The sequence below is a fragment of the Bufo gargarizans genome, chromosome 10 (assembly GCF_014858855.1).
Source record: "Bufo gargarizans isolate SCDJY-AF-19 chromosome 10, ASM1485885v1, whole genome shotgun sequence".
Taxonomy (NCBI): domain Eukaryota; kingdom Metazoa; phylum Chordata; class Amphibia; order Anura; family Bufonidae; genus Bufo; species Bufo gargarizans.
The window spans coordinates 44,430,273-44,502,361 of NC_058089.1; the positions used below are offsets into that span (position 1 = coordinate 44,430,273).

General features: G+C 44.5%; 2 protein-coding genes across 3 annotated transcripts; one reads left to right on the forward strand and one right to left on the reverse strand.

The window, feature by feature from the left end:
• Positions 1–938: 938 nt before the first annotated feature.
• Positions 939–8,119, reverse strand: TRMT112 (tRNA methyltransferase activator subunit 11-2). Of its 2 annotated transcripts, none has more exons than XM_044269431.1 (4): positions 7,905–8,119; positions 4,112–4,213; positions 1,213–1,305; positions 939–1,122 (listed from the first exon to the last, which is right to left on the reverse strand). In XM_044269431.1, the coding sequence occupies exons 1-4, from the start codon at positions 7,977–7,979 to the stop codon at positions 1,021–1,023; spliced, it is 372 nt and encodes a 123-aa protein (XP_044125366.1). In that variant the 5' UTR covers positions 7,980–8,119; the 3' UTR covers positions 939–1,020. The 2 variants fall into 2 exon arrangements, with proteins under 2 accessions (XP_044125366.1, XP_044125365.1); XM_044269430.1 differs by lacking the exon at positions 7,905–8,119 and adding an exon at positions 7,708–7,872.
• A 71-nt stretch (positions 8,120–8,190) lies between these two features.
• PRDX5 (peroxiredoxin 5) lies at positions 8,191–23,444 on the forward strand. The gene is made up of 6 exons (XM_044269429.1): positions 8,191–8,346; positions 11,630–11,764; positions 14,922–15,053; positions 19,696–19,734; positions 20,977–21,041; positions 23,203–23,444. The coding sequence occupies exons 1-6, from the start codon at positions 8,254–8,256 to the stop codon at positions 23,306–23,308; spliced, it is 570 nt and encodes a 189-aa protein (XP_044125364.1). The 5' UTR covers positions 8,191–8,253; the 3' UTR covers positions 23,309–23,444.
• Positions 23,445–72,089: the final 48,645 nt, after the last annotated feature.

Here is a 72,089-nt window from a genome sequence, read left to right on the forward strand (position 1 = left end):
TCTTGTGTGGCCTAAGGGGTATCTTTGGGCAAATAATCACCTCTCCACCCACTGAACATACATCTTGGGTTTGGCTACGTGTAATTATTACTTTCTGCTCTACACTACACCAGTATTAGTGAATCCCCCTAAATGAGGGCAAAGTGCCATGACTATATAAGATGCGTCCGTCATATGTCAGCTACAAGGCTATGTACAAGGAATTTAGATGACTACTGAGGAATTGGGCTGCTCGGCCTTTTACTTTATTTGTGATTATTTTTTTCCCCCTAGAAGACAGAACATAGACCAGCAACCTATCCATACGGTGGGAATGGACCTGGTCTTCATCTTGTGATGCAGTCTTCCATGGTAGCTACACTACATTCTGCTGCTCTGCGCTCCTAGTATTCAGGGTTGGTCTCTGTATTACTAGTACTTTTGTCTGTATTTGGCACATTTGGTTCTCTATGGTCCATACTGTTATACCTCTATATTTGCTTTGCAGTTTGGTTCTTGTTACCCAATAATTGTGAGTGCTCTCTACTTCTGTATATAGCCTATAGAATAATGTGCATATGTAATATACCTCATTGCTTATAAACATTAATACAAACCAGTGTATATAATTAAGGCTCTTATGGGCCTGAACTGCAATAAACATCAGGGAGATTTCATGTTCTGCTAATCATTTGTCTATATCCATCTCTACAAATGTGGGAGTGCCGTTTATCATATGGAAATTTTTTTTCAGGCAATGCTGTATGAAAAAAAAAAGGGTACCGAACTGTTTTAGGGTTCTTGTCCCTTATAAACAGTTGCGTTGAAGACCTCTCAACCAGCTATTACCGTACTCTGTAATAATGAGGGGCAGGGACCCCAGATCAGTGCTGTCTACAAATAAGGTGTCTCTGATTTAGCTTTTACCCCCCCAAAAAAAAACAAAAAAAAACATGTCCTACAACAACAAACAGCATTTAATAAGAACAGAACGAGGGCAGAGGGATCAAATATTTACAGGTCGGGGAACAGAATAGCTCATTAGGACTCCTCCTCATTAATGAGCATGTTGGGAATCCCTCTGTTAATGGGAAATTCTGTTCCAGACTCGGGACATTTCAAGGCACCTTCAATGACTTCGACCTGGCAGAGATAAAAAAAAAGGGAAGGTAAGTGCACTGACATAATATGGCATTGTCCATCCCCTGCCCTTCTCTTATATTGGTGATTTACCTCCAGCAATACATGGTGAACTTTCTTCAAGAAGTCCTCATCATTTTCATATCCAGATACGAGCTCTCGTGGAAGGTCTGAGCCATGCCCCAGCTGGAAAAGATAGCAAACCACTGCCATTCAGACGGATGTGACACAAACTGATGCTCAAAAAAAGATCAGTCATTTTTAGTAACATAGTACATAAGGCCGAAAAAAGACATTTCTCCATCCAGTTCGGCCTGTCATCCTGCAAGTTGAACCAGCGGAAGGCAAAAAAAAAACGTGCGGTAGAAGCGAATTCTCCTCACTTTAGGGGAATATAAACTTCCTTCCCGACTCCAATCAGGCAATCAGAATAACTCCCTGGATCAACGACCCCTCTCTAGTAGCTATAGCCTGTAATATTATTACGCTCCAGAAATACATCCAGGCCCCTCTGGAGTTCCTTTATTGTACTCCCCATCACCACCTCCTCAGGCAGAGAGTTCCATAGTGTCACTGCTCTTACCGTAAAGAATCCTCTTCTATGTTTGTGTACAAACCTTCTTTCCTCCAGACGCAGAGGATGTCCCCTCGTCACAGTCACAGTCCTGGGAATGAATAGGTGATGGGATAGATCTCTGTACTGACCCCTGATATATTTATACATATTAATTAGATCTCCCCTCAGTCGTCTTTTTTCTAAAGTGAATAACCCTTATGTTGATAATCTTTCAGGGTACTGTAGTTGCCCCATTCCAGTTATTACTCTGGACCCTCTCCAGCTCTGCTATGTCTGGCTTGTTCACAGGAGCCCAGAACTGTACACAGTACTCCATGTGTGGTCTGACTAGTGATGTGTAAAGTGGTAGGACTATGTTCTCATCACGGGCATCTATGCCCTTTTTGATGCAACCCATTATCTTATTGGCCTTGGTAGCAGCTGCCTGACACTGTTTTTTGCAGCTTAGTTTGCTGTTTAAAATTCCTAGATCCTTTTCCATGTCAGTGTTACCGAGTGTTTTACCATTTTGTATGTACGGGTGACTTGCATTATTCCTTCCCATGTGCATAACTTTACATTTGTCAGTGTTAAACCTCATCTGCCACTTCTCTGCCCAAGCCTCCAATCTATCCAGATCGCTCTGTAGTAGTATACTGTCCTCTGTAGTATATATACAGTATACTGTCATCTTCAGTGCAAATTACTTTACAGTTTAGTGTCATCTGCAAAAATTGATACTTTACTATGCAAGCCTTCTACAAGATCATTAATAAATATATTAAAGAGAATAGGGCCCAATACTGACCCCTGAGGTACTCCACTAGTGACAGTGACCCAATCTGAGTGTGTACCACTAATAACCACCCTCTGCTTTCTATCACTCAGCCAGTTACTTACCCACATACAGACGTTTTCTCCCAGTCCGAGCATTCTCATTTTATATACTAACCTTTTATGTGGTACAGTGTCAAATGCTTTGGAGAAGTCCAGATACACGACATCCATTGATTCTCCGCTGTCAAGTCTAGAACGTACCTCCTCATAGAAACTGATTAAATTAGTTTGGCATGACCGATCCCTCATGAAGCCATGCTGATATGGCGTTATTTGCTTATTTCCGTTAAGATGCTCTAACATAGCATCCCTCAAAACCTTCAAACAGTGCAAACTGATCATAACTGATGCTCAAAATAACAGATCCGATTTTTATTTTTCTGTTCTTCTGACGGATCAGAACGGAAAGCCAAGTGGTGATGGGGACAATATATGCTGATCAGAGTGGAGGAGAATTCTAGTGCAATTTGCATAAAGAAAAATTGCATACATTTATTAACTGTTTTAGACAATTGTTTTGTCTCATCCAACAAGGGGTGTGTGATTCAACATGTAACAATGTGCCCTAATGTCTGTAGACCTTAAGGCCGCATTAATGTATAGCTTTTATTGATAATAATATCGACAGTCCAAAAAAGATTTCATTTTTCTGCATAGCTTTCTGCTGTGAGATGAGGCTGCAATGTTTCAATCAACAGCAGAACTGAGCAAGTATATTGAAGAAATTATTCATGTAGGCATTTTGCACCAAACAGGAGGAGCAGGAACCCCCTTAGTCTACTACAAGTGTCCTTATGGTCCATATACAGAGAAGTGCCACAGCAGACAGCCCCTCAGATATGCAGGAGCAATCAGACAAATGTGGACTCGATACCCTGGAAAACGCCTGAAGTGGGTCAAATCCTGGGCTTGTGATTGGATTTACGTGCTGCTTGTTTGAAACTCTACTTGTGAACGTGGAAAATAAAATGCTCTGTTTTCAGCTGTTCCTCTTTGTCTGCACTATATATGCTCTTCTATGGCTAGTTTCACACTAGTGCTAGGGATCCGGCAGGCTGTTCTGCACGGCTGATTCTTGGCATATTTGCCAGGTTGCAACCAGATCTCTGCCGATCCCCAATATAATTAATGGGCCGGATGGAGATGTTCAAGCTTCCGGCAATGCTGGAACGCAGAGAGATCCCTAGCGCTGGTGTGAAACTAGCCTAAGCCGTCATACTAAGAAGGAATGGCGATAGTTTGGAGAAAACATGGCCGTCTAGGACGCCACTGTGGAGAGTTGGACGAGAGATTGATGACCAGAAGAGACTTATCAAATCCTTTTACTCACTGTGTCCAAGGTGGAGAGTGACACCAAGAACACTGCTCTACGCTTCTGTATACAGTAGGAGTCCCTACACTGAAGCCATTTCTTAGGAAATATGATAGGTAGTAGGAAATCCAATCTGAAAGTAGGAGCTATCCTTTGTGAGAGGTACCTGAGGAAGAACGCTGGTCAGTAGAAGCTTCAGCTACTTTATAATAGCATGGGGGAAAAGCAGAATACCGTGAGAAGACTACATGTTGTGAGTGAAGCTAGATATTACTTAGAATACTCACGCTCTCTGCAGTCTGCACTAGTGCCTCCCATTCCAGCCTGGGGATCATACGCGTCACAAACTCTCGGTTGAAGTCCACAGTATTAAGCTTCACCTCATCTGCCTAAAAGCAAAGAAAACATGAGACACTCAGAATACAGGCTGGAGCTGGGACACCTGTTTCCTATTGTAATACAGCTCCACCTAGTGCTGCATGAGGGAAATACACATGTGCCTGCTACAGCTTGGCCTGAGGGGACTACAGGGGAATAACATGTGTAGTTCTCCTGTTATCAGCACCCCCCTGCATCCAGAGAGTGGTGGTCAATGATTTCTATTCTGAATGCTCTTCAGTCATAAGTGGTGTACCTCAAGGTTCAGTGCTGCCCCTATTACAGTTTTATGCTCTCCTATCCAAGAGACAGTTGTCAGATGACACTAACATGTATGGCCAGCTCTGGGTCATTTCGTAAAACAAAATTGTTAAGGAGATTAACAAAAAATAAAAATAAAAAATGGGGTACAGACACGAAATGGAGTATACAGGCACGTCATGGCTGCAGTAGTGAGGGCGGTATATGGGCACGTCATGGCTGCAGTAGTGAGGGCGGTATATGAGCACGTCATGCCTGCAGAGGTGAGGGCGGTATATGGGCACGTCATGGCTGCAGTGGTGAGGGCGGTATATGGGCACGTCATGCCTGCAGAGGTGAGGGCGGTATATGGGCACATCATGCCTGCAGAGGTGAAGGCGGTATATGAGCACGTCATGCCTGCAGAGGTGAAGGCGGTATATGAGCACGTCATGCCTGCAGTAGTGAGGGCGGTATATGGGCACGTCATGCCTGCAGAGGTGAGGGAGGTATATGAGCACGTCATGGCTGCAGTGGTGAGGGCGGTATATGGGCACGTCATGGCTGCAGTGGTGAGGGCGGTATATGGGCACATCATGCCTGCAGAGGTGAGGGCGGTATATGGGCACATCATGCCTGCAGAGGTGAGGGCGGTATATGGGCACGTCATGGCTGCAATGGTGAGGGCGGTATATGGGCACGTCCTGCCTGCAGAGGTGAAGGCGGTATATAGGCACGTCATGCCTGCAGAGGTGAAGGCGGTATATGAGCACGTCATGCCTGCAGAGGTGAAGGCGGTATATGGGCACGTCATGCCTGCAGAGGTGAGGGCGGTATATGGGCACATCATGCCTGCAGAGGTGAGGGCGGTATATGGGCACGTCATGCCTGCAGAGGTGAGGGCGGTATATGGGCACGTCATGCCTGCAGAGGTGAGGGCGGTATATGGGCACGTCATGCCTGCAGAGGTGAGGGCGGTATATGGGCACATCATGCCTGCAGAGGTGAGGGCGGTATATGGGCACGTCATGCCTGCAGAGGTGAGGGCGGTATATGGGCACGTCATGCCTGCAGAGGTGAGGGCGGTATATGGGCACGTCATGCCTGCAGAGGTGAGGGCGGTATATGGGCACGTCATGCCTGCAGAGGTGAGGGCGGTATATGGGCACGTCATGCCTGCAGAGGTGAGGGCGGTATATGGGCACGTCATGCCTGCAGAGGTGAGGGCGGTATATGAGCACGTCATGCCTGCAGAGGTGAGGGCGGTATATGAGCACGTCATGCCTGCAGAGGTGAGGGCAGTAAGGTTTGCGACCCCACAGCACCCCATCCCCTAACAGTAACCCCCCACAGCACCCCTTCACAGTGATGTTCCTGGAGGGATACACCAAATGGAAAAGGATAAAGTACCTTATTTCCATATGTCTTGTTCTTTTTATTCTTTGCCTTGTCATTTCTTCAAAAAACAACGCTTTTTATGATATGCAAATGAAGCTGTAAAGGAGCCCAGAGGGGCGTTATTCTTTCTCCACGGTGCCCAGGAACGCCCCTCTGAAGTGCCGTGCCCGTCTAAATTTGAAAACAAAACTCCTCCAATATTGCCTAAATCGCCTCCCAGAGGCTCCTTAAAGCTTCATTTGCATATCATAAAAAGCGTTTTTTTTTTTAAGACATGACAAGACAAAGAATAAAAAGAACAAGACATATGGAAATAAGGTACTTTATTACACATGGATTCATAAAAAAATGTTTTTGCTAATATGCTAGTGAGAGATTCCCTTTAATGTTGATAAGTTCAAGATAATGCACCTGGGGCGTAAAAACCCAAGAGCAGAATATAAAATCAGTGCTACAGTCCTAACCTCAGTATCTGAGGAAAGGGATTTAGGGGTCATTATTTCAGAAGACTTAAAGGTAGGCAGACAATGTCACAGAGCAGCAGGAAATGCTAGCAGAATGCTTGGGTGTATAGGGAGAGGCATTACCAGTAGAAAGAGGGAGGTGCTCATGCCGCTCTACAGAGCACTAGTGAGACCTCATTTGGAGTATTGTACGCAGTACTGGAGGCCATATCTCCAGAAGGATATTGATACTTTGGAGAGAGTTCAGAGAAGAGCTACTAAACTAGTACATGGATTGCAGGATAAAACTTACCAGGAAAGATTAAAGGACCTTAACATGTATATATTGGAAGAAAGACGAGACAGAGGGGATATGATAGAAACTTTTAAATACATAAAGGGAATCAACAGGGTATAAGAGGAGAGAATATATAAAAGAAGAAAAACTGCTACAAGAGGACATAGTTTTAAATTAGAGGGGCAAAGGTTTAAAAGTAATATCAGGAAGTATTACACTGCACCGCATTGCGGCCGGCTCACTATATTGTGGGGCAGGAGAGGGCGTAGTGGTCTGTTGAAGTGATTGGCACCAGAACCATGCCCAACGGCTGCACTGGATCGCAAGGCACATTATGCCTGCGGTCCAGTCCAAACAAAATTCTGCAAGGATTTGGACCGGACCTCAGGCTTAATTGTGCCTTGCGATCCCGTGCATCCGATCGGCTGTGGTTTCATTCACTTCAATGGATCGCCACGCCCCCTCCTGCCCCACAACATAGTGAGCCGGACGCGCCATAGTGCATTCTGGACAGAATCATCTGGTGTGAACGGGGACTAAACTGAGTCATTTGACACCACAAGCCAGTGACCTCCCTGCATAAGGAAGCGCGGCGGTGCACCGAAATATGGTTTTGATGTAAAATTAGGTTTTGTATCAGGACAAGTAGATCGAGCCCCCGCTTTAGACAAGCAGTTTTGTTTTTTCCCCGTACACCCCTGGTATATTGGGCAGACTAGATGGGCCAAATGGTTCTTATCTGCCGACACATTCTATGTTTCTATAACTGAACAGAACGCTCCAAAATCCGTTCCGTTCTCATACTCGAGGGCAGCGTGCTGCAGATTGCTTTCCATCCTGGGATGAGGAGCAAAACGGATCGTCATGACCCACAATGCAAGTCAATGGGGACGGATCAGTTTTCTCTGACGGAATAGAAAACGGATCCGTCCCCATTGACTTTCAGTGGAGTTCATGACGGATCCGTCATTGCTATGTTACAGATAATACATAACGGATGCAGATGGTTGTATTATAACTAACGGAAGCGTTTTTGCTGAACCCTGCCGGATCCAGCAAAAACGCTAGTGTGAAAGTAGCCTTGATTTTTTTTTTATGACTGACTCCTGATTTTGGCTTCACAAACCTGATCAAAACCTGCAGGTGTGAATTCACCCTTAGGAGTCAGAAGGGCGTTTTCTAGCTTGAGCTGTGGGATCATCTCGCTGGGGAGTAATGACACCAGCTTCTGCCCAAAAACTGATTGAAATATGCCCCACATGCCAGGACAAGACGAGGCGCACAGGCGGCATCAGGGGCCGCATACAACACTTAGCGTAATACCCGGATGAGGAGCGGGAAGCCTCGTGTCACCCCGCTAACGTGGCTCCGCAGCACATTATGTGTCAGAAGCTTCATTCTCCGGTACCGGCACCCACGTGCTGCACACTTCCACTACTTCCGGGGACCCAGGTCACTCGCTGAACGTCTCTGGCTCCGCCTGCAGATCCCGTAAAAGCGGGCGGACCTGCTCCGCACAAGGTTAGTCTACAAGGCAAGCCTCAAGCGCATGCGCAGTAGTCTGAATAGAGAACGCATGCGCATTGTCTAGAGTAGAAGCGCTTACCTAAGGCGGGCGTGTCCTCTGGCAAAGTCGAGCGTTCGCCCCCCGGTAGCCCCGCCCCTAGTTGTCATGGCTCTTCAGTTACCCGTATCATTCCTCCTCCTGTCACCGCTGCGCACGGTAGTCCGGAGCAGAGTCTGGAGCAGAGCCATGTCCATCAAGGTAACATCTCTGCCTATATTTGTTCTGTGCGACTTGTACATTGAAGTCTGTGGCATCAGCACTTGCCGTCACCAATCACTGGTCGGCCACTTACCAGCGATGTGACGTCATCAGGGATATCAGTACCGGGCCCTGCCTGTGCTTTCTATGTTGTAAATCATTACAAAATCCTGGCAGACCCCGAGATCTGCTCTCAGGATGCGGCTGCCGCCTCTATGGGTTTATTCACACGATCAGGTTTCTGATGCAGTTTTTGAAGCCAAACCCCAAATGACTTTACAATGGAGGTCATTTGTGTCCGTCCTCTATTCACCTTCTCTTTTTATGATCCACACCTGGTTTGGCTCAAAAAATGACAGCAGAAAAACCTGAACAGAACCTGCAGGTGTGATTATACCCCAGATATGCGAGTCGCAGTCCCTGGAGCGTGTGATTGGACACCTAGGCCGCCAAGGGGGGCTCTGAGACCAACAAGGAGCCGGTCATGGTCCCTGTAGGGGGGGTTATTTTCAAAAATTGACTGAAGTGGAAAACCTGGTTAGGGCGCTTCACACACTGAACTTTATGTGGCAGAAAATCCTGCACCTAGAAATCAGTTCCTTCCATCTGAATGGGGCCGCAAGCAGGTGGACTTCTGCGAGCGCCATTAAGGTGAATGGAACTGATTTTTGATTGTGGAATTTTCTGCCATAAAATCTGCTGCGTGTGAAGACCCCTTATCGGGCTGTAGAAGCGACCATAAGGGCATGTTCACACGGCAAAACGAGTAGCATATGAACGTGTAAAACATGCTGGCATACGCCTCAGAACAGCTTCCCATTGTATGAAATTGGAAATGCCTAGCATAATTCACATGGACGAGTATTTTTACAAACAGCAATTGGCATGTCTCCTGAATTCAGCTTGTCATGTGACCATAGCCTAACGCTGGGTTCAGACCTGAGCGTTCGGAAATGAGCGCTCTGTATGCGCGATTGTACGGGCGTTTACAATCGCGCATACAGAGATTGGCGTTCACACATTGTCGCGCGTTCCCGAATTTCTATGTGCGGGAACGCGCGACAAACGCCCAAAAAAAAGCTCAAGCACTTGTTTGAGCGTCGGGCGTTTTACAGCGCGATCGTACGCGCTGTAAAACGCCCAGGTGAGAACCATTCCCATAGGGAATCATTGGTTCTTGCCTGTTGTGCGTTTTACAGCGCGTAGGAACGTGCTGTAAAACGCTCAGGTGTGAACCCAGCCTAATGGCTGTACCCCGCTTTCCCATAAAAGGAACTGAATAGGATTCCTAAAAGGATTTTCCTACAAATGTATAACAGTTTTTTTCCTTCATATATCTGGTGGACTTTCCTCCCTTTCTGTGGGTGGGCATCTCCCAGGATGCACTGCGTTTAGCTCTTGTCCAGCCTTTTTCACACGGCTGTTTTCTTTTTTGTTTTTTTTTTATGTTTTAGCGGTTGTTTTTGCGTTCCGTATACAGAACTATTCTTTTGAATGGTTCCGTAAAAATAACGGAATTTTCTCCGTATGCATTCTGTTTCTGTATTTCCGTTTCGTTGAAAGATAGAACATGTCCTATTATTGCCCGCAAATCGCGTTCCGTGGCTCCATGCAAGTCAATAGGTCCGCAAAAAAAAGGAACACATACGGAAATGCATCTATATGTCTACAGTATCCGTTCTGCTTTTGCGGAACCATCTATTGAAAATTTTATGCCCAGCCCAATTTTTTTCGATGTAATTACTGTATATGCCATACGGAAAAACAGAACAGAAATGGAAAAAGCAACAGAAACAAAAAAAAAACAACGGATCCGTGAAAAACAAGCCGCAAAACGCTGAAAAAGCCATACGGTCGTGTGAAAGGGGCCTTATAGTCCTGGAGATACAGTATCTCATAGATTGTAAGCTCTTGCGAGCAGGGTCCTCATTCCTCTTGTTGTAATAATCGACTTGTCTGTTGCTATGTTATTTGACGGTTTGTACATGAACCCCTGAATTGTAAGGCGCTGCGGAATATGTTGGCGCTATATAAATAAAGATGATGATTATTAAGTAATGCCTCTCCACCATCTAGAGAGCTGGCTGTATAGTTTTGTGAGTTTAGAGGTAGGAATGAATAGGATGAAGGACAGACAGCAGGGGGCGCTACCGGAGAGAAAAATGTGATGCTCATAAAATAACAAGCAATATTTATTTTAATTTCATGTACAGGGGAAACTGGAAAAATTAGAATATTGTGCAAAAGTCCATTTATTTCAGTAATGCAACTTAAAAGGAACTGCATTAATGCAGCTTAAAATTGGAATTTTGTGAACAGGTTCAATATTCTAGGCTCAAAGTGTCACCCTCTAGTCAGCTAATTATCCATACCCCCTGAGCAAAGGGGGCCTGAGATTGTGACTTTGGGGTTTCATAAACTGTAAGCCATAATCATCCAAATTATAACAAAGGCTTGAAATATCTCGCTTTGCATGTAATGAGTCTCTCTCATATGTTAGTTTCACCTTTTAATTTGCATTACTGAAATAAATGAACTTTGCACAATATTAAATTTTTCCAGTTTCACCTGTGTTTTGCAATAATGCTTCTCCTAAAATTCTCAGTTCATTGTATACTAATACTTTGTGTGATGACCCCTTTAACAACTTGACAGAATAGATACTCAATGGGTGTAAAGGGAGCACCCCTTTTGCACAGGATAGTATATGTCTTTTTGGTTGGGGGTGATCGCTGTGACCCCCACCAGTCAGGAGGAAGGGGTTCCCTGAATGAATGTAGTAGCACTCGAGCGTGCACCCTGCTTGTTCTCTGTGGGACCCTCGGAGATAGGAGACCCATGTAGTCATCTGTCTCCAGCAGTCCCATAGAAAATCACTGGAGCCGCACCCACAACATGAACGCGAGCCTTAATTGTCATCTACGCCCTGTGGCACAAAAGCTTCGCAGACGATTCTGGGTGTGACGCTGGAGTGAGATTACCAGGAAATTGGCAGCATGGTGGTTTCTTAGTCATCCTTGCAGTAATGTATATTTCCAAACGTATATAATGAAAGAATAGTTCCACCAGTTCTTCCACCTTTATGGTTATAATTGCTGTACCTGCCCCTAAAAAAGGGTGCAGTGCTATTCACACTCCTGGTAAGATCATGTTACTATGACTTTTGTAAGACATTAATCAGAAACTGACCCATTGTAGTCAGTGGACCAACCATTGTCTCCAAGAATAAAGCCAACAAGAACCAAACATTTCTAATCTGTGATGTCTCTGGTTCCTCTCCCAGGTTGGAGATCCTCTGCCCGATGTGCAGATCTATGATGGAGGTCCTGGAAGCAAGACCAGCATCAGGCATGTGTTTGGTGACAAGAAGGGCATTCTCTTTGGCGTTCCAGGGGCTTTTACTCCAGGATGCTCTAAGGTTAGTCATACCCTAGTTTTACGTTGTGTCAGGTGAAGGAGAAGTAGTACACAGAACCTGACCGACCAGTAAGCCTCAGGCTCTGTCCACACTTCCGTCAGAGGTTCCATTAGCATCCTCCTGTGGAAACACAGCTAAGCCACCCGGCTCTATTAGGCGCTGCTGGTTTCCTTCATAGGACAGTACTGTGACGGCAATGTGAACAGAGTCATGGATAAAATTGTTGAAGAAAAGTTAATGTGACAGTAGCCATCTTCATGAGTCCTCTGATAACACCCAGAAGTCAAGCGCGTGCATTTGTATCTTTGGAGAGACTGGGGGAGAAGTCTGACAGACACCCGAGTACGATTAGGGTGGGCAGATTACAAAACGGGATTGGGCTTAAAGAGGACCAGACACCTTTCCTGACGTCTGTTTTAGTAAATAATCGGATTCCAAGTGAAATTCCAATTCTGGAGCATCTTATTTAAAGACCCTGTTGTGCCCTTCCTCTGTTATTCCCACTAGACGTTTATGGCCTAATGGACAACTGGCTGTTAGCAGTTCGGGGGGCTGTCTCTGTGCAGGGACCAGGAGAAGGGAAAGACCCAGTTGTCGGCTAATTCATACATTTAAAGTAGGGATAATAAATGAACACAACACAGAATTATACGAAAATATGAAACCTAATTGTTATTACTTGGGAGAATGCAAGTAGTTACTAAAACAGACTTCTCAGGAGAGGAGACCGGCCTTCTCCTTCCAGAACAAACTGCTGGTGTCCGCGGCCAGTAGCGCCTCGGCTACACTGCCACTTTATGATGGAATGATCTATTAAATGACAGCTGCAATCCAAGGGATTGCATTCATTTTGACTGCAGCTGTAGCTAAATAGTTAAAGGGTTGTCTCCCTTCAGTAAGTGGCATTTCTCATGTAGAGGAAGGTAAAACAAGGCACTTACTACTGTATTGTGATTGTCCATATTGCTTACTTTGCTGGCTGGATTCATTTTTCTATCACATTATACACTGCTCATTTCCACGGTTACAGACCACCCTGCAATCCATCAGTGGTGGTCGTGCTTGCACATGATAGGAGAAAGAATCAGCCTGTCTGGTGGCCGGGACCGTGGGAGCTCACATAGGCTGGTACTTTTTGCTATATTGTGCAAGCACGACCACCACTGATGGATTGCAGGGTGGTCTGTAACCATGGAAACGAGCAGTCTATAATGTGATGGAAAAATGAATCAAGACAGCAAAGGAGGCAATATGGACAATCACAATACATTAGTAAGTGGCTTGTATTATCTTTCTCTACATGGTAAATGCCACTTGCTGAAGTGACACAACCCCATTAAAATATATCAGTCGCGCTGCAAAAAGTCAGTGTAGCCTCACCTCGAGCTGTGCCAATGGCTGTTGACTTCAAGTCTGTATTGCCAAATCTATGCTAATCAGTTGAGTAACAGGCAGTGTGTGGGAGATCAGGAAAGCAATTATTTTTCGTAATACACCCTGTTTCTTGGTCAGCACATTTTAAATTGCGCCACTTAAACAGAAGGAAGTGTCACACAAGTAATATCTCCTGGATACACATCTCACAATCTAAGGTGTGAAAGAAGGAAAAACCATCGTGAATGGGGAAAAAAGAAAGAGAAATGTAATACAGTAGCTGATCCTGACTGATCCCAAGAACAATCCAACGGCGGTAATTAACACCTTCATGTCTGGTCACTCCCCGTTTAGATGAGTGAGCGCACTCCACATTGATATGTGATAAGTCATATTTGTGACAACACATGAGTTACTGATGTCACCATGTACGGAAATGTGTACAGTAGAGGGGCATCTTCGTATCGCCCGTACCCCTAAACTTCATAACCCGGTCCTCCCACTCCTGTCTCCACTTCTGCACCACTTCTCTGGACTGTGCATCCTCTGTCAGAATTAGAGATCTCCACAGCTGTAAATGGCCTATCCTTAGAGGAGCTCACTACTAGAGTGCTGCTCCAGGTGACTTCAGTGCGAGCGGGGTCCGCCACTAGAATATCGTCAGCGCCGTGTGGCCCCAACAGAAGAGCTACACCAAACAGCTGATTGGCGGGGCTGCAGGTGTTGGACCGGAGGATAGACCCCACTTACTAAAGGCTGGACAACCCCCTTAAAGGGAGTCTGTCACCACATTTCAGCATATTAGACCGATCAAATAGGGTTATATGATCCACCCTGAACTTAAAAACGGTACCTTTGTTGTAGAAAACGGACTTTTCTTTTAGCCGAAAATGAACTTATAAGGTTATGTTAATGAGCCCTCTCAAGTGCCCAGGGCAGTGTCTCGATCCTCAGAGCCCCAGGCAGCACCTCCTAAACGGCTCATAACCCCGCCCTCCGTGCGCCTCTGCCCGCCCGTTTACTCCCCTCCCCTGTCCTTTTTCACTGCGGCTGTGCGGTCCAAATCGTAGCGGGCGCATTCGCAGTAGGTATTGCGATGCCCTGCCAGGAGCGGGCATCGCATTGCGCATGCGCCCGCTACGATTTGGACCGCACAGCCACAGTGGAAAAGGACAGGGGAGGGGAGTAAACGGGCGGGCAGAGGCGCACGGAGAGCGGGGTTATGAGCCGTTTAGGAGGTGCTGCCTGGGGCTCCGAGGATCGAGACACCGCCCTGGGCACTTGAGAGGGCTCATTAACATAACCTTATAAGTTCATTTTCGGCTAAAAAAAAAGTCAGTTTTCTACAACAAAGGTACCGTTTTTAAGTTCTGGGTGGATCATATAACCCTATTTGATCGGTCTAATATGCTGAAATGTGGTGACAGAATCCCTTTTAAGCGTGTTCTAAAACCCCTCTGTTTAGGGAGGCCTGTCACATTACCTAATCTAACTTCCACTTTCCATTCTAACCCTTCTCCATCTCCATACACCGGTGACTGGATCATGCAGCCTTGTGTTGTGCCCTGTTTTATAAAAGATGGCCGACCCATTGTACAAAACGAGCAGTTTTACCTCTTGTGCCGCCACTGTCTCCTCACAGATTGCGAGCAGGACCTTCGCTCTATTGTTTGAACTGCTAACTAATTATAATAATTAGCTTATAGATTGGGATAGAGGAGCCTCGGCTGCAGGTAACTATGCTGGATCTTGGTTTAGCTGTTGTCCTCTGTGCTTTTCTTAGACACACTTACCTGGATACGTGTCTCAGGCTGATGATCTGAAGTCCCGTGGGGTAGAAGTCCTCGCGTGCATCTCCGTCAATGATGCCTTTGTTGTGAGCGAGTGGGGAAAAGTACACAAAGCAGATGGGAAGGTAAAGATGGTTTTCTGTTTTAACTTTTAATGATAAGAATCGTGTGTAAATGTTGTACCAGATGTTTTGTGCCGTCACACGAGTGATGAAACATTTCCGCTTTTCAAGCAGTGGTTTATTATAGCGGTGCCGTCACCTCAGTACATCAGAGGTCATTTGCGAACATCACTGCGCCAGTTTTTGTGTAAAGGAAAAAAAAAAAGTCACAAGACCCTGTTATGCAATTTTTTTTTTATATTTTTTTTTTATTATTATAATTTTTTTAATAGGGTTGTTTTTACACCTTCCTCATCACTTAGGAGTGGTGGAGGCCTGGAAACAAGCGTAAGAGGAGTGAAAGCTGCTCCATTCAGGGGCTGGCGTGGTTTTTATTCCGGGCACAGAGGCTTCTTCTCGCCCATTGTGCACACGTAGGTCTGTACTGTACGGCTGCAGTTCAGAATCGGTGCTGTATTACCTGCAGTACATTCGGAAAGTCTTCAGACTCTTTCATTTTTTTCACATTTTGTTATGTTGCAGCCTTGTACTAAAATTTACAAAAGTTAAAATTTTACCCCAATCATTCTGCACTCAATACCCCATAATGAGAAAAAAGAAGGTTCGAAATCTTTGCTAAGTTATTGAAAATGGAATACCAAAATCTTGCCTTGACATAAGTCTTCAGACCCTGTACTCAAGACTCGGTTGAAGCACCTTTGTCAGTGATTCCGGTCTTGATATGGGGATTGTGTGCTATTCTTCTCTGCAGATCCTCTCGGGGACTGACAGTGTACAGCTATTTCCAGGTCTCTCCAGAAACGTTCAGTTGGGTTTAAGTCAGGACTGGGCCTCTCAAGGACAAGTCACTCCTGTGTTCTCTTCGCTGTTTGCTTAGGGTTACTGTTTCATTACAAGAGGAGTCTACGCAGGCTCGGACTGGCCCACAGGGGTACAGGGGAATCCCCCGGTGGGCCCCTGAGCAAGGTGGGCCCCTAGTCTCCCACCCCCTGCACAAGTGGCACATAACACATTAGATTTACTGCACTACATACATATATTCAATGTACAGCACCTCAACCAGCTTGTGTTCATATAAAAAAAAATGTTAAGTATTTATTATATTTGTATGTATCCATAGGGTGGGCCCCCAAAATAAATTTTACTGGTGGGCCCTAGGTACCCCAGTCAGACACTGAGTCTACAGCCTGGTCTGAGGTCCAGAGCGCTCTAGATCAGGTTTTCAGTATTTCTCTACTTTGCTCTATTCAGCTTTTCCTCAACCCTGACCAGTCTCCCTGTCCCAGCTGCTGGAAGACACCACCATGCTTCACTGTAGGGATGGTATTGGGCGGGTGATGAGCTGTGCCTCGTTTCCTCCAGACACGACACTAAGGCCTCTTTCACACAAATGTTACGGATTATGTCGGTAAGCGTTCAGTGAAACTCGCACCATTTCGAAATCAAGTTCAGTTTTTCTGCGTGGATGCAATCAGTTTGATGCGTTTTTCACACACGTGAAAAAAACCTGATGATTTACAAACTTCTCCTAGCAACCATCGGTGAAAAACGTATTGCATCCGGATTGCTTCTGTATGCAATGCGTTTCTCACTAAAGCCCCTTTCACTTCTATGGGACCAGGGCTGCGATCCTCACATAAACGATGCTCCGATCGGTAACCATGGCAGCCAGGACGCCACTGAAGCCTTCCATGGTAATCTCCCTGCTGCTGTGTGCATAAAGCACAGCAGGGACATGTACGCGGAGAGTGCGTGTGTATGACTGCGTCCATGTACGCGGAGAGTGCGTGTGTATGGGGACTGCGTCCATGTACGCGGAGAGTGCGTGTGTATGGGGACTGCGTCCATGTACGCGGAGAGTGCGTGTGTATGGGGACTGCGTCCATGTACGCGGAGAGTGCGTGTGTATGGGGACTGCGTCCATGTACGCGGAGAGTGCGTGTGTATGGGGACTGCGTCCATGTACGCGGAGAGTGCGTGTGTATGGGGACTGCGTCCATGTACGCGGAGAGTGCGTGTGTATGGGGACTGCGTCCATGTACGCGGAGAGTGCGTGTGTATGGGGACTGCGTCCATGTACGCGGAGAGTGCGTGTGTATGGGGACTGCGTCCATGTACGCGGAGAGTGCGTGTGTATGGGGACTGCGTCCATGTACGCGGAGAGTGCGTGTGTATGGGGACTGCGTCCATGTACGCGGAGAGTGCGTGTGTATGGGGACTGCGTCCATGTACGCGGAGAGTGCGTGTGTATGGGGACTGCGTCCATGTACGCGGCGAGTGCGTGTGTATGGGGACTGCGTCCATGTACGCGGCGAGTGCGTGTGTATGGGGACTGCGTCCATGTACGCGGCGAGTGCGTGTGTATGGGGACTGCGTCCATGTACGCGGAGAGTGCGTGTGTATGGGGACTGCGTCCATGTACGCGGAGAGTGCGTGTGTATGGGGACTGCGTCCATGTACGCGGAGAGTGCGTGTGTATGGGGACTGCGTCCATGTACGCGGAGAGTGCGTGTGTATGGGGACTGCGTCCATGTACGCGGAGAGTGCGTGTGTATGGGGACTGCGTCCATGTACGCGGAGAGTGCGTGTGTATGGGGACTGCGTCCATGTACGCGGAGAGTGCGTGTGTATGGGGACTGCGTCCATGTACGCGGAGAGTGCGTGTGTATGGGGACTGCGTCCATGTACGCGGAGAGTGCGTGTGTATGGGGACTGCGTCCATGTACGCGGAGAGTGCGTGTGTATGGGGACTGCGTCCATGGCTGCAGTATGAAAGGTACAGAGGCTAAAATACTTGTGGATATGTAGAGGTAAATTAGACAGGTCTATTACAATTGCAGCGCAGGTTTTAAAGGGGTTGAGTTGAATATAAACTCCGTCAGCAACTGGAAATGTTAGAAAACAATAAAGTTGTTCTAAAAATGACAGTAAAATACAGTAAATCAAAAGTCACAAAATAGCCATATGTGAGGGGTTTACACAGGGGGGAGGGAGTTTGTGAAGAAGTGTGTGTGGGGGGGCCCAGTCAGTTCTAGCTATGCCTCTGTTCCATTGTATGTAGCGGGAGGAATGACGGGGAACTGATGAGGTGAGTATGTATATATTTTTTATTTATTTTTTCTTCCCTTCATTTTAGGAAAAATTGTTTGTTGCCTTAAAAAAATTGGACTTCGTGACAAATCGAATTTTCCCTGAAATTCGGATCAAAGTCAATTTGTTTTGCTTCAATTTGCTCAACACTAATCGTGCTTTTTAATGCTGTGTCCCTGCCAGACCTCATATCTAATGAATTGCACTGAGGGCATTAGATTTGAGGTCTGGCAGGACACGCCGCATGATAAATCATTCTAATGATGTTTGATCCTGTCAGAACGGGAAGTGACATTTACACACATCAAAACTGGTTCAAAGGAAAGTTGGCTTTGTGGCCCATAGCAACCAATCAGATGCTAACTTTCATTTCTTTGTGCTTTTTTGGAAACTGAAAGGTGGAATCTGATTGGTTGCTATTGGCATCTCAGCCAGTTCCACTTTACACCTTTTTGATAAATGTGCCCCAGTGAGTTTCTGCCATTGAACTCCCTCGTCTGTCACTTTTTCTGTAATGTACTTTACTGCAGTCCTCGGGGCCCACCTGCCGGTCCTGTTTCCAGGATTTCCTTAGTATTTAGCAGCTGATATGGTTGAGAACTTACCACAGGTATTCATTCTGGGAGATATTACCAGTTCACAACGGACAGGTGGCCCCGAGGACTGGAGTTGAGAAACGCTGCTTTACTGGTTGCTGACCGAGTTGCATGATATTTACTTCTCTTTTCACAACCAAATCTAAACTTGAAGTTCTAATGGCTACCTTTTAAGGGCTCATGCACATGAACGTATTTTCTTTCCATGTCCGTTCCGTGTTTTTTTTGCGGACCGTATGCGGAACCACTAATTTCAATGGGTCCACAAAAACAAAACGGTTACTCCATGTGCATTCCCTTTCCGTATGTCTTGTCCGCATTACGGATAAGGCTAGGACTGTTCTATTAAGGGTCAGCTGTTGCGTCCCGCAAGATACGGAATGCACAAAGACGTCATCTGTATTTTTTTTTGCTGATCCGTATTTTGCAGACCAAAAAATACATATGTTCATGTGCAAGAGGCCTAACAGAGAGCAGCGCTTTGCTACAGCTCATGTGGCAGACATAAACTTTTATGGGTGTTCACATCTCCGGCATGACCCAAAAAACGGCATTTATGCTGGAAAGCAGCTGGATCACCACCAGATGCCATTATAATCAATAGGGAACCGGCAGTGATCTGTACAATCCAGCAACGCTGGGTCTGGTGCACTCCGGCAGGCCGTTCTCTGCCAGATGTGAATGTGACCTTAGGACGCTTGACTTTCTCTGGACTGCAAACAGCAATCGTCTTATTTTTTTATTTTACTTGGTTGTGAGCAGAGAATAAAACTTTTGTTGACAAATTAGTCAATGACTGAGCAGGAGACACGGGGAGTTAACGTGTTCTAGAAATGATATCCACTATCTGAAAAAGAGAAGGTAAAAAAGGATTTTCATGCTAAAGCGTTAAAGCCATGTTACATTTGGGCTTGTATAATATGCTTCATCCGCTGATTAATAATGCATTTCTGTTGTAGGTCCGGATGTTAGCTGATCCTTGTGGAGACTTTGCCAAGGTGAGTGCTCTAGATCTGCCTATAAATAACTGTAGCAATGACTGCTATGTGAGCAGCCGCTCGGCAATGTGCGTGGTACGTCAGGGTGGCCGGCCTGCAATTAATGTGAAATATAAGTGTAAAAAGCTCTCTCCACCTGGACCACACAGAGATACAGACAAAGTGGGTAATGGTGACAATATTTATTACACCTGATGCAGATTCAATGATTAAAATATAAAATGCTAAAACAATATCTAACAAATAAAGACTGCTATCCACCGTCTTTATTATTTGTTAGATATTGTTTTAGCATTTTATATTTTAATCATTGAATCTGCATCAGGTGTAATAAATATTGTCACCATTACCCACTTTGTCTGTATCTCTGTGTGGTCCAGGTGGAGAGTGCTCAGCCTTTCTACACTCCTGTTTTCTATATGACGGGGTGAGTCATAAGGCTTGGCAGCACCTATCCACAGCTATAAACGGAGTGAGCCACCATACCTTTTATCCAATGTTAAATATACACTGCACTTGTCCATATAAATACTGTAAAGTGCGTTTTGAGCAATCTGCAGGAAGCATGTTATAGAGCAGAAGGAGCTGAGCAGAAAAAGATTCCGTATAACTCTTTTATTCATTAAAAGTCCTGCTCATTCTGGGCTTTGGAGTCAAGCAGGCGGTCCTATCAGTGACTGACAGCTCTCTGTATACACAGTCATAGAGGGACGGCTGTCAGTCACTGATAGGACCATCTCCTGGACTTCAGAATGAGCAGGAATTTTAATGAATAAAATACAAATTATACTGAATATTTTCCCAAAAACCTATATGGCAATCTACTCGGCTCCTCCTGCTCTAGAACATGCTGCCTGCAGATCAGACACCATGTTCAACCTGACGTGATCCCTGTAATGGTGATCGATAACAGACTTTTGGCAGTTAAGGGTTAAAGAGATATTTAGGATTACTCAGGTCATCTTTGACTCTCGCTTATTCAGTGAGTGGGGAGTTCCACAACCACCATTGGGTCACTGGCCCCTATTCTCCTGATAGACGGGGAGCCCAGAGTTGAGATATCTCATAATGTAAATAATTGGAATCCCCCATTACCTGGAGTTCTGGAGTATGTTCTCTGTAGGGGCATTCCACATAGGGGTGGCCTGTTTCCACATAGGGATAATGTTGGACACCAGCAGGGTTTGTTTGCCCTGCTGTGCCATATTGTGGCTAATGAATCACTATATGTTTTACTCTCAGGCGGCTGGATTACTGCTGGATAAAAAGGAGCTGGAAGAGCTCTTTGGAAATAAACGTTGCAAAAGGTGAGTCTGACTTGAACCAAGTAACTACATGGATGCATTTGTTCTGTGGAGGCAGCGAGGATCTTTATAAATCACACACACACAGTGGGGACTCGCTCTGGTAGACAGGATTAGCGGACTCAGTATAGAGGCAACAACAAGTTCTTTGGATCAAACTGTTCTGTTTTATTCACACTTTAGGCAAGTGACAAAACAAGCAGTCATAACAATTTCCGGTGTTGGTGGTAATTCACACCATGCGGCAATTCTGCCTCAAAGAGTCCTTGCTGATAGCGGCACCAACCTGTTTTCACGCCAAACGGGTAGCAAGCCTTCATTCAGACACAAGGCTCCCAGATTCCAACACAGAGACATGGCTTCTGAGCCCAGCTGCCTATTTAAGGACAGCCAGGTGCTGCCAAAACCCGGACTGGCATTTAAAATCCGGTCCAGTATTTGACCTCACCTGGCTGTAAATTAGTCCAGCAGCATATGCTGGGAGGAAAATACATGAGATAGCTAGAGAGATATTTCTTTCTATCTAGCTATCAGCAGACCAGAAACACAGGAGTGTTCAAATCTGCCTGAGAAGAGGTACATCTCCATTTTCACACCATGTTTAATCAGAAAACCTGACAGTTTGTTTGAAAAAAACTAGCGTACATATCAAGAGTCTCCAGAAATGTAAATTTTGAGGATTAATTTGACATGTCCAAATGTATAGTGGTTTATAGGTTGGCCAAGGTTTTTAAACAGTCGGTAAAGAGCAGGAAACTGTATGACATACAGAACACTGCCCACCTTTTAAATGCTGCACCTCCCCATCCACCCACCAGTTTGCAGCAAAGACTTCATGTTCATTGTTCACATCACCACTGCAGCCAATCATTGGCTCAGAGGCCATATGTGCATGAATGCAAGGTGACAGCTGAGGCCAATGATTGGCTGCAGCCATCACATGAAAGATGATTGGACCTCTGGATAGGTCAACAGCATCTGATCGGTGGGGATCCGACAGCCGGATCCTAGCCCATCGCTGCCCAACCTATGCCATTGACCTCACGACCATCGGTCACGCTGCCCTGGTTGCTCCGATGAGCTCCCTGTATGTAAGCTTCCTGTTTACAGTGGACGTCGGGAAGCGAAGGAGCCAGCACTTGGAAGCAGGTAAGTATGCTTCTCTTCACATGTCTGGAGGATGGTTGCCAAAATCCATCCCCTCCCCTCAAAGTCAGCATTAGCTAGTAATGTAGTTTAGGGTCCATTCACACGTCTGCAACTGTTTTATGGTCCGCAAATTGCGGATCAGCGAAAGACGGACACTGGCCATGTGCGTTCCGCATTTAGAGGACTGCACATGGCCGGCACTATAATGGAAATGCCTTTTCTTGTCCATGGATGCGGACAAGAATAGGATATGTTCTATTATTTTTTATTTTTTTGGCGGGGCCGCAGAACGGAAGTGCGGATAGCACACGGTGTGCTGTCTGCATCTTTTACAGCCCCATTGAGAATAAATGGGTCCGCACCCGTCCCGCAAAATTGCGGAACGGATGCGGACCCATTTTACGGACATGTGAATGGACCCTTACTGTAGGAACTGTCTGAAGCTTCTTGGACCTATACCTGTCTGCAGAACTGAGGTCCCCTGACTAACCACCACAAATGAATGGAGAGATGGTTAATTTGTGTGGATGTTATGGGACCCTGTTCCGGAGATAGCTACAGGTCCAAGAGATGGACATTGCATATCCTGATTACATTTTACCTTTTGTACTTTCTAGGCTTAGGAGTCATGTTATTGATTGACAGCTACCTCTGTATGCTTTATCATGCATGGTTAGCTCTCAGTCATTAAGTAGCACCACCCACATTACTCTTACACATCGAAATAGCAGAGATATAAATTTACAAGTTTTACTGAATATTCTTAAAAAAAAAAATTATATATATTAAGAATGGTCCCAGCAAGCGGACCGAAACGTTGCATGGGTGAATAAAGGATCCCACTGTTTTTTCACCATTGGATGTGCTGCGGTGTATTTAGATATATATCTGCTCAACTCCTCCTGCTCTGACATTCTGCCACATTTTCATGGTGACCGGTTCCCTTTAACTGGTTTGTTCTTGCCTGTTTATAACTGACCACTTGCTGTTTCTGCTCCTTTCCCCTGCTCCTTAGGTTTTCTCTGATTGTTGAAGGTGGGAAGGTGAAAACCGTTAACGTAGAAGAAGATGGGACAGGCCTGACATGCAGTTTGGCTAACAACATATTGTCTCAACTATAAGTTGGAATTGCACATGAGCGTGGGTCTGTCTTATCTTCTCGGAGTACCACAGTGCAGCATTACAGAATAACCAGTGTCTTCATCAATGGTGTAATAGACAATAACCCATAATAAAGAAAATTACTTCTACCTGAAATGTGCTATCTCTTGTGTTATTTGCATAGAATGGACCTTAATAGACCAGGACTAATCTGTCTTGTGTGTAGGAGTTCAGAATTATTTATTATGACTCGTAGATTTTTTATTTATTTTTTATAGTTAAATTTATCAGCGTTGCATTATTACGATACAATCATCTATTGAGAAACATCCAATGACCAACAAATTAATCAGTCTTTACATAATATTTAGGACCCTTTGAGCTATTAGAGAATTTTCATTTGATCGACAAAAACATGTGAACTGGGCAGGACCAGCTCTAAATTAGGGGCAACGAAGGGGAGAAATAAAATGAAAAAAATATATATTAATTTAGCAGTCATATTCTTTTACATTTTTAAAGTTAATTTCCATTGTGCTGAGAGGGCAAGACAGTCTATCAAAGGGGTTCATACTTTCAGAAGTTTGTCATAAACAGAGAATGTAGAAACCAGGGCACTGAAGATATGTTTAAGTAGTGAAGACTACTTTTCTTCCAGCAAAAGTGGAAAATAATGTAATAAATTAGATATACAGATGGCCAACATTTCAGTCTATCCCAGACCTTGATCACTCCCTAAAAAATAGTATAGTAAAATAATGTACTTATTTTTAGGACATGATCAATGTGTGGCATAGACTGAAACGTTGACCATCTGTGTATCTAGTGGATTACGCTGTTTGTCACTTTGCTGGCTTCAGTGCCCTGGATTCTACATTCTGTTTTCATGGGAGTGCTACCCTACCGACGAGCACCTGCGGATTCTACCCAATGTGCCGACCACTACAAATCACTTTTAGAAATTTGTCTTGACAGTCTTATAAGCTTGATGTAAATTTCTTAATTTATCAAATACCAGTTGAGTCGTCGCTTGTGTATTTTCTTTTAAGTATAATCGGTCCTTTGCTTGGTGGTGAGAAAAAAAGATTCATGGACATTTTTTATTATTCATAAGGGCTGCTCATGGCTCCTTCTGTATGTTAAAGGGGTGTCCAAGGAAATTTGAAAATTAGGGTCTACTGAGGGTATTGTTTTGGAGGTTTGTAGCATTTTTTCAAAATGTAGTATTCTCTGGGTATGAAGTTTTTTTTTGGGGGGCTTTTGCCTATTGTTTTTTCTATAGGATTGATATAATAAAACATAAAAGAATGGTAACAACCAAAGGTCGCAATAAGGCCTCATGCACACGACCGTTGTGTGCATCCGTGGCCGTTGTGCCGTTTTCCGTTTTTTTTTTTTCACGGACCCATTGACTTTCAATGGGTCCGTGGAAAAATCGGAAAATGCACCGTTTGGCAGCCGCATCCGTGATCCGTGTTTCCTGGCCGTGAAAAAAATATGACCAACGGTTCACGGAACCGTTCAAGTCAATGGGTCCGTGAAAAAACACGGATGCACACAAGATTGTCATCCGCGTCCGTGATCCGTGTCCTTTTTTTTTTTTTTCTATCATTTCAATGGCAAACTTGACTTTGATTTTTTCATGTCCATGGATCCTCCAAAAATCAAGGAAGACCCACGGACGAAAAAACGGTCACGGACCCCATTTTTGCGGACCTTAAAAAAAAAACGGTCGTGTGCATGAGGCCTTACACCTCTACAAGCCTCATAGACGCTTGCTCAGGCCATTTTACTCCCTGGAAAAAGTCTAAGGTGTACCAACACGCCTCAGACTTTTCCCTGCCATTCATCAGTGCAGTGTACAGTGATGTCCGGTTCATGAACGAATCATTCTTTTGAATCGAGAAGTCGATTCACCTGACTGAGCTGATCCGAGTGAAACGGCTCAGTCAGATAGCAGAGCAATAGCAGAGAGACGCTGGCAGCAGGGAGGAGCGTAATCTGATCCTAGAGTGGAAGCCATAAACTTCGTTACCAGCGCATGCGCATTGCGCAACCTAAGCTTCGGTTCACTTGCTTTTTGTCAGCTCAGCGAGTGAACCGAAGATTCGATTCATGAATCGGTTCATTTGAATGAACTGATTCAAATGAACAGATTCATGTGAAAGATCCGAACTCCCATCTCTATATGAGCGCTGTGAACGGCGTAGGCAGCGCAGCGATGCTGCTGCTGCCTGAAACAACCAATCGCAAAGCTCCTTATAGTAAGGAGCTTAGTGATTGGTCAGTTTGAGCGGGCTGCTGGAGCTCTGGAGCTCACACCGCTCTCAAAGTAAGGAAGGAGGCACAGCGCAGGATCGTCACTGGCAGGGTAAGTGGCTGGCATTGCTGTATAGCGCTGTGTTTTTCAAGGTCCAGCCGCAAATAGGAGCCTGCCCCCCCCCCCCCCATTATATGAACACATGAAGGGAGATATGAGCGCCTGTAGCGGTGCTCGTCCGCGTTATGCTCCATTCCAGGGAGCCAGGACCAGCCCTGCTACTAGTAACTGTTGCGTTCCTGTGTCGCCGTCGGCTCACCGCGCTTACCTGTGCAGGCGGTCTGGCACACTGTTCTGGCCCTGGGTAATGTGGCTGAGATGACTTGTGAACAGACTGCTGCTTCCTCTAATTACAGAACAGGCTGTTTACGGTTGCTATGGGCAACAGCTGTACTCCTCATGACGCATGCTGCCTGCACTATAGGAGGCTGATGCCCCATGGTTTCCTGATAGCAGTGTGGAGAGGTCATTGCTGTGGCTGGCAGCCTGGCACTATTCTGGGGTAGGGGTAATATGGCTGGCAGCGCTGTTTCAGAGGCTAATGTGGCTTGTGCTGTTCTGCCTGGGGGTAACAAAGTGCCAGTCAGACATGTTACCCCCCAGGCAGAACAGCACCAGCCATATTAGCCCCTGAAACAGCGCTGCCAGCCATATTAACCCTACCCCTACCTACATTTTATATTTACTGTATGATGCCAGCCTTGTTTGGTAAATGTAAAATTGTCTAATCTTGCTCTTTATGCATGGAATACAGCTCTAGAGTCACTAGTAATGGTTTCCCTGCATAAATAGCCACCTTATAGCATTATATAAGCCTATTTATAATGTATTTGAAGTACCGCAACTTTCGTACTCCTCCTCCTCAGCTGAAAATACTCCTCAAAAATGTTAAGAGGAGTATTTTTGCTGTTCCAGAAAAAACGTAGCGCGACCTCTGGTAACAACCATCTTTGTGGAAAGTGCTAGAATCTCATGACCTCTTTTACAGACATTTCAAAAACGTAGAAACAGTAATATATGTATGTGTGAAGAAGGCCTTAGCACGTGGTTAAATGTCATTTGTAATGTTTTTTACATTTTTTACTTTTTAATCTTATGACCATAAATCATGTTAATTTACAGTTAAACCATGTGCCATTTGCTGTGCAGTTTTTATTTTTTTATTTTTTTTATTTTATAATTCAGCACCTAGCCTTTCATTGTACAGGCATTCTTCTAGGCTGGCTGTACACGTTATTAATATTATATAAAAATAGATGCAACTGTATTTAAAGGCTATGGACACCTTTGGTGCCAATTGTTTTTTTTATTATTGTATTTTGCTCATTCTGGGCTAAAAATCTTTTTTTATTGTAAGTAGCAGCTTTCTGTTCAGTGTGAGTCCCATCAGATACAAGCTGTAACGGCTTATGTCTGAATTTGACATGAACAGTTTGACAAACCCTTTTATAGCAAGTTTCTTATCAAACTGATGGTTTAGCTTCAATAAGTGTTTTTATGAGCTGTTAGGAGTTCATAGATAAGGGCTATGCATGAGGCGTCAGGGCGTCTATCTAACGGAACTCGCTGTGAGCAGAAAGCCTGCTGCACTGCAAGTACACAGACTGTACAGAGAAAAGGGTTTAAAATTTGTAATAAAGACCAATTAAAAAAAAATATAATTGCTTAAAACAAGCAGAATGCATTCATTAAAATAAATTGGCCCCAAAGGTGTCCATAGCATTTAACCCTTTGACGACTAGTACTGTACATGTACAGCGGAAGTTGTCATTTTAAATATGGCAACCGCTCACAAACACATTTTTGAGATTTCACTTTACTTTGTATTACTAAACTAATAATTAGTGGCCTGACCATTGTTTCTGTTAACTTTTTGACATCTGTGTTGCATGGAGTCTACCTACTTCTGGCACGTCTGAACAAGTATTCCAGTCCAGGACAATTGGACTACATTCCAGTTTGTCTGCATTTTGGGGTTTTGCCTCATAAACCACATATTTTGTGTGACCTCACATGTTCTCTAGCCGATTGGGCTGGCCGCACCATTGCCTCAGTCCTGTTTGCCTGTAACCAACATGTTCGTTTACTGGTGAGTGGTCATTATGATGCGGAACACCCACTTCAAGGACATTTCTTCTTCCGCTTGGGGCAACATGATCTCCAGTATTTTCATGTATTCAAATTGATTTGTGTTGTATGTGATAAATAGGCCGAACACCATGATATGTGAAACATCCTCATATCATGCTTAACTGTCATACTTAGGGAGATTTATCAAGACTGGTGTCAGGAAAACTTGCTTAGTTGCCAGTAGCAACAAATCCGATTCCAGCTTTCGTTTTTCACAGCTCATTTGGAAAATGAAAGGTTGAATCTGGTTGCTATAGTCAACTAAGCCAGATTTCCTTTATACCTGTTTTGATAAATATCTCCAACTGTCTGCAGTCTTTTCAGCAACTGGACTTTTGCAGGGAGTTCTGGCTGGTAATTTGGCTTCACCTAATGCCTTATTCACACGTCAGTGATTGTGAGCCGCAACCAGGACTGGAGCCTCCACAGATATAAGGTATGAGGGAAAGAAAAGCACCTGTTCTGTGTTTAGAGCCACACCTGGTTTTGACTCACAATCACTGATAGAAATCACTGACCAAAACACTGACGTGTGAATGAGGCTTAAATGTCTGATTGTAGCAGTTCTCACTGCTAACTTCAGATCTTCTTTGATTTAAAAATATGTTCTGTAGAAAAATGTCTGGAACAAGTCATTTTCTCCAGTATTTCAGAAGGAAATGCACTATAACCAACATGTGGAACATTTGCCACCCGCCTACCTTAAATAAGGGCAAAAATTGACACCTGCTATTCTACAGAATGAATGACTTCTCAAATGTAATTCTTTACTGCTATTATTTCCAGGTCATCCCTCATGACAGCACAACAGGAGGAAGCAGAGAGGTTAAAGGGTCCCACCCACCAGTGTTCTTCCTGTCCCTACAGAGGATAGACGCAGAGAGGTACCCTGCTCTAGGGTTGAAGAGATTCTACAGGAACTTTAGGGCCTAAGGCTGGGACTAGGATCGAGGGGTGTCTGGCCTCTTTTTCCAAGTCTCTAATAACCTTGCTAACACCTCTCGGAGTAGAGTCTAAGCCTATAGGTGGGTTCTCTGATGGCCTGGGTTCAATCGTTGGGTTCATCCTCATCCTTACTACCCTATAAGTGGCCATGCCAGTACCTCTTATGTGGAGGTGCCCTGGCTTGCTCCTAACCCTGATGAAGTGGGTAATGCAGCTGGTGGTTACCTCACTAGGGACGGCTATGGGTTTATGGAGCTTAGATCTGCTGTTCCTTAATGGAGTTCAGCAGAATCTCACCTCAGTGCGCCTGAAACAGTCAGCAGCTGGAATAGGGCCTTTTTCCCTTCACCCATGACAGCACCACGAGAGCGAGGATCCGCCCCCACAGACAGAAAACCTACAGAATAAAAGGGTTGACACTCTCCTCCCAATTCAGTATGGTTTCCTGTCTTCGGGGAAGCCTGCAGTTTTCTTCTTCGCAGGTCCTTCCCTCTGGCGGTACCCCCATGGAGCTATCCCCTCGATACCTGCGGTCTTGTATTTAGGGAGCGGCATCGCCAGGATGAGGGACGGGCAGAGGCACAGCGGATCCCTGGAGGGGGTGATGTGTGCTGGGGCTTTACGGTACATGAAGATCGCTGAGGCACGAACACCAATACCAGGGGGAGGAGGAGGAGGAGCTTCCGGAAGAGCGCAGAGAAAGTACTTTTTCCGGTCACGTACTTCCTCCTTTAGACCAAGCATAGCCTCTACTTGTACGGCCCGGTTTCTTATGGTATGGTTATCAGAGTTAGAAGACCAGTTAAAAAATAAATTCTCTAGAGAGGAGATTCTTGCATCTCTGCCAACCATAAAGAAGGCAGCTGATTTCCTGGCAGACGCCTCTGCCGATTCGGTCAGACTGGCAGCAAAGTCCGCCGCTTTGGCTGAAGAATTGGGTTTGTGACCTTCCTTCTAAGAACAAGCTGTGTGGTGTCCCTTGTGAAGGGGAATACCTTTTTGGGTCTGCCCTGGATGATTTATTAGACAAAGCGGCCGATAAGAAGAGGAGATTTCCGGGATTTCAAAGTTCCTTCCCTTCTAGGAATAAATTCATTTGTTCCTTTCGTCCCTTCAGAGGTGGTCAGGGGTCAGATAAAAAAGTCCAGAGAAGATATATTTTGTACCCAAAGGAAAGGTAGAAGTTTTTTCTTCAAACAGTCCTTTTGGGGACGAGAAAAAACAAGATCAACAATGACGCGAGGGGACAGGTAGGGGGCAGATTAAGAAATTTCTTCCATGCCTGATCCCAAATTTCCTCAAGTCCGTGGATTCTGGACACCATTCGCAACGGATTAAAATTTGAATTCTGTCATATCCCTCTAGTAAGATTCTTACCTACGAAGGATCAGCCTTCAACTTTAGGCGTTTCTGCTATGGAAAACGAAGTTCTAAAATTAATAGAAAAATCTGTTTTAATCCCGGTGGTAGAAAAGGAGATGGGCGAAGGATATTAATCCCCCCTGTTCTTGGGGGGAAAAAAACACACAAAAAAACGACGGCTCATTCAGGACAATAATAAATTATAAAAAATTGAACCTTTTTCTTCAGGTGAATACATTCAAAATGGAGACTATAAAATCTGCCATAAACCTACTCTTCCCTCACTGCTTCATGGCAGTGTTGGATCTCAAAGATGCATATTTTCACATCCCAATTTCTCCAGAACATCAAAGCTTTCTAAGAGTCGCAGTCAACATAGAGGGTCGGTTGAGACCTTTCCAGTTCCAGGCCCTACCGTTTGGCCTCTCGATGGCCCCAAGGGTTTTTACAAAAATAATTGCAGAAATGTCAGCTCACATAAGGGAGAAAAATTTCCTTTTCATACCGTGCCTGGGCAATTTCTTAATTGTAGGAGAAACAGAATATGCTTGCAAGATGGCAGTACAGATAGTGTTAGATCCTAGACAAACTAGGTTGGATTGTGAACCAAGGAAAGTCGAGGCCATGTCCCACCAAGAAACAGTCCGTTCTGGGGTTGATTTTTAGACTCTTCATGCCAGAAATGTCATGCCAGGCAATTCTCATCCAGAAGAAAAAAAAGCATCTGATCGGAAATCCAGTGGTCTCACTAAGTAGAGCAATGTCTATCCTGGGATCACTCACATAATGTATTCCGGCCGTACGATGGGCACAGCTCCGCTCAAGGGCTCTGCAGTGGGAGATTCTGTCTCACTGGGAGAAAAACTATTCTCTAGAGAAGAAGGTGAAAATCTCAGATGGTACGCTCCAGGATTTGACTTGGCGGCTGGAGAGAGAAAATCTAGTTCAAGGTGTGCCATGAAGATTAGAAGATGTAGTATGCCTAACTACGGATGCAAGTCCCTGGGGGTGGGGTGCGTATATTCAGGAGATTTCTCTTCAGGGTCAGGGGAGCAGTTGTCAGAGAGAAAAGGATCTTCCAACCTGAAAGAGTTAACAGCTGTTCGCCTGGCAATGAATTCTTCTCTTCCAAGGATAAAAGACAGAAATTTAAGGGTTATGACAGACAGCAGGACTGCTGTATCTTACCTGAACAAACAAGAAGGTACGAGATGCAGGACTTAAATGCAGGAAGTCAGGAAGATTCTCTTACTAGCAGAAAGAGACTGTGCATCAATATCGGCGGTGAATATAAAAAGGTGTGGACAACAAACAAGCAGACTTTTTCAGTCGTCATCGTCTCTCTCAGAGGGAGTGGACTTTAGATCCCTCAATCTTCAGAGAGATAACAACCCTCTGGGGACAGCCAGAGAGATTTATTTGCTACCCACCAGAACAAGAGAGTTCAAATGTTTTTGCCCCCCCCCCCCCTAGATCCAGCAGGATCCCCCTATGGGATCGATACTCTAGTACAGAGATGGAACTTTCCACTGGCCTATGCATTTCCTCCTCTTCCTTTGATCCCTTGTGTGTTACGAAAGATCAGGGAAGATAGAGCAAGGGTCATTCTCATTGCTCCCTTTTGGCCAAGGAGATCTTGGTTCACATGGCTCCAGATCATGTTAATATCGGAGCCATGGGTCCTTCCAGAGATCCGGGGCCCGTTGAGCCAGGGCCCAGTAGTTCATCCGGGCTTGAGAAATCTCCACTTAACTTCCTGGAACTTGAGAGTTTCCTGTTAGAGGAAAGGATTCTCCAACCCTTTGATCTCTATCCTTCTTGAGAGTAGAAAGAAAGTAACTGTTGCCATATATGCTAGGGTGTGTCAGAAAGTTTTAGATTTTGGGCATATCCAGATAAATCAGATTCTCTCTTCAGCGCCCATCCATTTAGTATGGAATTTCTTCAGAAGGGTCTGAACTTGGGGCTTGCAAGTAATACCTTTAAAAGTTCATGTCTCAGCCCTTTCAGCTCAGTTTAATCAGGACATTGCAGAATGCCCATGGGTTGCAAGATTCTTTAGGGCAGTGGAACGTTCTACCCCAATAGCGCCACCTAGACCTCCGCCTTGGGATTTGGACTTAAAAGCTCTAACTCGTCCCCCATTTGAACCAATAGAATCCATTTCTATAAAATAAAATAAAAACTCACCTTGAAGTTAAGTTTGCTGATCGCTTTAACGTCTGCCCACAGAGTGAATGAGATCCAGGCCATCTCTATCAATCCTCCATATACCACAATCCTAGAAGACAAAGTGGTGATACATCGTGATCCGGCTTTCCTTCCGAAAATCGTTACCAAATTCCATAGATCTCAGGAGATTATTCTTCCGACTCTTTTTAAAGATCCTAGGTCAGATGAAGAAAGATCCCTTCACTGCTCGGACTCCAGGAGGGCGTAAATTTAACTATTTATCTTGCACAAAAGATTGGCGCAGAACTTCTTCACTCTTTGTTCTCTTTCAAGGAGTGAATAAGGGTGGCACGGCCTCCAAAAACTCTATTGCTAGATGGATCGTCTCTGCTATTTCTGTGTCTTATCTTTCCTCTGGTGTTTCCCCTTCTGCGGTAGGCACACTCTACCAGAGCGGTGGCCACCTCCTGGGCAGAAAGATCCTCTGTACCTATGGAGGATATTTGCAGAGCCACCTGGTAGTCTCCCTGCACTCTCTTTAAACACTACTATTTGGATCTGTATGCTTCTGCTTCTGGCTCCTCCTTTGGGTAGAGGGTTCTCCTTTCTACTCTCCCACCCTGATTGTTTCCCTTGGGAATTCTCTTGTGGTGCTGCCATGGGTGAAGGGAAAAATGATGAATGATGATTACTTACCGGTAATTTGATTTTCCAGGGCCCATGACAGCACCCTTATATTCCCTCCCTGTTAGGGGTTTTTCTTTTCTGTGTGTTGGTTCTATATTCACACGGTGTAGCCCAAAAATATATGTATATGTTGGTGACCTTCCTCTGGTGCTTGGATATCACACTGAATTGGGAGGAGAGTGTCCTCCCTTTTATTCTGTAGGTTTCCTGTATGTGGGGGCGGATCCTCTCTCTCGTGGTGCTGTCATGGCCTCTGGAAAATTAAATTACCGGTAAGTAATCATCATTTTATCCTCTCCTTACCAAGTGCAATTGTTGGCAGAAGCTGCATGACAATATTGGTGCTTGCTTTAGTAGCACATACTGCAAGATTGGTAAGTAAACCATGCATGTGTTAAACCAGCTGGATTGCCTGAACAGTTCTAATTACTTTAATTGAGAATCTGTGTGTTGATCTAAAAGGGAACTCGGGCCATAGTAGCATCACCTGTTTCTTTAATGAGGACTGAATGTGGAGTTAATTTTCAGGCTGCATTCTATTGACGAGGTCGCAAACTTAAAGGGGTTGTCCGGGTTCAGAGCTTAAGCCGGACATACCCTTATTTTCACCCAGGCAGCCCCCCATGCTCCGATGCGCTCCCTTGCCCTGCGCTAGATCGCACAGGCTCTTTTGTTTTCAATAACACACGGCCGAGCGGAAGCTCTATAAACGGAGGTAGGACTGTTGATCAAGGAGGCAGATAAAGAGACATTTCAGAGCTACGACTGGGTTCACAAATTCTTTCATCCAGATTTAGTTTTCTGGCAGAATCAAAAAGTTTCTGTCTCAGGTTTATTCCTGATTCTATGAAATGGTATTTGCATCTAATGATAAATATCTGATATATGTTGTCCTTAGACTTGGTTACCCCCCTAAATTTTATAATTTGGTACGTGTCCTGTTGTGCTGTCATGAGGGATGACCTGGAAAATAGGAATTAGATTTACCGGTAATTCGGTTTCCAGAGATTCCCTAATGACAGCCCCCATACATTCCATCTCTTACTAACTACTATGTAAATATTGCATATAAGATTTTCATATTTCAATAAAGCGGTTGCATCCATCCTCGTGTCGTGTGGTAATCTGGAAAAACACTGGTGGGTGGAGGTGGGAGGGACCTTTTAACTTCGCGGCTTCCTGTCCCAAGAAGGTCAAAGGGGAACATCCTCCTGTTGTGCTGTCATGAGGGAATCTCTGGAAACTGAATTATCGGTAAGTCTAATTCCTATTTTCGAGAACGCCCCTTTAAATTAATGATTCAATGCATGTCTTAATTGTTGGGTCTGTTTTTTTTTTCCTTCCTATTACACTACTACACTTACAAGTAGATTATTTGCTATTCCCAGTGAAAGAAGGTGGACTAGCAGTTCCGAATTGTTTTTTTTAATTATATAATCACACAATATGGTCAAATAAAGAGTAGTTTAGATGGTTTGGTGGGTAGGCAGGTAGTAAACAGATTGGGATGGAAAGAAGAATGGAACTTTTTAGAGGTGCTGGAATCAGGTACATTGGGGAGAAATAGTATTGGAAATAGAGTCTTAAACTTAATGGAATACATATGGGTGGAAGTTAAAAAAATACTAGAGATTAAAGGGTTTTTGCAATACACACCTATATGGAAAAATATTAACCTTAAGGAACTGCAGGGGATTAAGATGTATATAAACTGGGGAAAAAATGGGATGAAATATTTAAACGAGATATTTGAACAGGGTAAATTGAAAGATTTTAATACAATGGTTAGAGAGTTTGGTATACCGCATACGGACATATATAAATATTTTCAGCTTAGGAATGCATTGAGGTCAGCTATGCAAGAGGATAAATATAAGATGGAAAGATCTGAGTTATTGCACAAATTTTACTAATGTGGGTGAAAGAGGAGGAATAACGGCAAAAAGATATAAGATATTGATGGACGGAAAAAAGAAACGGGTCACAATATTAGCTAGGAAAAAATGGGAGAATGAACTTAAATTCTTTACGGAAGAAAAATGGAACGATGCATTAAAGAACTATTCTCGAGTCTCAAATAGGGGTTCACACAAGATTTCACAATTCTTTGTAGTCCATAGGTTGCATAGATCCCCATGGATATTGAAAAGAATGGGTGTTAGAGCCTCGGATGATTGCGTAAAATGTGGGGGAGAGAATGCTGATTTAATGCATTGTTTTTGGAGATGCCCCAGATTGTTTAGATATTGGACAGAAATAACAGATACTATATATCAAATTTTGAAGGTTCAGATATCAGAAGATCCCATGACTTGTATTTTGGGGGCAACCGAACACCTGGGTCTAAATAAAGACATAAGTATGGTCCTGAGTAAGGTGCTATTTCAAGCTAGACTCTTAATACTTAAGAAATGGGTAGGTGCTGACCCTCCAACAGTTTGGCAGTGGAGAAAAGCAGTGGATGATTTGATTAAAGAAGAACGGGTGATGGAGGGCCATAGTAGAAAAGAAAAAACTATGGATGAAATATGGAAGAGGTGGTTACTTTAGGGCTGGATAGACAAATTTTTGTTTTCTCCTTTTTTTTTTTTGTTTGTTTTTGATTTTTTTTATACGTCTCCCTCTCCCACTCCCCAAGGGAGGTGGGAGGGTGGGTAATTGGGGAGTAAAAATATTTGGGTATGTACAGAATACGATTGGAATGTTTTCTCTTTTTGATGGCTCAAAAATGTAACTTCTATCCAATCTATTGATGATGAATTTTGAGATGATGGAAATAAAGAGATATTTAATAATAAAAAAAAAAGATTATTTGCTATTTAGAAATATCACTTTCTTAAAAAATGATGTTGGACTAGTTTTTTTTTTTTTTAACACTACTGTATAGGTAGCTCTCACGCTTCTCACGTCAAGAACATGGGAACAGGGTAAAGCGTTTCAAGGGGGTCTTCCTTCTTACTTTGACTTATGAGTAATGGCGTTCTATATATACAAAATATACAGGAAGTAAAATCAATGACCTTCACAGGAAGTGACATAAGTGAAATTACTTAATGAACAATTACTAATATGAAAGCAAAGTGGGGTTCAACAGTTGAAGAGACTTCATATCCATGTTGAATGGACATCTTCTGGCGCAAACACGACTGAGACGTATATGTCAAGATTACTTTATTATCATTATTGTTATTTTTTTGGTTATAAAGTGCCATTAATTACATGGCACTGTACATATGATAATTGGTATAAATATATAAAAAAACAAGTACAGTAAGCATGATCAAGAGGAGTTATAAACTGGTACAGAAGTAGAGAGGGCCCTGCCCACAAGGGCTTTCAATCTACAAGGGATGGGAGAAGGATACAGTAGGTGAGGGTGAAGTGGATCATGACTTCTTACATATTAAACAGCCTGACAAATAAAAAAATATAAAAAAAGATATCCTGAGACATACGTCTGGTGATATTTGCCCTGAAAGATGTCCATTTAACAGTGGATTTCAAGTTTCTTCAACTGCTGACCCCCTCAGTGCTCCTACGTCCTGAGGGTTGGGCCCTCTGAGAGGAACCTGATTAAATCGGCAGCACTAGGCTCCAGAGACTCTTGACGCCTACAGTAGTGTTGTGCCTATCTCTGCACAACAAAAGAAAGTGAGCCTTTTCAACTCATCTGACAACTAATACCAACATACTTGCCTTATGACTTCCAGCGTTTGTGTACTCTTGTTTGCCAATCTGAGCTAATGTGAAAGCAAGCAAACATTGTAGTTAGAAAAACAAAGACAAAGGCCTCAGGTGTTGCATGAATGTGATACAGAAGAACAGGAGTATAATAAAAAGATGGGACACCAACCAATGTACAACTTTTGGGGATTTGGAGTTGATATGATATAAAGATATAAATAAATGAAGTGAGGCAGGAGTAGCCACAGTAAAGTGAATAAGATCATGGTGTGAAACCTGAAGAGATACAGAAAGCACCACAAACGTGATACGTAAAAGTGATGTTAATGAAAATAATTATGGGTTTTTATTTGAATCAATAAAAGAAAGGAAATAAATGTGAGTGAAAAAATTTGTAATAAGAAAACCTAAAGGTCCCGGTGAATGACCAAACAAGACGAAGTTGGACAATAGTGGTGTTCGGGGGGGGGGGGTAATCCAGAAAATAGACTAAAAAGGCAAAACAAAGGGAAATTAATAATTATGACAACATAACACAATTCTAAATTGTGAAAATATAATGGGATATCCATATAAAAAATAATTATAAAACTGCAAAGATAAAATTAATATTTTCAATCATCACCATTGAAGGGGCTGTCTCGCTTCAGAAAATAACATTTATCATGTAGGAAAAATGAATACAAGGCACTTACTAATCGTAAAATTAAATGTCTCTCTTAATATTTTAGCTAAAACACTTCCAATAGTAGGGACACACATTAAAGGAGTTTTCCTATAATCTGCATTTTTTAAATCTCCAGGGCAAATTTCACCCTTTTTGTCTTTGTCACTTCACTGGAGATTTGTTTCTCTGTTTCTGTGGGTGGGTAGTTTCTGTTCCAAAACGAAGCGTTTTCTACTCTCCTGGCCCCACCTAAAGGTTAGTACTCATGTGCAGTTATACTGCAGAACTGCGGCCAGGTATAAATATCACTAACCAACTACACAAAATTTAAGATAAAGAATTAAACACCTTTCTTTGCAATATTTATATATCTCTTAAATTTTTTTTCTTTTGATAGGATTCACTATTATTTTTTTCAACACTTTGAATGTGATACTTTGACCTTTGCACTTACTTTTCACCTCAGGAACATTGGCCTGAAGAAGGTGGCGGACTTCCTCTGAAACACATTGTCGTCTGTGTGTCCATTTTTGCAGTTTTTAATCATTCATGTGCGATAAATTATAAAAATAAATTACTATCTTAGTGTCCAGCACCCCAGAGGACATTTTGTTTTTACTTCTCTATATCATGTTCCGGCATGGACACCTCACTTGGTTGGGGGCAGTGTTCACTCCATTTATCAGTAGGCACTGCTCAGAATTGAAGCAGCACAACTAGTTCTGGTAAATGTAATTACAATTCTGGCCATCAGTGTTAGTGCCACATTTTGCAGATCCGCAAAAGATTGTGGAACGCACACAGCTGGCATCAATTTGCAGAATGGAAGAGGCGGGCCATTTGTGGAAAAAAAAATCGGACATGCTCTATATTTTTTGTGAGGCTGCGGAATGTAACCACAGATGCAGACAGCATACAATGTGCTAATAAAAGAAAAGACCGGCACTCACTTATCTTCAAAGATTTTTTCTCTTTTATTCGCCACACATAGATATGTTCAGTGACGCGCGTTTCGGCTCTGTTGCGAGCCTTTCTCAAACCAATGGCATATAACAAAATCATACACTACAATTGATTTAAATAGACCGCCAAAGCGGAAATGACATCATGTAGTCATGGTAATTCAGACAAACAAAATGGAGTAAAGGGTAAAAAAGAAAAAAGAAAACAGAAAAAGCAAGAGGGAGGGAACAAAAGAAAAAGGGAAACACAGAGTAACAATTTAAATAATCAGATACACGTGAGAAACAGCCCAATCGCAACAGCATCAATAAGAATGATAGTAGTCATAGATTCTTTTGAAGTTCTCTAGATATTCGTACTAGCTTGCAATTCAGATGATGCGGTTGGGGGGTTCCTCACGTTTTCTGTAAAATACAAAAAACACAAAGTATAAATTTAACATACATATAAAAGAAACAGCCATCTATAAAAAGCTATGGAGATCATACTCCCGGTTTAACCCCATGGGTTCCAGTGTCTGGAGTGTATGAATCCAATAGGATTCACGCTTCTTTAGCATTTTTAAGCGATTACCACCTCTGCGAGGTTGTTGTACCTGCTCAATGATTTGAAAGCGCAATTGCGCAATATTGTGCTTGCAGCGATCAAAGTGATGAGGGACGGGTAGGAGTAAATTACTTTTTCTAATAGTGGACTTATGCTTAGAGAAGCGGTCCTTCATGCGCATGGATGTTTCACCTATATATAACAGTCCACAAGGGCACTTGAGTAAATATATGATGAAACTACTATTGCATGTAAAAAAACCTCGAACTGGAAAGCGCTTGCCTGTATGGGGATGCGTGAAATATTCCCCTTTAATTACACTTGAACAGTGTATACACCCTAGGCAAGGGAATGTGCCCTTTCTAGGAGTTGATAAAGTCTGCTGACGCTTCTCAATTTGAGCACTGCCCACATCCGCCCTTACCACCATATCGCGGATATTCTTATTACGCTTATAGCACAATAAGGGGGGATTTTTAAACTCCTCAATAGAGGGATAAGCCCTTGACAATATATTCCAATGTTTAGAAAAAATAAATCGACACCTGTTCACCCATGGGTGGAACTTAGTAACAAACGGTATACGTGACCCCCTAGACTCCTGTTTAGGGGTCAAGGAGGTGACCCTACTTCTCTCACTATCCAGCAGTGCTGTGGGATATCCTCTATTCTCAAATCTCATAGACATTTCATCAAGACGTTTATCCTTCACTTCAGTATTAGAAACAATCCTACGTACCCTTTGAAATTGGGAGTGGGGTAAAGCTTTTTTTACTGTGGGGGGATGATAACTTGAGAAATGGAGAAGAGAATTTTTGTCGGTATTTTTGATATATAAATCAGTCACAATTGACCCACCTGCACCCTTAATGACCAGGGTGTCTAAAAAATTAATCTCATGATCACTATGATGTAAAGTAAACTGCAGCTCGGGCCAAATTGAGTTCAGAAATTCTGAAAAGGCACGAAGGGATCGAATGCCGCCCCGCCATACACAAAACACGTCATCGACGAATCTTCGCCAAAAAATACAATGAATTTTAAATAGATCATTGGTGTAAATATATTTGTCTTCAAACCATGACATGTATGAATTTGCATATGGCGGTGCGGCATTCGAGCCCATCGCGGTCCCACAGCACTGCTGGTAGTAGGTGTCCTGAAATAAAAAGTAATTCTCAGTTAAGATAATTTCAAGAAGTTTCAGAAAAAATTCTTTGGCACCTTCACTGTGAGAGGAGAAGGATAGAAGCCACTCTACAGCCCGTATACCCTTCCAGTGAACAATAGAAGTGTACAGAGAACAAACATCGAAGGTAACTAACAAATCATCATCCTGTAACACCAGGGTTCCAACCTCACGCAAAAATTGATTCGTATCAAGCAGGAAAGACGGCATGTTTTTGGTCAGGGGTGTCATAACCTTTTCAAGCAAAATAGCTGGTGGAGACAAAATAGAATCAGTCAAGGCCACAATAGGCCGACCCGGTGGTTGGGACAAGGATTTGTGCACTTTGGGCAGTGTATAAAACACAGGTGTTACAGGATGATGATTAATCAGATATTCCCCCAATTTGGGGTCAATAATCTGCTGTGCAATAAATGTATCAACCAAAGTACACAATTTCTTTTTTATAATGTATACCGGATCGCCGTCCAAAGGACGATACACATCGGTATTGGCCAACTGGCCCAGAATTTCACTGACATAATACTCCTTGTCCATAAGGACAAGAGCACCCCCCTTGTCAGCAGGCTTGAAAATCAGGCTATCGTCCCCAATAAGTTATCGATAGCCTGCTTCTCAATGCGCGACAAGTTGTGGTTAACATGAAATCCACCCTGCCGTATCTCCTGCAGGGATTTTGACATGTCACGTTGGACTAATAAAATGAACGTTTCAACAGGATGATAACACTTAGGTGGTTGAAAGTGACTCTTGGTTCTCAGTCCAAAATCCTTCAATGATAGGCCAGTGTCACTGGTGGTTGCTGTACTTGCGCTTTTTTCAACATTGGTGGACTGCAAGCCTGAGAAATGCGCCTTAAGTCGGAGGTTCCTAAAGAAACGCTGACAGTCCATATCAAATTCAAAACTGTCCAGCGGACTAGTAGGACAAAATGATAGTCCCTTCTCCAATACCTGCAACTGGAGAGGACTTAAGCTTTTAGAGGATATATTGAAAATTAAAGTGTCATCTCTACCTGAGAGCGTGTTATCCGTGGTGCGTCGATACCCCCGATAATGGCGTCCTGCTCGTCTGGTGTTTTTCTTTGTTGAGGTCTTTGTCTCCTTCTGCCTAAAAAAGGCGCATACAATGTGCTGTCCACATCTTTTGCAGCCCATTGAAATGAATGGGTCCGCACCCGTTCCACAAAATTGCAGAACGGATGTGGAACCATTCATACAGTTGTCTGAATGAACCCTTATTCACAGTCCTTTACTAGAAAGTGTCCATGCCCTCTGTTCGTTTTGTTGTAGGTTACTAAATCTAGCATGTTTTGCTCATGCTCCTCTTCCTAGACAATAACCTGGCATTTGTGATGCAAATAAATGCATTTGTCCAAACTTATTTCCTCAAAAAGGAAGGTGCAACTTACACCAGAATTCGGGTGCACGGTCCTTTGTAAATGTGCACGAATGTGCTCTGGAAACAATACGAAGATAGTTGTTTTACCACAGTACCAGAAGACATGTTTGGGGAAAAAACTGTCAGCATTTCCCCAGAAGAACCTAATCTCAGCTATAAAGTTGTATCTGTCCTAATGGTTTGGGCAGCATTTATACATCAGGAGCAGAGCAGCTCATCATCATGGATACCACTATGAATTCTTCAAGAGGTCCTTGAGGATATTGTGAGGAAGAGTTCTTGAATGGCCAAGTCAACCCTCTATCCTATAGAGATGGGATGTTGTGGGGGGATTTGAAAATGGTCTGTGCAGCACAATGAAAAATGATGGCAGTGGGATTAGAATGGCTTTAAAGCATGAAAGAATTCACCTCCACCACTGCTGCCATTTGAATGCTATCTGGGTCCCCAGTGCTCCCTACTTCCTGCTGCCCTCAACACTCTGGAAAGGCCCTATCAGCCAAGTCTCTAACCCTTAGCTAATAACTGACTGAGCAGTTATCGTAAGCACCACAGTCTCTTCCTAGGCCATATGACATCTTTCACGTGGCCTAGGTGCAGCTCTGAGTGATTGGGGCTGAGCTGCAGTACCAAGCGCAGGGCTATCAAGTGGACAGAGCTGTGCTTGGTAAGGAGCAAAGCGGCTGCGGCGCTCACTGGAACATCGCGATCTCCTCAAACAGCTGATTGGTGGGGGTGCCAGGAGTCGGACCCCCACCATCTCATAACTCTCTCAGTACAGATGTCATAGATGTTACCTGCAGTCCTTTTTAACACCCCACATTAACACAGTGAACTATTGTGTTATGTGGGGTGTTACATAGGACTGCATGGAACATCTACTACATTATCTACACACAGAGTGTTATCACTGTGATCTGGGCTGTTACATAGGACTGCCGGTGACAAATTAAACTTTTTGTTGCCAAATTTAAAATGCATATGATTATGATAAAAAAAATAATGACTTAGAGGAGAAGATGGGACGCAGGTCCCAGTAGTGAGCCAGCTCTACATATAATAGAATACAGCACCACATACCTCTTACATCCAGGGACATCTCCTGTCGTGTAGACCTTCTCTTTCCTCTTCTCCTCTGTGTGACCCAGAACGTCATGACAAATTCTTTCAGCCGCATCTCGTCTCTACAGAGTTTGTTACACAGACACGTTCGAGTTCTCATAATTGGGGTCATATATCAAACTGGCTGTAAAGTAGAACTGGCTTAGGTGCCCATAGCAACCAATCAGATTCCACCTTTCATTTTCCAATAGTGTAGTGTCTACAGCAATTATAATGTCCCCTAGAATGCCTCCAGTAATAATTTTGTGCTTCAGGTAATAATTCCTGTATAGTTTCCCTAAAAATAATGTCCCCTAATAGGAATGCTCCACACTACCCCATATAGTAATTCCTCCCACACTACCCCTAATATAGTAATTTCCCCCACACTCTGTTCCCCGTGTAGTAGTTTGCCCCCACAAAGTAATTTGCCCCTTACACTGCCCCCATCAAGTAATAACTCCCCACACTGCCCCATTAAGTAATTTGCCCAACACTGCCCCCGTTAAGTAATTTGCCCTGACACTGCCATCCATTAAGTAATTTGCCCTGACACTGCCATCCATTAATTAATTTCCCCCCACACTGCCCCCATTAAGTAATTTGCCCCCACACTTCCCCCACTGTCCCTGTAGTTAGTAATATGTCCTCCTCTGCCCCCCAAAGTTGGCACACACACAAAAAAAAGGCTAATACTTACCTGTGTCCGGAATGGGGAGGCAGGCGCACGTACGTCAATGCCCTGCTCGCTCCCCGATATAGTCACGCGATGACGTCACCACACACGCTGGCCTTTTACCACCACATAGACCTCAGGCCTACTAGGCTTGAAGCCTATATGGCGGTGATAGGCGGCGGAGCAGGGAACCATGCGCTCCTGTGCCCCGCCGTAGTTTGTGGGCGATTGGGTCGGCTTTGGGCACCCCAGCGATGCCGGGGCTACAGACCCAAACGCCCCAATTATAATCCACCACTGAATGTTATGGAAAATAAATCTTGAACCTTAAAGGAAATGTGTTATCAGAAAATTACCTCCTTTTTAAATCAAGTTTTTATGTTAAACATTGTTTTAAGATTTTTTATTTTTTTTTACATTTTTCATGTTACCATAAAATGGGCATAAACTATAAAGAGAAGTATAATGAGTTTCTTATGCTAGCTAGACATGAAATGAACAAGATAATCCAATTCAAAAGCAAAATCCAGCACTGAGAAATAGTGCTGTGCAAATTGAAGTATCCAAGGTGGAATTTGATCCGAAGTTTAGGAAAAATTTGTTTGTCGACAAATCCGAATTTCCTGGCGCTTTGTGGTAACTAGAGATGAGCGAATCGAATCCCACGAAGTGGAATTCGATCCGAATTTCAGGATAAATTTGATTCGCCTAGAAGCTGAATTTCCTCGTGCTTCGTGTCAGCGAATCGATTTATCCTGAAATAGTATTAAAAAAAACTAAAAATTCAAAAACGTACCTCCTCCGTTTGCTTGAGACGGGCTGCCAGCCTCCATCTTGCTTGAAGATCTCGTCCGAAATCCAGTGCTGCACGAGATTACATCGGTGTGATGGCGCAATCTCGCGCTGCACGTGATTTCAGCCGAGATCTTCAAGTAAATGGCATCCTGGCCCATTGCGAGCAAATGGAGGGGGTAATTTTTTTTATGTTCATTTTACACAGTTTTTAAACTCAGATGCCGCAATCATGTATGAACGCGGCATCTGAGGGGTACAATGATGGGGGCGGTACTATCGTAGCTCCTTGTCATTGCACCCGCTACTTACAAAAAAAATGCGCTTTTTTGACAAAGTAATTAGTTAAAAAGCTTTTTCTTTTTTTTTTATTCGGCGAAGTAGTAACAATTATTATTTATTTTTTTCTCGAAAATGTAAAAGTGAAAGTAAGAATTCCTGGAACAAGAGATCACCCATAATGCAGTGCAGCCGGGCAATCAGCAGCTAGCCAGCCCCTGTGATGTTACAGCTCTATAAAAATCCTAATCCCGCCCAGTCTCAGCCATTTTACAGTGAACTGAGCATAGGTAACGAGATGTGACAATGTTTATCAAAGCTTTAATTGTAGAGTCCTGGATAGGGAGACTGCACAGACAGTGTAGGGAGATCATAGGGAAAGTTTAGGGACAGCAGGCTGTATAATCAGAAGCTGAAAGTATACAGCTCAGTTTGCATCAATCCATGCACAGACCTGTCTAATTGAACAGCGTCCATGCTCGGACTGGCCCACAGGGGTACAGGGGAATCCCCCGGTGGGCCCCTGAGCAAGTTGGGCCCCTGGTCTCCCACCGCCTGCACAAGTGGCACATAACACATTAGATTTACTGCACTACATACATATATTCAATGTACAGTCCCTCAACCAGCCTGTGCTCATATAGAAAATTTGCTTATTATATTTGAATGTATCCAAACAGTGGGCCCCCAAAATAAATGTTACTGGTAGGCCCTAGGTACCTCAGTCCGACACTGACAGCGTCCATCTTGTTTAATAGATAAGAAATTCTGTTACACCTTGCTTCTCATATTGAGGTAAATAAGTTGTCTAATTTAACTATTATTGGGGTGTCCCCCTTGTTTAATAGATACACAATTTTATTACGCCTTGATTCTCAAATTGGGTTAAATAAGCTGTGTAATTTAACAGTTATTGGGGTGACCCCTTCTTTTATAGGTAAGTAATTCCATTAGACCTGGATTCTGAAATTGGGTTGAATAAGTAGTGTAATTTACCTTTTACTGAGATGCCCACCTTGTTTAATAGTTAAGCAATTCCATTAGGCCTTGATTCTCAAATGGGGGTGAATAATCTGTCTACTTTTAATGTTCTTGGGGTGCCCACCTTGTTTAATACTATATTCTATAAATCACATGACCGGTACACATACAGTGCCTTGCAAAAGTATTCACCCCGCTTGACTTTTTTCATATTTTGGTGCCTCACAACCTGGAATTAACATGGATTGTTTGAGGAGTTGCATCATTTAATTTACATAACATGCCGATAACTTTGAAGATATTTTTTATTTATTTTTTATTGTGAAGAATAGGACAAAATAACAGAAAAAGTCAATGTGCATAACTATTCACACCCCTAAAGTCAATACTTTGTAGAGCCACTTTTTGCGGCAATCACAGCTCCAAGTCGCTTTGGATAAGTCTCTATGAGCTTGCCACATCTTACCACTGGGATTTTTGCCCATTACCCATTGCAAAACTGCTCCAGCTCCTTCAAGTTGGATGGTTTGCGCTTGTGAAAAGCAATCTTTAAGTCTGACCACAGATTTTCTATTGGATTTAGATCTGGGCTTTGACTAGGCCATTCCAACACATTTATATGTTTCCCCTTAAACCACTCAAGTGTTGCTTTAGCAGTGTGTTTGGGGTCATTGTCCTGCTGGAAGGTTAGCCTCTGTCCTAGCCTAAAATCCCACACAGAGTGGTTCACACAGGTTTTGCCCTGTATTCAGCACCATCTATCTTTCCCTCAACTCTGACCAGTTTCCCAGTCCCGGCTGCTGAAAAACATCCCCACAGCATGATGCTGCCACCACCAGGTTTCACTGTGGGGATGGTGTTCTTTGGGTGATGTGATGTGTTGGGTTTGCACCAGACAAAGCGTTTTCTTTGATAGCCAAAAAGTTTAATTTTAGTCTCCTCAGACCAGAGCACCTTCCTCCATACATTTTGGGAGTCTCCCACATGCCTTTTCGAAAACTCATAACGTGCCTTTTTGTTTTTAGCTGAAAGTAATGGCTTTCTTCTGGCCACTCTGCCATAAAGCCCAACTCTATGGAGCATACGGCTTATTTTCATCCTATGTACAGATACTCCAGTCTCTGCAGCTCCTCCAGGGTTACCTTAGTTCTCTGTGCTGCCTCTCGGATTAATGCCCTCCTTGCCCGGTCCGTGAGTTTTGGTGGGTGGCCGTCTCTTGGCAGGTTTGCTGTTGTGCCATGTTCTTTCCATTTGGTTATGATAGATTTGATGGTGCTCCTGGGGATCATCAAAGATTTGGAAATTTGTTTATAACCTAACCCTGACTTGTACTTCTCAACAACATTGTCCCTTACTTGTTTGGAGAGTTCCTTGGTCTTCATGGCAGTGTTTGGTTAGTGATGCCTCTTGCTTAGGTGTTGCAGCCTCTGGGGCCTTGCCAAAAAGGTGTGTATATGTAATGACAGATCATGTGACACTTAGATTGCACACAGGTGGACATCATTTCACTAATTATGTGACTTCTGAAGGTAATTGGTTGCACCAGAGCTTTTTATGGGCTTCCTAACAAAGGGGGTGAATACATACGCACATGCCAATTTTCTGTTTTCTATTTCTAAACAATAGTTTTATGTATATATTTTTCTCATTTCACTTCACCAACTTAGACCATTGTGTTCTGATCCATCACATAAAATTCTGATTATCAAAACATTGAACTTAAGGCTATAATGTACCATAATCCCAAAAAAAGTCAAGGGGGGTGAATACAAAGCACTGTAAGTCAATTAGGCCTTGATTTTCAAATTGGGGTGAATAAGTAGTGTAATTTAACTATTAGGGTGTCCACCTTGTTCAATAGATAAGCAATTCCATTAGGCCATGGTTCTCAAACTGGGGTGAATAAGCTGTCTATTTTTAACGTTATTTGGATGCCCACCTTGCTTCTTAGAGGTAAACAAAACTGTCTAATACTTAGGCCGAGATTCTCAAATTATGGCGAATATGCTGTCTAACAATATGTGACTGACCGCACCTCGCAGCCCCTCCTGACGTCACTGTATGTCGGCATTATGCGTTACGGTTTCATCACTGGTTACCAAGACACCCTCCCTGGGAATACATGAGGTCGGCTTGGCACAGTTTACACCGACACCCTCTGTCCACACAGGCACAGGGAAACACGGGGTGTGAGAGAGGGTGTTCCACACGACCTCTGGCGTGGCACAACACTCGCTCACAACCCTGACAAGCTGAGAAAGCGCTTTTACTGCCCCAGTGAAACAGAGCACTGCCAACCTGGTAGAGTGCTACCAGTTCCTTGTTAGATATAAGCCTGGTCCGTTAACAGGGTTATATCGGGTCAGAAACCAACCCAGGTAGCATGTATTGTTATACCAAGACACGGACGTGGGGATTCATGGATGAAGACAAAAGAACAGCGCAAAAATAAATTATATATTTAATTGCCTTAAAGGGCTGTCTCACTTCAGCAAATAGTATTTATTATGTAGAGAAAGTTAATACAAGGCACTTCCTAATGTATTGTGATTGACCATATTGCTCCTTTGCTGGCTGGATTAATTTTTACTTCACATTATACACTGTTCGTTTCCATGGTTATGACCACCCTGTTATCCAGTAGCGGTGGCCATTTAAGCACAACAGAGGAAAAAGTGGTGGCCTCGCTGTTGGCTGGGACACATAGGCTAGTTCTTTTTCCTATAGTGTGCAACCACGGCCACCACTGATGGATTGCAGGGTGGTCATAACCATGGAAATAAACAGTGTATAATGTGATGGAAAAATTAATCCAGCCAGCAAAAGAGGGAATATGGGCAATCACAGTACATTAGTAAGTGCCTTGTAGAAACTTCCTCTACCTAATAAATGCTATTTGCTTAAGTGAGGCAACTCCTTTGAGGGCGCACTAGACAAAAACACACAACACACAGAATATCTACAAATAGAGGTGATGGTATAATCAGAGTTAGCAGATAAAAGTCAGTTACCAGATGTGTGTGCGCGTGGTCCTTTAGAACTATAATCTTGTATGGTTGGATGCTACAGTCACACGGGAGGCGGTAACGTAAGCAGGGTTTCTAGGTACCTCCAAACACGATACCCGGTGTGACATCCCTTCAGAGAAAAACAATGGCCACTGCCCTGCACGGGCTCTTAACCCTTAGTCGGTCACTCCCCTTTCTGCCCCTGGGTGGATCCCACTCCCCCTCCCTTTGGTCTGGTAGCCAAAAATCCACGAACCCATTATGGATCATAGCTCCTCACCAGAAGGTCATAGGGAGATGGTACTGGTGCCAATGGATCCGCCTGGATCGCTGGTGCATCTGGAGACCAAACGTGGCGCTGCTATTTGGTTCCTGCTAGGAGTTCTCCATATCTCCCCTTCCCTGTGTCCTATAAGCAAACGAAGACCGTGAGAACGCCCATCTCGTTCCTAGGGTCTCAAAGACCTAAACAGTGTATTTCTGAGAAGTGCAGTCATTTCATAATTTCTTATGAACTCCTGGATTCATGATGTCTGGGGAGTTATTTTGTTCTAGAAGAGCAGCTCGGCCCCCCAGCAGGCGGTCGTCCTGTCAGTGGAGCTTGCTTCCAGCTTGGCTGATTTGAGTGTGAAATGTAAACACTTAATCTGCTTTGAGGAGCCTGTTTCTCTGCCAACTACCCCTCACCCAGAGAAAACGGGCAGGGCTAAAATAATAACTTCAAATATTCCTCACAATTACTGTTGGGGTGTCCACATTGACACTGAATAACTTATTACTTGTAAAGGTACTGTTACTTTACAGTATGTCCAACAGACAGGTGCCACCTCCCGTTGAGGGAATGGGCAGAGGCAAAAATGTTGCTGGAGCCAGGAGACATAGCAGCAGTAGAAGAAGGGGGGTGGTAGCAGCAGCTGCAGCATCAGGCCACAGCTGCCACTGTCATCCAGCAGTTGTGTTTTGACCAGCAATGCAGCTGTCCTTGAATGGTTGACTCGGTCTTCAACATTATCTCAACTGACTTTAGACACCCACAGGCAAGAATTGAGAATTTCCTCTAACAACACACATAGTTGGCATGGCACAGGAACAAACTCTGTGCCCTCACCTGTCCTGAACCCGCCTCTTTCTTTTTCTGCTCCTTCTGCTCAGGAAGTATTGTATGCTGCTGGCTATTATCCCCTTTTCAGCGAGAGCAAGCTTATTGAGGACTGTCAGCAGCTACTGCCCAGCCCAGATTTGAAGGAGAGGTCCACTGCTTTCTCCTGCAGGCATACAAGTAGCGATGATGACAGTCGTGTGGGAGCAGGTGTTGTGAGTGGTCAGGGACACTGCCATGAGACTGGTGAGGCTGACATAAGTAGGGAGAAGACAGTAGTGGATGCAATCGACCGCACAGGGGAACCAGATGAAGAGTGGGCTTCATCATCATCATCAGTGGGTGAAGGTGGCAGCTTGAGTGTGAAACAGCAGCAGGGTGGCAGTGTGCAGCTGCTGAGCCAGTGTGATCGTGAGTCAGCAGGAATTAAGGCAATAGTGTGAGATTTCGAGCCAAACGTACCTGAGGTAGACCATCTGCTTCTTAGAAGCCTACTTGTTTGGAAACAACTAGTGGTTCAGAGGGGCAGCGGCAGGCAATCCACGTGCAGTGGTGGGGGTAAAATGCCCATATTTCCTTCACATGTCATTGTTTTGGACCCACTCCTGTTTTTGCCTTACCAATACTGATCAATTACTGATAAAATACTGTGTGAAGGAGGATACTCAAAAGAGTAATGTGTTCTTCTGACAGATCATAAGAAGTGAAAAATAAACATTGACATCAACACAAAGTAAGGCTACTTTTACATCTGCGTTTTTCCTTTCAGTTTTCAATGGGGACAAAACTGAACGGAATGCGCCAGAATGCATTCCGTGCTGTTTGGTTGTGTTCCCTTGCCAGACAGAAAAACGCTGCAAGCAGTGTTTTTCTCTCCAGCATGGGATGCGGAGCATGACGGATCCGTCATGGCCATTTTAGAGATAATATAACCAGATTCCTTCATAATGGATTCAGCCGGGTGTATTATCAAAACAGAAGGGTTTTTGCTGATCCCTGCCAGATCAGGAAAAAAATGCAGATGTGAAAATAGCCTTACTGCTTACAATCTGGCAATCTATGAGGAAACAGGGCATGGCTGGGCATGCTGCCATGAAGACGCACTGTACAGAGCTCCCGGACCCTTGGCCATATCCACACGGATTTTCTACCTGAGGGAGGATGGTCAGATGCTCCGGTCGTCGGGGCTCCTCTTTCCTGGCCCTGAAACCGCACATTGTGTAATACTTCAACCAAACTCTGGCCAAAGCGCGCCCAGCTACAGAATCAAAAATGGCGCTGAATCAAAGTGGCAGCTACAGCAGTGCAACCAAGCCCTAAACACCCAGACATCTCGCCAATGTCAGAGCGGTCGACCCCTTGACACCCTGACTCAGCGGCACCTGACACCAGTGCTTCTCTCCGGCATGCCCCAGGGAGATTCCATAATGGAGGACGCACCCGCTTCGTCAGGCCTGGTGAGTGACATCCTGCCTGCACACCCCTCAAGTCCTCCAACGTTCAAAGCCCTTATATTGGCAACCTCTTTGAATCACCCCAGAGATATGACCTCACAGTCTGTGGACAGATCGCCCTCACGGGTGGAGCACTGGTGCACCCTCTCCCTTACCGCAGGGGACTTTATACCGGGCTCTGGTCACATGCCAGGCTGGACTCCCCCATCTACTCCCGCAATTTTTCAAACCCCCACTTGCTCTGATGCCTCGGAGTCCCCATCTTCGGACTCCTTCTTGGGCAGCAGAAGATCTAAGCACCCGAAATTAAAGGATATATGGACCCTCCTTAGTAACCTGCCTATTAAACATGACATGGAAGCCATGATATTACGGGTAGAATCCAAGCACGATCAGGCCATTGCAGCCGTCAAGACAGACCTGAGCAATATTTCTATTCAATTAAATACACGGGTGCAGGTAAATTCTGCATTAGAAGCTTGTCCTAATTCAGTTGAAAATAATTTGGCTTCACAGAGGGCCTTAAACAGATATATACTTCTGCAAGTGGACGACCAAGAAAATAGAGATTGAAACCTGTATCTTAAATACCCTCCTCTCCAGACGACCAGATGCAGTAATTGAACAGGACAGAGTTGATAGAGATGTCTTATGTAGGGTTAATTTTTTTAGGGAAAAAGAGGAGATTCTACAAAGGGCCTGGAGACAGGGTCCTACAATGGGGCTCAGGTCCAACTCCTGCCAGATGTCTCGAGGCGGACTCTGATAATGAGACGTACTCTCAAACCTCTCCTACAATTGATTGCTGTAGCCACACAACGGTGGGGACACCCTTTCCATCTTATTATCCGCAAAAATTGATTATCCTTCGCTTTACACTTTCCAGACCAATCAGAAGATCTATCTCGATTCATGTAAATCACCACTTTCTCCTTACCAGATTGGTTGGATATCCCAATTCTCCTGCCTCCGACGGCCTTGCCTCTTATGCGCCCTTGTGACAGGTCTTTACGCAGACCCTCTCCAGAGATACAGACCTGTGAACAGGAGTTCCACATGGAGATTGCACCAGCACCCGTTGACTGTGTCTGATTACTTTAGTTTTAAGTCAAGTAGTCCCCTCTAGAAAAGATCCCTGTACAGCTGGGAACTCTGTTACTTACTGACAGAGTGCAGGATCATCTGTGTCCCCCTTTCTGATTAGTGGAATTTATTCTAATATAATGCCTGACCCCCATCAGGGGTCTCATACTGTTAAGTTATACTTGGCCCAGGGAAAGGGCAGCAACTTTACTTGCTCCTCCTCTCCCCGGACTCAGTCTGCTCAATTGTAGGCACTCTGAGATTCGCTAAGTGGTGTTTATTCCACAAGTTTTGGTTACTTTACCAGCTCTGGATTAGCTAGATCGAGTATTTGGCTTACAAAGCTAACCTGTAGTGTTTTTCTCCTAAGTCCCTTCTTGTGTGTTAGTCTACCCATCCTCTTGTTCTTTCCTTGAACTCCCCCCGTCATAGAGTAGAATTATGTCTGCCATCAACTTTGCATCTATCAATGCCAATGGGTTGAATACACCAGAGAAAAGATTCTCCATCCTCCGACTTCTATGGAGTAAGAAGGTACAAATTGCATTCATACAGGAAACACACTTCCGCAAGGGAGCGCTTAAAGGGATTCTGTCACCAGATTTAACCCTATTAAGCTAGCTGACATTAGCGATGTGCTAATCTCAGCTAAACCTAACTAGCCTATTCCTACTTTTATCTATGCCCCCAGTATGCCAGAAATCTAACTTTTATAATATGCTAATTAGCCTCTAGGAGTAGGGGGGGCCTTGTTCCTGCTCCTAGAGCAGTGATGGCGAACCTATGGCACGGGTGCCAGAGGCGGCACTCAGAGCCCTCTCTGTGGGCACCCGCGCCTTGGAAAAAGTCTATGGTGTACCAATATGCTTTAGACTTTTCCTACCATTCATCAGCACAGGACGCACTATGAACAGCACAGGCAGCGCACTGAATGTAGGCTATTAAGCTATTATAGCTAAATGATAAAGTACATGGAAGATATACTATATTGGTATTCAGGTTAAATTGCTGTGTTGGCACTTTGCGATAAATAAGTGGGTATTTTGTTGCAGTTTGGGCACTCGGTCTCTAAAAGGTTCACCGTCACTGTCCTAGAGGCTCTGTTCTCCCACCTTTGTCGCCTCCCTCCAAGTCCTGATTGACAGGCCATGCAGCGCTCGCATCTGTCTGCCAGCCCTGTGCTCTGGTGAAATCCTGCGTCACCTAGTTAGTGCAGCTAGGGCCTGCATCCCAGCTAGATGGAAATCACCCACCCCTCCCTCTATAGACCTCTGGGTCCACAAGGTAGAAGATATTTGGAGAATGGAGGAACTGACATCTCTTGAAAAACACCAATGAGGCATTCAATTCTGCATGGATGCCGTGGTTTGTATTTCAGAACACCCCGGAATACGAGGCTTTATTGGTCTAATAGAAACCTCCCTCATCATTTCATTCCATTTCCCCAGAATGAGTGGGTAACACAATACCTTATATGTCAATCAATGTAGACACCCCACAAACAGTGAAATGAGACCGCTCTTTCACAATTTATTAGAATCTGTGGCTAACAGATTAACTACAATCTATGTGAAAACAGCAGATGGTGTAAAAGGAGACCGCTCTTTCACACTATAGTAGAATCCTGGGCCACTGCATAGTTAAGTACATTATACCTGACCTGTAAGGCTAAGTTCACACTTCAGTTATTTGGTCAGATAATTCCAGCAGTTACTGTATGGTGAGCCAAAACCAGGAGCCAATCCTGGTCGCAGATAACGTATCATGAAAAGATCTGCACCTGTTCTTTGTTTTGGACCTGTAACCAGGCCCGTCGCTAACAGACAGGCAAAACAAGCAATTGCTTGGGGCCCCGAGCTGGCCCGGGGCCCCAAGCAGAGCCGGCGCTTGTTGCTCTAAAGAATCCTGCCTGCTGTGTTCGCTCTATGCTGTTGTTAATGTAGCGTGGCCGAGCTCTGTTCAGTCCGCGGTACAGGAGCTTTTGTTTCCTGTACCCGGCCGGACTGACAGGAAGTGCTCACTTAGTGTGCACTTCCTGTCAGTCCGGCCGGGTACAGGAAACAAATGCTCCTGTACCGCGGACCCAACAGAGCTCGGCCACGCTACACTAGAGGTGGGGGTAGAATGAGAGTGACGGGGGGGGGGGGGGGGTGGAATAATGAGAGTGACAAAGGGGGGGGGGGATAATGAGAGTGACAAGGGAGGGGGTGGAATAATGAGAGTGACAAGGGAGGGGGGATAATGAGAGTGACAAGGGAGGGTGGAAATAATGAGAGTGACAAGGGAGGGGGGAAATAATGAGAGTGACAAGGGAGGGGGTGGAATAATGAGAGTGACAAGGGAGGGGGGATAATGAGAGTGACAAGGGAGGGTGGAAATAATGAGAGTGACAAGGGAGGGGGGAAATAATGAGAGTGACAAGGGAGGGGGGGAAATAATGAGAGTGACAAGGGAGGGGGAAATAATGAGAGTGACAAGGAAGGGGGGGAATAATGAGAGTGACAAGGGAGGGGAGGATAATGAGAGTGACAAGGGGGGGGAATAATGAGAGTGACAAGAGAGGGGGGGATAATGAGAGTGACAAGGGAGGGGGGATAATGAGAGTGACAAGGGAGGGGGGAAATAATGAGAGTGACAAGAGAGGGGGGAAATAATGAGAGTGACAAGGGAGGGGGGAATAATGAGAGTGACAAGGGAGGGGGGAAATAATGAGAGTGACAAGGGAGGGGGGAATGAGAGTGACAAAGGAGGGAGGGGGGAGAAGAGAGTGACAAGGGAGTCCCCAGAGCCAGAGACCAGATTATCTTATTGTCCTGGTGGTAAGTAGACAATGCAATGTGTTTATTATGTAATTGTTTAGTTATTAATACTACATTGGAAACAAATCTTTAGGGTCCATTCACACATCCATGTGTGTTTTGCAGATCCACAAAACACGGACAGCGGCAATGTGCGTTCCGCATTTTGTGGACTGCACATTGCTGGCACTAAGAATATGCCTATTTTTAACCATTTTTCCCACAGTAGAATAAACGAATGCATTTATTATGCAAAATGTATTATTTTCTTTTGAATTTAATTATTCACAGGACTGCAATGTGCACGGTTGCAATTCGGGGGCAAGATATCATAATGAACACTGCAGTGGTGAGCTGCCTTTTTTCTATGTTTGTTTTACTAATGAACAAGATAGATGTGTAGTTTATAATGTATTGAACACATATTCCACATACATAGGTATACACAAAATTCCCTATGCTTTTTAACCCCTTAAGGCTACTTTCACACCAGTGTTTTTGCTGGATCTGGAGTTCAGCAAAAACGCATCCGTTACTGATAATACAACCATCTGCATCCGTCTGCCAAGACGGATCCGTCATGAGCTCCATTGAAAGTCAATGGGGGATGGAACCGTTTTCTATTGTGGCAGAAAAAACAGATCCGTCCCCATTGACTTGCATTGGGGGTCATGCTCCACATCCCAGGACGGAAAGCAAACTACAACATGTAGCGGTTTGCTCTCCGGTATGGGAACGCAACTAAACGGGACGGAATGCATTTTGGAACATTCCGTTCTGTTCAGTTCAGTTTTGTCCCCATTAACAATGAATGGGGACAAAACTGAAGCGTTTTTTTTCCGGTATCGGTATTGAGCCCCTATGACAGATCTCAATACCGGAAAACTAAAACGCTAGTGTAAAAGTAGCCTTGACACATTTTTAAAAAAAAATATTTTGTTTTTAATCATTTAAAAACCTAATTGAACTTTTTTTTTGGTTCCTAAGGGGACTTGACCCTGCGATCTTTTGATTGCTTGTACTATGCACTGTAATACAGTATTCCTGACAGGAAAGCTAATACATCCTGCTGGAGGTAGGATGTATTACTGTCCGGACATGGCAAGCCTGGGGTTCTCCAGAAAGCTCTTGACTGCTATGCACAGCACCCTGTGAGGCAGTGACAGGAGTCATTTATGATGGGAGATATGTGTCACCCAGAATGCTGCATGAAGCATTCTAAAAGAGGTTTTGTTTACACTGGGAACATGTCACCAAGGTGCCTGGCCTTGGTGGAGTAAAGGCCCCTAGATTAGGTATCCACTAAGGTAGTTGGTGGACACCATAATAGATAGCATAGCTGGTTCCAGCTAGTCCGGGTCGGTTTTTACTGTGAACAGGCAATGTGCTGGATGGTGGAAATGTTTTACAAAACTTTAAAGAACATGCTCAAGAGAGCCGTGTCCAAAGATGGGAAGGACTGGGATCTTTTGCTGCCCTATGTATTATTCGCTGTAGTAGAAGTGCCCCAGGCGTCCACTGGGTTCTTGCCCTTTGAACTATTGTACGGCAGACATCTTCGGCGGTTGCTCGACGTTGCTAAAGAAGCATGGAAGCAACAGCCCACCCCACATATGAGTGTCATCGAACATATAGAAAAAATGCAAGAAAGGATGGGGACAGTTCTGCCGATTGTCCTGGAACATATGGAGGCAGCACAACTAGCCCAGAGCCGGGTAGACAACCGGGCAGCCGAGGTACAGACGTTTAACCCGGGAGACCGGGTACTGGTACTTGTGCCCACGGTCGACAGTAAAGTCCTTGCAAGATGGCAAGGACCCTATGAGGTGATAGAGAAAGTGGGGACAGTAAACTACAAGGTATACCAGCCAGGTCGGCAAAAACCGGAGCAGGTATACCATGTTAATTTACTAAAGCTGTGGAAAGATAGGGAAAGTCTGTTTGGGGACAGCCCACTCTGTCTTGTCTGTGGGGAAGGCTCCGTTGTCCCTGGGAAAGCCTCCGCCACGGTGAAGATAGCCGATGGCCTGTCTACTAAACAGGTTCAGGAGGCCAGGGAGTTTGTGAGTTAGAATAGGGATGTATTCTCTGAACTTCCTGGACGTACCTCCGTAGTCCGGCATGACATTGTCACTGAGCCCCAGGTCAAAGTTTGCTTAAAGCCATATCGGGTGCCTGAGGCTCTGCGACAAGCCATCTTTGAGGACGTGAAGTCGATGCTGTGACAAGGGGTCATTGAAGAGTCCCGGAGTGAGTGGGCTAGTCCAATAGTCCTTATACCAAAACCAGATGAAACGTTACGGTTCTGTAACGACTTTCGGAAGCTCAATGAGATATCAAAGTTTGACGCCTACTCCATGCCTCAGGTCGATGAGTTGATAGAGAGATTAGGGCAAGCTCGATACTTTTCGGTCTTGGACCTCACAAAAGGGTACTGGCAGGTGCCATTAACGGAGGCTGCAAAGGAGAAATCTGCCTTTGTCTACCCCAAAAGGGCGGTTTCAATATAAGGTGTTGCCCTTTGGCTTACATGGCGCTCCAACCACATTCCAGCGGTTAATGGATATCATCCTCCGGCCCCATCGTCAGTATGCTTTAGCCAACCTCGATGATATAGTGGTATTTAGCACGGACTGGGAGAGTCACTTACCGAAGGTGCAGGCGGTGGTATATTCTCTCTGGAAAGCGAGATTGACCGCCAACCCAAAGAAATGTACTATAGGGTTGGAAGAAGCTCTGTACCTGGGGTATGTAATTGGATGGGGAGTCATCAAACCCCAGGTAAATAAAATAGAAGCCATACAGAACTGGCCCCGGCCCCTTACGACGAAGCAGGTAAAAGCTTTCCTAGGGTTAGTGGGATATTACCGGAGGTTTATTCTCAATTTTACCACATTGTCATCTCCATTAACAGACCTCCTGAAAGGGCGGAAGTCCGTAATGGTCTGCTGGGGTGTTCAGGCAGAGGAGGCCTTCAGGACATTGAAGTTGGTGTTGTGTGGGACATCTGTCCTGTTTACACCCGACTTCAATAAAGAGTTTATTGTACAGACAGATGCCTCTGAAGTAGGTCTAGGTGCAGTGCTGTCTCAGGAGGTTAATGGGGAGGAGCATCCCATTGTTTCCTGAGCCGCAAGCTAATGCCAGCCGAAACTAGGTATAATATAGTGGAGAGGGAGTGCCTCGCCATAAAGTGGGCATTCGAGTCTCTCTGCTATTATCTGCTGGGGAGGAGATTCTGCCTGGTGACCGTTCAATCACCTCTCACGTGGATGTGTCAGGCGAAGGAGAGGAATGCTCGGGTCACCAGATGGTTCCTCTCCATGCAAAATTTTTAGTTTACAGTGGAACACAGGGCAGGGACGCTGCAGGGGAATGCAGATGCCCTGTCCAGAGTCCACTGTATGGTATTTGTTCACCCCTACAGGTTTGAACAAAAGGGGTATGTGAGGCAGTGACAGGAGTCATTTATGATGGGAGCTATGTGTCACCCAGAATGCTGCAGGAAGCATTCTAAAAGAAGTTTTATTTGCACCGGGAACGTACCACCAAGGTGACCGGCCTTGATGGAGTAAAGGCCCCTAGATTAGGTATCCACTAAGGTAGTTGGTGGACACCATGATAGATAGCATAGCTGGTTCCAGCTAGACCGGGTCGGGCTTTTACTGGGAACAGGCAATGTGCTGGGTGGGTGCCTGTTCCTCATGCTCCAGTCCAGGACTTGGGACATGCTCATGTCCAGGGATTCTATTTAATCCTGCTGCTGGACTTCAGTGCGTGCTGTGTTTGTTAGACCCGGCTGTGATCCAGATTTATTGGCTGTAGGTATTTGGACAAGCCTAAATAAAGAAGACTTTGATGAACTTTGTGGTGTCCCTGCCTTTGTACACTGGTCAAGTGAGTACGGTTCCTTACAAACCCATGATTGTGTTTGTTGGTTACACTCTAATAGACATATAGCCATGGCAGGCCTGGCACCCCTGCATTCGGAGAGGGGGAGGTAATGGCTACATAAACATGTGTATACATAATTCTCTGTGATTCTTAGGCTACTTTCACACTTGGAAAGAGATCAGTTCAGGATGCAGCAGGATACCTTCCGTTCCAGCAGCATTCCGTTTTAGGAGCCTAAAAAAACGAATCCGTCACCCATTGATTTTCAATGTAATTAGTGATGGATCATTTTTTTCTCCCATTTGATTTCACACAACTGCATCCTAACGGAACGGATGCATCTTGATATGCAAAATCAAAAAGGATCTGTTTAATTCCAGTATTGAGATCCTCTGCCAGATCTCAATACCGGACTTAACACAAGTGTGAAAGTTGCCTTAGACTTGGAATGAACGGATGGAATGGAATGGACAAAAGTATGGGAACATAGCTCTTAATGACTAAATTCAACTCCAAGTCATTCAGTCCCATTGCAGCATCTGTTATCCAGCACCTAGCCATGCAGGCTGCCTTTACAAACATATGTGAAAGATTGGTTGTTCTCAAGAACTCAGTGAATTCTAGCATGGTCCTGTAATAGGATGCCACTGTTGCAACAAATTAGTTTCAGGAAATGTCTTCCCTCCTAGATAATCCATGATCAACTATGAGTGGTTTTATTGCAAAGTGGAAGAGTTAAGGAACTGCAGCAACTCAGTGATGATGGGTCAACTTCCACTCTGTTGGAGGAGTGGACGCATACTGTTTACTACTAATGTCCTTTTGGACTCAATTACACCACTTTTCCTGCACCTACCTACTTAACTAAGACTTAACTTTTATTTCTTATTATTTAATACTTATGGTGTAAATAACTAGTTTTGTTAAAATTCTCAGTAGTCACTGGCCATTTATATATCCCTTTAGAACACCCTGTCAGGACTGTCATCTGACTGGGTTTCAATTCACACTTTTGCCAGCAGGCTGCGCGCTTGCCTGTATTTTATGTTTGCTCAGTGCGATTCATTTTATTATACTGTTAAGGCTCAGTGATATACTGCCATAAAAATCAGAGCCTCACGCTGCCCCCCGACATGTTTCGCCGTATCACGGCGTCTTCAGGGGTTAGGGCAGAGTGCAGAGTACACTCTGCCCTAACCCCTGAAGACGCCGTGATACGGCGAAACATGTCGGGGGGCAGCGTGAGGCTCTGATTTTTATGGCAGTATATCACTGAGCCTTAACAGTATAATAAAATGAATCGCACTGAGCAAACATAAAATACAGGCAAGCGCACAGCCTGCTGGCAAAAGTGTGAATTGAAACCCAGTCAGATGACAGTCCTGACAGGGTGTTCTAAAGGGATATATAAATGGCCAGTGACTACTGAGAATTTTAACAAAACTAGTTATTTACACCATAAGTATTAAATAATAAGAAATAAAAGTTAAGTCTTAGTTAAGTAGGTAGGTGCAGGAAAAGTGGTGTAATTGAGTCCAAAAGGACATTAGTAGTAGACAGTGTTGATTAACACACCACATCCCTGCTCTTAAAGGGGAAGTACAGTAATTGTGACGCATACTGTTGTCTCTTTCGCCTCAGTGATTGATTGCTGGCGAAACGCGTAAGTAGGAGTAAGAGCATCAGGACCAGTAGATGATGGGAACTACAGTCCCTCCCTTTCCATGTGATTTACTCCGCACATTTCAGAGGACTAATGGCTTGTGCCAAGCCAAGGTGGAGAGTCCCAAGCCATCACTACCTCTCTAAAAAAGCTGTACCAGCTCTGCATACAAACGTACAGCAGAAGGTGAGCCAGTCTGTGACCCTCTCAGTGTCTGGTACAGTGCAGTTTGCCAGTCCTTCAGGGGGAGTGAGTGTGAGGTCACAGGGGACAGTTAACGGACCGAGGGTTGCTCTTGGTACTCACAATTTTTAATATACCCTGGGCAGGCGTACAGCAGTGATGGAGAGGCTGGCACATAGATCCTCTGGGGTACTCTCTGGATATAGGGACCAGGCCGGGTGGTAGGTGAGGTGCCCTGGGTGTTGGAAGTTTAACGTGCCATTGGCAAGATCCCTTACAGTTCGTGACACCAGTGCCGGTAACTGTGGCACACCGATTTGTTGGAGGAATAATGGAGGTACACAAGTTTGTAGTGAACTAGAATTCCTCTTTACTGAACAGTTCAACTATATACAGGCTTCAAACAGTTCCATATAGAGAATATTTAGTAACAGGCAGGCTTGACATATATGGCAGGTAAAATCCTAGCAAGGCAACTCAGAGGGAATCAAACTCACAGTTCAGGCTGTACTTTCTTCAGCTCCTGTCTGGCTTTCTCCAAGGTCCGTATGCCTAATAGCTGGCTTTATCCTTGGGTAGGGAAACCTTCCTCTGGTATAAATCCTCTTGCTGTAAATAACCTTCTGCCCTTCAGCTTTTTTACTTGGCCGGATAAGATTGGCACTGCTCTGTACTTTGCTAGATGCAGGAGACTTCAGGAGGAAACTTCTTCTCCTGGTTGCAGGCTAGGAACTTGGGCTATCTAGCTGCATGTTAGAAGCTGATCTTCAGCTACTACCTGAGTAAAGTCAACACTGGCTTCTAACCACACACTCCCTCTCCTGGACTGAACCCGTCTATATATACTAGGGGGTTCCCTAGCTCCCTCTACAGCTTGGGAGGAGAAACTACACCCCTAGCAGGCCTGATACACAGGAGATAACATGAAAATATACATTACAATGCAATACAAAATACCATGACCATGTTCCACAGGAGGTGGAGAACAACATGACCCAATTGACCCTTGAGTAGTGCCCACCTTTACGTAGTGGGACACTACAACAGTTCATGATGGAGCCGACATGTGAAGCTGTATGGTTAAGAACAATATATGTCCTTTACGGCCCACTGGGTAAATCTAGTTCCGGCCCAGGCACACCAGCAACGTGGCCAGGTGATGGCAATGCCGCCTCAGCGTTCTCATGCTGTGATTTCTGCACCAATGTCCTCCTCTACCTTCTCATCCTCAACCTTGCTCTCAGCCTCCACTGTAGCAACAGTTCAGAGTGGTCCTTCAACATGCAGAGCACAGCGGTGTCACACTGTTCTACACCTGGCCAGCCTGATCAAACTGAGTCACACTGGGGAGGGACTGCCCATCATCATTTACCAAGAAATTTAATTTTACTTGTCTCCTCGCCAGCTGAAGATTGGAACCATAGTCACCAATAACGGGAAGAACATTGTGTCGCGCTGCGTCAAGGAGGGCTGACACATACACCCTGCATGGCTCACATCTTTAAACCATCTGTAAACCAGTTCCTGAAGTCTTCCATCCAACTTGAAGACATTCTGAAAATGGCCATGCATTAGAGCCCTCCTTTAGCTGAAAAGGCAGAATGGTTTTCTCCAACATAGCCTCATATGCAATGTGTCCACACGTTGGAACAACCATATGAGCAGAAGAAGGCCATGAATGATTTCTGTGTAAATTCAACGTTAGCCAGTGACAGCTTACACGTGACACCTGCAGTTTACTCAGGCCCTTTGAGGAGGCCCCTTTGTCAGTTGCCAGTTGCTGATAAATCTGAACTGGCAGAGGAAGAGGAAATTAACACCCAGGAATTGAATACAGAAATAGGTGGTTTATCTTCCCAAGCAACATGAGAGGAACAGAAGGAAGCATGAGGAGCTGGAGGGCAATAAGGAAGACCAAGCAGTTGACCAAGACGAAGCACCGACATACCGTGGCAGTATGCAGTGGAGATTCTCTTGTGCAAATAGCCTGATGCAGGGGTGGATTGGGAACTCAAAGTGGCCCTGGAAAAAAGCATAAAAGTGGCCCCATTTTGTAGGTGGGACCAAAATGGTAGGAGGCAGGACCACACCAAGTGGGCGGGGTCAGCAAACCATTAGGCGTGGTTCACATAACATACCTCCTGACTTCTGAAAAGCCAAAGGAGAGATAATAGGTGTAGTGTGCCACACCAAATTTATTTCCACTAAGCCATGCCTCTAACTCCGCTCTATATACCCCAGTCCCACCCAGTGTCACACAATAGTTATTCCCCCTTTCTGCTCCCACCCAGTAGTTATACCCCTTCACAGTACTTATGCCCTCAGTATAGTACTGCTGCCTCCACACAATAATGCTGCCCCTATAGTATTAAGAAATAATAATAAATAAAAAAAGGTAATACTAAGTCTGTTGTGACCTCTATGTCAAAGGACCTGACAGCAGTTGGTACTGGTGGCCTACTGATAGGAGAAGGGCTGACAACATGATAATGACATTACAGCAAGGCCACCGGCAACATTAACATCCTATGTGACTGATATCAGCCGCTCATCTTATAACGCTCCAGCACATATATAACCTCGAGAGACATCACATCATATGTGGGGGGTGAGGGGTTGGGGAAATTTGAAATGCCACTGATAATGAAAGGGGCGTCACTGGGAGACATTACTTCTATACACCTGTATGAAGTATACAGACGTGGACAAAATTGTTGGTACCCTTTGGTCAATGAAAGAAAAAGTCACAATGGTCACAGAAATAACTTTAATCTGACAAAAGTAATAATAAATTAAAATTCTATAAATGTTAACCAATGAAAGTCAGACATTGTTTTTCAACCATGCTTCAACAGAATTATGTAAAAAAATAAACTCATGAAACAGGCATGGACAAAAATGATGGTACCCCTAGAAAACACAGAACATAATGTGACCAAAGGGACATGTTAATTCAAGGTGTGTCCACTAATTAGCATCACAGGTGTCTACAACCTTGTAATCAGCCATTGGGCCTATATATATGGCTCCAGGTAATCACTGTGTTGTTTGGTGATATGGTGTGTACCACACTCGACATGGACCAGAGGAAGCAAAGGAAAGAGCTGTCTCAAGAGATCAGAAAGAAAATTATAGACAAGCATGTTAAAGGTAAAGGCTATAAGACCATCTCCAAGCAACTAGATGTTCCTGTGAGTACAGTTGCACATATTATTCATAAGTTTAAGATCCATGGGACTGTAGCCAACCTCCCTGGACGTGGCCGCAGGAGGAAAATTGATGACAAATCTAAGAGACGGATAATCCGAATGGTAACAAAAGAGCCTAGAAAGACTTCTAAAGAGATTCAAGGTGAACTTCATGCTCAAGGAACATCAGTGTCAGATCGCACCATCCGTCGTTGTTTGAGCCAAAGTGGACTACATGGGAGACGACCAAGGAGGACACCATTGTTGAAAACGAATCATAAAAAAGCAAGACTGGAATATGCCAAACTACATGTTGACAAGCCACAAAGCTTCTGGGAGAATGTCCTGTGGACAGATGAGACAAAAATCGAAGTTTTTGCCAAGGCACATCAGCTGTATGTTCACAGACGAAAAAATGAAGCATATCAAGAAAAGAACACTGTCCCTACTGTGAAACATGGAGGAGGCTCTGTTATGTTCTGGGGCTGCTTTGCTGCGTCTGGCACAGGGTGTCTTGAATCTGTGCAGGGTACAATGAAATCTCAAGACTATCAAGGAATTCTAGAGAGAAATGTACTAGCCAGTGTCAGAAAGCTTGGTCTCAGTCGCAGGTCATGGGTCTTGCAACAGGACAATGACCCAAAACACACCGCTAAAAACACCCAAGAATGGCTAAGAGGAAAAAATTGGACTATTCTAAAGTGGCCTTCTATGAGCCCTGACCTCAATCCTATTGAGCATCTTTGGAAGGAGCTGAAACATGCAGTCTGGAAAAGGCACCCTTCAAACCGGACACAACTGGAGCAGTTTGCTCATGAGGAGTGGGCCAAAATACCTGCTGAGAGGTGCAGATGTCTCATTGACAGTTACAGGAAGCGTTTGATTGCAGTGATTGCCTCAAAAGGTTGCGCAACAAAATATTAAGTTAGGGGTACCATCATTTTTGTCCATGCCTGTTTCATGAGTTTATTTTTTTACATAATTCTGTTGAAGCATGGTTGAAAAACAATGTCTGACTTTCATTGGTTAACATTTATAGAATTTTAATTTATTATTACTTTTGTCAGATTAAAGTTATTTCTGTGACCATTGTGACTTTTTCTTTCATTGACCAAAGGGTACCAACAATTTTGTCCACGTCTGTAGGTGAGATAGTCAGTTCGCAGGGGTTTGTGAGGGTCTGGTCATGTGGGGTCCGTGAAAGGGAGTCTGTCACCTAATCTGAGCCTTTTAGACTGCTCAGATCAGGTTATAGACTATTTTCCCACATTATAATAGTACCTTTATTTGTTCTGTCCCTCGTGGAGATCTTCCAAAAAAAGCAGGCGCGTAACGATCGCAGTCGCAGAGGGTACGACTGCAACCGGGCATGGAGGGGGAAGGGGGCCCGCTGCACTCACATGTAATGTGAAGAACAGTGAGAATGCCGGGCCCCGTCAGAGCGCTCTTCAAAAATGAGGTGCCGCAGGAGGCAGGGGGAGTGCAGAGGCAAGGAAGGGGGGGGGGGGGGCGCACTCACTTGGCAATACTTGTCACTACCGGGCTGTTTGTTTCAGAGTGAAACAGGGAGCCCTTTCCGCTCCCTGCTTCACTTTTCTTTTCTTCTTAACTCCAGCACTCCCCCTGCTCGACGCACATCGCGCTGCTGGCTGTTGGAGGAGCGCTGAAGGCCCGGGAATCGGCCTCCAGCAGCGCGATGTGAGTATGAGAGTGTGTCATCAAAGAAGGTAAGTATGTGAGGAGGCACATATCTGGGCATAACTACTGTGAGGGGGCACAAAAGTGGGCATAACTACTGTGAGGGGGCACATATCTGGGCATAACTACTGTAAGGGGGCACATATCTGGGCATAACTACTGTGAGGGGGCACATATCTGGGCATAACTACTGTGAGGGGGCACATATCTGGGCATAACTACTGTGAGGAGGCACAAAATTGTGCATAACTACTGTGACAGGAACAAAGTTGGGCATAACTGCTGTGAGGGGTCACAAGAAGGACATAACTATTTTGAAGGGACCACTGTGAGGGGCCATAAGGTGGGCATTAGTACTGTGAGGGGCACATATCTGGCCATTACTACTGTGAGGGGGCACATATCTGGCATAATTACTGTGAGAGGGCACATATCTGGCATAACTACTGTGAGGGGGCACATATCTGAACTACAAATTGGCATGGTAATGAAAAGCAGGACGTGCTCAACCCCATATGCAGTGGCGCATCTATACCGGGGGGGGGGGGGGGGGGGGGGGGCAGATCCTTCACTTGCTAATGGCAATCCCCAGCAAAAATGCATACAATGGAGAATGACCGCAGAGGACCACAATTACCACAATAGACATCCTACACAGGAAGCAAATGTGTGGATGTGATAAACAATAAAACAAAATAACAATAACTTTTACAAACACAGGTGCACTCTGCGGTCTTACTAAACCCTCATACTGATATGAGATTAGCCAACATATCCTACTGTGGAGGACATGTCTGAGCCCGAGCACCGCGCCAAGGTTTCTCAAGTAGCTCGGGACCTAATGCTAAACCTACCTGTGCCGTATCGGCAATAGCAGGAGCCAGTGGGCAAATTACAGGAACGCAAGGTCTGACTCACAGCAAACTCCCAGTAACCTCCAGCATGCAGCCATGCTTACAATGGGAGGAGGTAGAGAGCTCTGAGCCACACCCAAGACTGTCTAATATAGCCCAGGCCTCGCATGTGCACCAGAATGTTGCCTGTAGATGGAAATAAAGGCCGTACGGGCAGAAACATACCGAGAAAGAGGAAAAAGCACTCAGATGGTTATAAAATTGTAAAGCCATTGTTGTAAAACTGGCAGACAAGGGGAGTAACGTGGTTTTGCTCTCAAGAGAGTATTATGTTACAGAGGCGAGGAGGCAACTCGATGACACGAGCGTCTATGCGAAATTGAAGTTAGATCCGACCATTAAGATCCAGAATACACTACGAGTTTTTTTCCACAGACAGGTTGTGGGAGGTGTATTATCCAGGAAAAAAGCCGAATCTCTCCTCCCGCTGTTCCCTATTAAGCCAGCGTGGTATTTCCTCTCAAAGATCCATAAGTCGCAGACCCATTGTCTCGGGGGTCCGGTCGGTGACCGAACCACTCTCAAAATACCTTGGTTGCTAAGGCATATGGTCAGTAAGGCCCCTTCTTCCCTCAGGAACACCGCCGATCTCCTCCGAACACTGAAATCCTTGGCGTGGCAGGGGGATTATTGCTTAATGTCCCAGGATGGGGAAAGCCTATATACTCAGATCCCCCCAGGAATTTTAGCAGAGAAAGCTTAGGCTTGGTTCTGAAAAATAATGCCTTCGTCTTTGGGGATTCATGGTATACTCAAAAGTCTGGTACGGCAATGGGGACCCCCGTCGCATGTACCTTTGCCAATTTATTTTTGGCAAGGTTCGAGGATTGTTACATCTACTCCACAACCAACCCTTTCCTCCCTTACATTAATCTTAATACCGTAAATACCATGAACATGAAATTCACATACAAAATATCCATATCATACAAATATCATATCCGTACAGGGGGGGGGGAGCTGGTTGCCGAGGGCTACCGCAAGCCCATGGCAACTAACTCTCTTACAATTTTCTAGCTACCATCCGATTCACGTTAAGAAAGGTGTCCCCTATGGTCAGTTTGTCAGATGCGGCGCATCAACGGGACCGAGGAGAGTTTCAGGAGACAGGCTAAGGACCTTAGGGGCTGCCTGTCTGCTAGGGGCTATCCCTCGGCCCTGTTGAATGAGGCCCTTTCTAGGGTTACTGATTGAGTTCAGGAAAATCCGCAGGAAAAAAAGATAAAAAAGAAGGGCGTATAATTTCAAAATCTTTTGTTTTTTCCATTTAAGTTCAGTACGATGGCGGGGCGCTTATTAAAAAAGTAGTGAGGACCCACTGGGAGTTGCTGAAGAAGCATGAGAGCTTGGAGAGTATAAGGGATATTCACCCGTTAATTGCGTTTAAAAAAAATTCATACTCTGAAAGACAGGTTGGTCTGGAGTCGCTTCACTGTACGTGGGGCAACTACGTGGCTAGACAGCTTTCAGCCTAAGGGCAATAAATGCTGTGGAAATTGCTTGTTCTGTGCCTTTAACCCCCAGTGGGATCTGTTGTCCTTTGGGGGTTTGAGACACAGGGTGAACACATTGATTACTTGTCGAACTAAGTTTGTGGTGGATGTAATATCCTGTATATGCAGGAGATTCTATATCGGAAAAACCATCAGCAGTATGTTTGAGAGGTTCCGTGAACATTTACATACCTTAAATACTGGCAGAGGGGTCCTCCGCCTTGTACAACATGTGAACGAGGACCATGCTGGAGATCGTAGAGTCCTGAGGTTTGCAGGAGTGGAGGTAGTGTCACCTCTACCACAAGGGGGCGACAGAGCGAGAAATACTGAGGAGAGAAGGAAGGTGTATACTCCGTTCCAGAGCGAAGGGGCCCCTGGGACTTAATGAAAAGTTGGATATGGGAGTGTTTTTTAGGAAACAAGGGCGGGCCAGAGGGGAGAAATAGGTGTGCTTTTCTAGGAACATCACAGAGGGGCCTGGGCACTTGCTGCAGTAACGCCGCCCCTGGGCAATTGCCAAACCTCATTAGCATAAGTTTTAAAATACTTTTTTGGAAGATCTCCGCGAGGGACAGAACAAATAAAGGTACCATTGTAATGAGGGCAAAGGAGTCTATAATCTGATCTGAGCAGTCTAAAAGGCTCAGATTAGGTGACAGTCTCCCTTAAGTTTACTTTGGAGAAAGGAACAAGCCCTGCAAGGAAGGTATTGTGCTGTCCTTTTCACCAAAGTAAAATGATGTGTGCCAGTGCTGCAGTCCAGCACCTGATAACAGCGGTGTTGGTAGCTGGGAGCTGGCCCTTGCTTCCCCTGACAGTTTAGTAACTTCCCTGCTGGTGGCCCTGGCTGCGCTGACACCATGAAGTATGATAAAGAGCAGATGGGCCAACAGTGTGATCAATGCAAATAAAATATATATATATTATATATATAAAGCAGCCTTTAGTACGTTGCCTTTCTTTTGGTGCGTTGCGAATTCCAATAGTGAAGTGGGCAATGTTCACATCTATAGACGCGTTTTCTTTAAGTGGACAGCGCTGCACCAGGACAGAACTGCAAAGTCCTCCCTTCCAGATCTCACAGGAAATTTCTTTTGTGATTGTACTTCACTATTGGCGGCACCTTGATTTCTCATAAGGTTCCCTGGAGGAAAGGTGAATTCGAGTGAACTGACTGCTTACTCATGTCCAGGAATTTCCTGTGAGATCTGGAAGGGAGGACTTCGCAGTTCTGTCCTGGTGCAGCTCAGTCCACTTAAAGAAAATGCAACAGTATGATCAGCCTGTGATATGGAAAGCCTCCTGCCCTGCTGTGCTCTCTCACTATCAACTTTTATAGTGAGAGCCAGGGCTGGCGTCAGCACCCGGCATACCCAGGCAAGTGCCGGGGCCCACTCGTTTATGCGTCGGTCCCTTTAAACATTTACCGCTGCTCTGCCGCTGCCTTCTCACAGGATCTCCAGGCCTGCAAGACAAATTGGAGGAGGACTGAAGGACTGTGGACGGATCACAGCAGGGGTGGAGCGGTGGTTGGAGCTGATCAGCAGCGCAGCTGCAGAAGACAGTACAGCATAGCAGCCGAGCTGGAAGAAACCAGGAGTTTAGGCAGGTATGACCAGCAACATGGCAGCCAAGGGACACTGACTAATGCATGGTGTGGTGTTTTTTGGGGAGGGATCCCCCCAGCCTCCACTAATAGGAGAATAATGAAATAAGCAACAAACCTCTTTGTGGGGGGAATTCCTTAGACCTCCCCCAGTATACCTCAGGCTTAGGCTACCTCATACTATGTACATATACAGTGCTGCCCATAATTATTCATACCCCTGGCAAATTTTGACTTAAAGTTACTTTTATTCAACCAGCAAGTCATTTTTTTACGGGAAATGACATAGGTGTCTCCCAAACGACAATAAGACGATGTACAAGAGGCATTATTGTGGAAAATAAACATTTCTCAGTTTTTATTTAGATTTGAACAAAAGGTGTCCAGTCCAAAATTATTCATACCCTTCTCAATAATCAGAAAAGCCTTTATTGGCTATTACAGCAATTAAACGCTTCCTATAATTGCAGCCCAGCTTTTTGCATGTCTCCACAGGTATTTTTGCAGATTCATCTTTAGCAATGAGCTCCAAATCTTTCAGGTTGGAGGGTCTTCTTGCCATCACCCTGATCTTTAGCTCCCTCCACAGATTCTCAATTGGATTCAAGTCTGGACTCTGGCTGGGCCACTCCAAAACGTTAATGTTGTTGTCTGCTAACCATTTCTTCACCACTTTTGCTGTGTGTTTTGGGTCATTGTCATGCTGAAATGTCCACTGGTGCCCAAGGCCAAGTTTCTCTGCAGACTGCCTGATGTTGTAGTTGAGAATCCTCATGTATTGCTCTTTTTTCACGGTGCCGTTTACTGTGATTAGGTTCCCTGGTCCATTGGCTTAAAACACCCCAAAAGCATTAGGTTCCCACCACCATGTTTGACAGTGAGGATGGTGTTCTTTGGGTTGAAGGCTTCTCCTTTTTTACGTCAAATAAAGAAAACATCATTGTGACCAAATAATTAAATTTTTGTTTCATCTGACCATAACACAGAAGACCAGAAGTCTTCTTCTTTGTCCAGATGAGCTTTTACAAAGGCCAAGCGAGCTTTTATGTACCTGGTCTGCATCTGTGGAACCCAGCAGTGTGCAGTGTCCATTGGATTGTCTGCCTTGACACATTGCCACCAGCAGAGCCCAGATTCACTAGGATTGCCTTCTTGGTGATCCTTGGATTCTTTGTCACCTCTCTAACTATCCTCCTGGCCAGCACAGGTGTCACTTTTGGCTTCCGACCACGTCCTCTGAGATTTTCCACAGTGCGGAACATCTTGTATTTTTTGCTCAAATGTAAATAAAAGCTGAGAAATGTTTGTTTTCCACAGTAATGCCTCTTGCACATAGTCTTATTATCCTTTGGGAGACACCTATGCCATTTCCCCTCAATAAATTACTTGCTGGTTGAATAAAAGTAACTTTAAGTCAAAATTTGGGCAGCACTGTATATGGATGAGGAAAAGAAATGCACAGCAAGCAGTAAAGCAAATATTCCTAAAGGCTCAGTCAACATGTCACATGCTGACTGAGCATTTAGGAATATTTGCTTTACTGCTTGCTGTGCATTTCATTTCCTCATCCATATACATGTATGTATGTGGTAGCCTAAGCCTGAGGTATACTGGGGGGGATCCGAATAATTTATCTATACATTGTGTGGGGTAAGAGTTAATTTAGTGGTTCTGGTCTAAGTTCCGAATTTAGTAGTCTAGTCTGGGGCTCTGATTTTATTTAGGATCTATTCTGGGGCCTAAACTAATTTGGCGGTCTAATCTGGGGTCTGAATATAAGGGTCTAATTTGGTGTTTCCATTTATTTAGGTAGTCTGCAGGCAGAATTTATTTTCTGCAGAGGGTGCGACTTTTTTAATGCCTAAAACTGGCGTGCCGCACTTTGTAAATTGCCTACATAGTCTGTAAATAGTCAGAAGTCTCTTCTGTCTAAAAAAATAATATAGAATTCAGGGATAAGTATAGAAGTGGTGGATGAAGCTGCAGTCGGTGTGTCTGTGAAACTGCATGCTGTGAGAGGGAAGAGAGACATTGGTTCAGATATCAGTAATGACAGACTCACTGCTGACTGAGCCTTGTAGTTCTCTAAGAGAACTGTCTACAAGGCTCAGCATGTCCAGTCTATTATTACTGCTTACCAGAGGGCAGTACAGGGAAGGAGTATAAGGCGGGCAAAGAACTATAAAAGGCTCAGCATGTCCAACCTGTGTCATAGTCTGCTGCAGCCTGCCCTGCTGTGCCCCAAATTAAAATATCATCATATTGATATTTATTGGGCATTGGGGGCACAGGGGCAGGCAGCAGCATAGTGCTATCACTATTCATATTGATATTTATTGGGTCACATCACATATGTACAGCTGCTATATATTTAGTTTTTCATATGTGAAGTGAAAAATTTACCAATTTTCTTAAATATGGTGACAGATCAATGTCATGCTGGTAGGGAACAGCTCCCCAGGGTTGACCTTTTGAGGTGATTACCCTGGAAGGGACTGAATAGGTGATATTGGTAGGGGCAGTTTATCTACATTGTGTTTACTTCTAATACCTTTAGGTACTGATGCACGCAAGCTTACAAATACCAAGTCATCTGAACTAACCATCTGAAGCTCACCACTTTTGTGTGATAACAATGTGTCACCGCAGTCACAGAAACCTATATTTCTTATCTGGGACCTACGATCTATACGTGGATTGGTGAATGACCTACAGTTATTTCTGGCATTATTTGCTAAATTATGACGTTGTTTATTCATTTTGCTCGTACCACAGAGAAGAAAAAATAAATAAATACAGGTCTTTCTCAAAAAATTAGCATA

Bases quoted from the DNA above. Each gene is read 5' to 3' on its own strand.
- TRMT112 (XM_044269430.1), bottom strand. From the start codon at position 7,842: ATGTGGGGCATATTTCAATCAGTTTTTGGGCAGAAGCTGGTGTCATTA. The intron at 4,214-7,707 runs GTTTGTGAAGCC...CTTTGCTTTTAG, and splicing joins CACCTGCAGGTTTTGATCAG to GCAGATGAGGTGAAGCTTAA. The intron at 1,306-4,111 runs GTGAGTATTCTA...TATCTTTTCCAG, and splicing joins TAGTGCAGACTGCAGAGAGC to CTGGGGCATGGCTCAGACCT.
- PRDX5 (XM_044269429.1), top strand. From the start codon at position 8,254: ATGGCTCTTCAGTTACCCGTATCATTCCTCCTCCTGTCACCGCTGCGC. The intron at 15,054-19,695 runs GTAAAGATGGTT...TTTCTGTTGTAG, and splicing joins TACACAAAGCAGATGGGAAG to GTCCGGATGTTAGCTGATCC. The intron at 21,042-23,202 runs GTGAGTCTGACT...CCTGCTCCTTAG, and splicing joins GGAAATAAACGTTGCAAAAG to GTTTTCTCTGATTGTTGAAG.